At 54.1% G+C, this 70297-nt stretch overlaps 1 protein-coding gene across 1 annotated transcript; it reads left to right on the top strand.

Annotated features, from left to right (window-relative positions):
• Positions 1–27818: 27818 nt before the first annotated feature.
• ALX4 (ALX homeobox 4) lies at positions 27819–66944 on the top strand. The gene is made up of 4 exons (XM_032840691.1): positions 27819–28272; positions 57705–58015; positions 64116–64244; positions 66595–66944. The coding sequence occupies exons 1-4, from the start codon at positions 27819–27821 to the stop codon at positions 66922–66924; spliced, it is 1224 nt and encodes a 407-aa protein (XP_032696582.1). The 3' UTR covers positions 66925–66944.
• The last annotated feature ends 3353 nt before the right edge of the window (positions 66945–70297 follow it).

Raw genomic sequence — 70297 nt, 5'->3', positions numbered from 1 at the left:
TGTCCATGGATTACTGCACTGTCCCAATTTTGCACACACACACACCCCCATCTCTCACCAGAAGAAGGAAGGAAAGAGGGTTGAAAATCGGTGCTCTGATGCCCCTGAACTCCCCTACAGGGAAGTGGTCCAGACCTTCCAGGTGGGAACAGAGGCTTCTAAGCGGGGGACAGTTCCCAAAACACGCCCAGGAGGCCGCATGAGAGAATCCAACACCCGGGCATGGAGCCCGCTAAGCAGTTCAAGACTGTCAGCCTCTCCTGGAACCTCCCCAGCCAGGGCCTCGGGCAAAAGGTGTTTATTTTTAACAGGCTTCACTAATATTACGAGCCTCCGCCCAGCCCAGGAAGGCCTCTCAATAGAGACTTTCCCTGGGGGCAAGTCTACGTCCTATGCCCCTAGGAGGGGCAACCAAGTCAAAATCCAGGCCTAGGTGTCTGCTTGGAGGGGGAAAAAAAATAGTGCCACAAAGTAAGGCAGCCCCATGGCCCTGTGTACCCCACCTCTCTCATTCCTAGAGATCAAGCTCTCTGTGTGTTCCTGATCTGTGCCGGGACTTGCTGGCAATTAGACATCAACACATGAGCTGACCTCAAGTCAGATCTGTCTCCGCAGTCTAGCAGGGAGAGAAGGGGTCAGGGCCGGGGTCCAGTCTCAGGCACCAGGTTCCATCTCATGGAACTATTGTGACAGCTCAGGAAAGGGTTTTTACCTGAAACACGGTCCCCGTCCTCAGGAAAGACTTTGATCACTGGAAACTCCCAGCGAAAACCCTCCTCATATACCCAGGAGTCTCCATGTCCCCATCAAGCCATAGGAGACAGGCCCTCCAAGGAAGGTTTCGGAACTCAGAGTGCTCCCATAGAGCCCTGACTGTGACTGAGTCCCAGGGAAGCCGGGTCTGCAATTGCTGAAGGCAGCCGGCCGGCGGTAACACCATCCGCAGTCCCCAGTCCCCACCCCCACCCAGGCGAGCTCAGCCTGCAAATACTTTGAATTCTTCCAAATTAGAAGGGCCAGTCCCCATTTTGACCAAAATGCAATTTAAGACTAAAATCCCCCCAGTCTCAGGGAGGCACCCACCCCCCCCCCACCCCGGGCCCCTTGGAAGCTCTGCCACAGCTCAGTATGGCCGCTCTCTTAGCGGCTTCAGCGTGCTGGGGGTGATTAGAGTGGCCCATGAGGGATAATAATAATAATCTGGAAAAACTAATGCTACCTGGACGTAGCTTACCAACCTGTAATTTAGGGTTGTGGATTTCTGGGCGAGGCAAACACAAAGAATGTCGCTTTGGCCTTGCCATTAATCTTCACAGCAGATGTGAGTTTTGTTGCTGAACATGAATGAGAAAACAAAAAGGGGGGGGGGGACTTCCCTATAGAGCGGGGTCTGCTCTAAAATGCATACACAATTCATAATGATGCATTTGATTAATGGTAAATGAGCATGGAATTCTGAGGGCCAACCCATGTGACGGTCACATTAGCACCAGATGAAGCTGTCGTGTGGGTGATGTGACAACAATCCAAGAGTGGGCCACTCTGCGACCGAGAGACCGGGGCCGCGTGGCGGACGGAGACCAAATTTTCTGGGATTTCTTTCTTTCTTTCTTTTTTTCTTTGTAAGGGGGGAAGGCAGAAGAATAACCCACAGATGAACGAAGGAAGAAAGAAACACGATTCCAATTTGCATTCCGAAGTTGCCGGTTAGAATGGAAAGGGGAGATTCCAGTGTACAAGTGTGGATTTCTTTATGTCTCCTAGCTACAGGGGTGAGCTCAGAAAGCCAAAGGGGACCAGAGTGGGAAGGGGGTGTCTTGTGATTCTCTGATAAGCTCGGTTCTTACTGATGGTCTGGAAGGCCATTAAAAAAAAAAAAAAAAAAAGGACGGAGCTCTTAAAAGCAGTCAGGCATTTCCAGCGGTGCTGAGAACCAGGGTCTGGGGGCCGCAGAGCAGCAGGCAAGCCCAGCATAGCGCCCGCGGTCGGTCGGTCGGTCGGTCTGTCTGTGGGTCGGTCGGCATTTCAAACGCCCGTGCTTTGCTGGGTGTGGAATGTCTCCAGCTCCAGCCCCGGCAAGTCTTATTGAAAACATTATCTTTTCCATCAATAATACCTCGAAGTTCTTTATTAGCAAACTCCCTGGCAAAAGCTGACATATTTACAGCATGCAGTAAACTTTACGTATCTACAACAATATTAGAGGAGAGAGAGAGAAAGTCCCCACTCAGTGACCACAACAAATCATTCAGACTTAAAATGATCAAGTGGGAGGCTAATTGTCCCAAAGAGAAGGACTCCCGACGACTTCCATCCCATCCAGCGGCGAGGGGAGCATTCACAAAGATGAAAAAAGCATGTTTGAGGATTGGAAACATAAGAATATATATTTTAAAAAAAAAAGGAAAGAAAAGAAAAGAAAAGAAAATCCAACTGATATCACCATCTAGGCTGAGAGAGAAACCTGATCTTGAATGGAATGGTTAACATTTGGGGCTGTTTGGAAAGAATTGCTCCAAGCTGTTTTTGCTCAAAATGTATAGATTTAAGGTAAGACGCTCTGTGTAGGTCCTAACCACTCTGGAAACAAGTCCCCCATTACTTTGCATCTGACAAAGGTAGGGACGAATTTTGCTTTCCCTTTCTTTAAACTGGGTAGCTCCGCTGGTTTTAACTTGGAAGCGCGCTAGAAAAATATTTACTTGTCTTCCTCTTTTTATCACTCTGCCAACGTGTTCTCCTGTACGGATGGTATTTTTCTCTCAGCTCTCTTCACTCCTTTTCCTCTTGCATTCAGGCCGGTGAAGTGTTGGCCCAGGGCCCTGATTCTCTCCCAGCCCATCCTCCCCTAGAGAAAGTACGCCGACTTTACGGGAATTCATGGAAAGGAAAATTATAGACATATATACATATACACATATATATGTATACGTATGGGTGTGTGTGTGTGTATATATCATGAAATCTCAAGGTTCCCAATGGAGGGCACTAGAGGGATAGAGACCCCCAGTCTCCAAAACTGTGCCTAGCCACAGAGAAAATGATTTGTTTTGATGAAAATAGGAATAGATGCATATTTATTTGGGAGGAATTCCCATCAATGGTCTTCTGGGAAGTGTTTGATTTTTAGCTATTATTTGGCAAATCCAGAAAGGGAATTGGGTTTTCATCTGAAGCTTCTGTTTCCAGCCCTTTTGTTAAATGAGCCTCTCTTCCCCCTTGAATGTTGCATTAAACCATTTTCCTCAAGGAAGAAAGAAAAGGAAGGAAAAAAAAAAAAGAAGAAGAAGAAGAGAAAATTTCCGACTTGAAAAAAGCATAAATATTTCTTCAGAAGAAAATAACAAAGGTATCTCAGGGAAGAAGTGAAAATAATTGTGTTAGAGAAGGGCAATTTTTTAAAAAGGTCTTGGGACTCTGCATTTGAACAGAAAGACTTTGGAAACTTACATTAATGACTGGCTTCCCTGGGGCCGTTGCTTTGCGGGAATCTGTTTCTCCTGCCAGTATTTGCAGACTTCTCTTCAAAACAAATGCATAATTTTCTAACTTCACAAACGGGTCCTCACACACCTTCACCATTTACAAAAACTCAACTAAAAGAAAATAGAAGAGCGGGGCATACTGAAACCAGCAAACGTATCTTCAGGTGAAAACATTTGATAAAGAAATGTATATTAAGAGTCCTATTTTTAAAGGCAGTGGTCGGTGCAGATGAAAATGCAAATGGGTGACAATAAAATGTCACCAGATTCTTATACTTTCGCTGTACAGAACGTCATCAAAGTCACCCCACATGTTAACATGGTTTTTATATATCTTTTGTATGTGGCATCCATTTAATTTTTATCAACAATGACAGTCCCAATCTCCAAATATTTGTGTCAGGGGCAGGAAAGGGAGACGCACCCAAAAATATCCTCAAAATTATATACTGATGTCAACACCACTCTTTTAGAGCTGTTATGTTTTTGTGGTTTTTCTTTTGTAAAAACATCTCTTCCCCCGGGCTTTTGGTCCATACCGTATCTATAGATGAGATTTTTTTCTTCTTCTTCTTCCTTGCAGTCATGGGGACCATAGCCTCTGGCTGCTCTGACAGTAATATCTTTTAATTTGTTCTTTCAACCCCGAGGAAGCCATACTATTCCTTTTCGCTTGGTCTGTGCTGGAAATGAATTCCGCAATTTGCAGAGTCCTCGGCATCCCTTATCCCATAACAATACAAGATGTGGAAAATGTGCTTAAGATTGAAAATCGCATTTTCAAAATCCGAGCGTTTCTTTTTCTAGACTTTTGCTAAAGCAGCTTATTGTACAAATCCAGGTACTGCTTAAATATCTCTAGGGGTTAAAAAAAAAAAAGAGCGTGATGTACTATTTATTATATTTCATTAGATAAACCTCAAAAAAGTAAACATTTTCTCCCCTCGATTCACCCACTGCCTGTTTCAGATTTTAATGCAATGATATGTTTTTTCAGGATCTTGAATATTTATATTTCAGAACTTAAATATCTTTATTTAAACCATACAGTCTCAATCTCCAAAACCCCGGATTTTTAATATTTTGGCGACTGAAATTTGGCATGTTTGAAGGTTTGCTTCTCTGCAGAAGTCTCTTGTTATCCAAAGTAGAAAAACAAACTAGGGGCAGATTATAAACTGCCCAACTGCTGGCTGCTTACACGGCTAAAAGCATACAGCCAACCCCGTTTACGTTCTGCCCTGGGGACAACGACTTTCTTAATAATAAATAGGGAAAATGTAAAATGTTTTCTTTAAATTAAAAATCGAAACGAATTGTTTTAATGAATATCTCTGGTTATGAGGGAAAAGCATGCCTTCGTGTGTACACTTTCTGAAGAAAAATTTCCTGTGTGGTTTTCCCTGTGAGATCAAAAGGAACTAATTAACTTTTCTATAAGGTAAACAAAACTTTAACTTGAAATATCCCCATGAAGTATGTGGGAAGTGAGCTTTTGTGTGAGCGAAAGCAAGAGGGAGGGAGGGAGGGAAGGAGGGAAGAGGGAGTTGGATTTAATTTTATATTTGAAATTGTCTCATGCTCAGAAGGTATTGGAAACCCAGCGTTGTCCAAGAGTCAGCCTTCCTTTTATTCCCCCATTACCAAAATGATATTTAAATCAAAGGCTGAAATGTTGCCAAGTTCAAATCCCCCGAAAGATTAATAGGGCATTGTTCTGTTCATAGAAAATTGGTTCTTCTTAGAGTCCCTTTAAGAAGAACTGGGTGTGTAAAGGAGCATGAGGAAAGAGTGTGGGAAAAGAAGGATCTGGAAAACGGGCCGTGGCCTGAGTGGGAGGGTGGCATGGGGAGAGTATCTTCAAGAGCACAGACAACCCCCCGCTCCATCCCCAACCAGAAGTCATCGGGGTCAAGGGGAGCAGCCCCCAGCTGGAGCCCCCTTTCCCCAAGACTGGGCTCACTTTCTCAGGTTTCGGGGACAAACAAGAGCAGGAAGCAGCTCCGAGGGGACTGGGAGGATCTTCAGGGCTATGCCCCCTCTGGGTGCTGACCCCTGCGCTGAGAGACGAGAGGGGCCCCTCTGGCCCCTCCCAGGAGGAGCAGCTGCAACCAGGGACTGAGCCCCTCCCAGGACAAAGAGTCCTTGGCCAGCTTCGGGCGAGCCGCCCAGGGCCCGGGCCCCCTGGCCTGGCCTCCTCTTTGCCCTTGCCAGCGTCGGGACAGGCGGCCCGCCCAAAGGACAGAGAATGCAAGAGGCAGCCAGCCTGTGCGGGAAGAAAGGGCTCCTCACTGGAGGGCTCAGCAAGATCCCTGGGCACCTCCATTGTCTGCCTTCAGCCTCAGAATCCCCAAAGCACAGCACAGGGGACTCACATCCCCCCCCCACACACACACCCCTCTGCTCACCAGCCCCTCCATCGCCCTTTATGGTTGCTTTGTGGATGGTGAGACCAATTTTAACAGCTAACATTCATTCAGAGCTTACCCGGTGCCAGGCGCCGAGCGGAGTGCTTTACCGGAAAGTTCACAGCAAATATAGGAGGTGGGCAAGACTACCCCCGTGGAGCAGATGAGGACACAGAGGAACAGAGAGCTAAAGCGACTTGCCTCAGGGCACCCAGCAACTCACACACAAGGTCACTGAGCCACAAAGCATAGCGGGATTTGGTTGTGACCAAGCCCCTTGCCCCCCACCCCCAGCCCATAACCCCAGCTTAGTAGCCAGGATCTAGGCAAACAGCCGGCTCTGTTGTGATAGAAAGGGTCCTTAACCAGGCTCTTTGCTTGGACTCTTGGTCATGAAGCTGGGATTGGAAGAAGCAGGTGTGAACTCCAGGGACCACCCCCCAGGGACATTCGTGCCCCAGCCCCGTGGCAGAAGCTCCATCCATCTGGCTCAGTCCATAAGCGTGTACCTCGATTGTGTCATTGGTGATGAGGTACCCATCTGAAGTCCTTTATTCATTTAGCCAGCACCTAAATCTGCAAACCATTTCCTTTCGTGCCAACTGGCGGGGACTAGAGACCACCCCTACAAACCATCCAGGGAACTCTCTTGAGACAACAAGGAAAGGGGGGCTCCTTGGGGAGAGGGCACATCACCAGAAGCCTGTGTGGCCTCTGATGTAGCACTTGGAAGAGGCCAGAACCAACATCCTTCCTAATGGCATGCCAAAGGGGGGAAAAAAACCCCAAGTTTGAATACCCAAGAGCCCCTTTTTTCCTCTGGAAAATAACTAAATTCTCATGGAAGAAAAAAAAAAGGGTCTCCTCTGCCTGGATTCGGTAGCAAGACCAGCAGCGATTTTCCCTAAGACCAGTACAGAAGTCGAGTCAGCCCACCACTGCCACATTCTAGCTGTGTGACCTCGAGCAAGTTGCTTTCCGTCTCTGAACTTCTGTCTCCTCATCTGTTAAAGAGAACTCACTCCAGCTACCTAGAAAGAGATAAAGTATGTTCGGTCCCTAGGGGTCAGTCTTTGCGGGGGCGTCTTAAAGAAAGAATTTCCTATCCTATCCCCCACCTCACCTGGAAATAATCTCTATCCCCACACTGGCCTCCTGGACCTAAAATGGGTGAGCTGCTGCATCCCTAAAGCAGGGGTCTGCTCTGAGGAGGGTGTGTACACACAAGCCTCAATCCACTGTCCGTCTGCCCGCCCCCCCCCGGACAAGCTCCTTCACTTCTCTAACCCCCCTGTGTTCCCAGCATTTCCTTCAGGGCCTCGGAGGGGCAGGACCCCATCCTGGCACCCATGGGACCCAACAGCCCCCTTTGGAGTCTAGCAGAGAAGGCCGGGGATGGATGAATCTTTCCGCTATGAGAGGGAGGACTAGAGCACAGCCCTCCGTGCTACCCCCCAGTTTCCCCCTACTCCCGCCACCCCGTGAGCTCTGACTCTGACATGTCAACATGTCGACATGGCATGTCGTCTGTGTCGTAGTGTCGAGGAGGAGGTGGGGGTTTGTGGAGCACGTGGGAGGCCTCGGAAATGGAGGCTGGTGATGGGGAGCACTCAGTGCCCCACTACCCAGGAGCTGACACTCAGGGTGGGAGGCAGGGGCAGGTGGCTGTACACCCCAGAGGCTTCTCAAAAGGTGTTTCCTTCCGTGTCCCCATTGAAACAGAGACAGCCAGGGTATGAGGGACCCAAAGATCAAGCCTGACTCTGCTGTCCTCAGAGGGAACCAAAGACCTTCCTCCCTCACCCTCCCTCTGCCCAGTGCTACCTTCTCTCCAGCTGGGGTGACCGTGTCCCCGTCCAAATGTGGCACGTTCCCCAGGCAGGGAATTTGGAGTGTACTGTTCTTTCGCGAAAGCGCTCCCACTCCCGGTTCGGTTGGCTTCTGGTATAATCAACTATGTGCACATATGACTATGGACAAATGCATATTCCTCTCTCTCTGCACACACACACACACACACACACATACACACACTGTGCATAGAGTGAACACTGAATAAGTATTTGCTGCATAGGCTTGCTGAAGACATATATGTGTATGCATCTGTTTTAATATATGCATCCAATACGCATAAAGAGATAGACACATACGGTTTTATACACAAGGTTAGAGATCAGTTTATAGGAGTGTATGTATATCCATAACTCTATTTCCAGTTGGCATCAGGCAGTTGGCTGGCATCGGGTATAAACGACCTGTTCGTTCATTTGGGACAAGCATGTAATCTGTGTGTGCACGGAGTGAAAAATGCGACTGGTTGGAGGGTTTTTTTTTTTTCCCCTTTTTTCTTCCAAATGTTGAATATACAACCTGTGATACTTTCAATAGAGCTTACAGAAATATCACATTTTAGCCTAATTGTTAACTTGGAATTTCCAAAATTAACCATAAAAAATAACACGGGCCTGTCAGTCCCTCCTGAAGCCACCGGAGAGCCCAGCTCTAAAGAATCTCTCTATTTAACTACACTGGAATCAGGTTCCACGGCTGTTTACCGAGCCATTCCGGGCTTGTATACAGTGTCCCTTTAATCTTCACGACACCCTCTGAACGAGGGTTTATCCGCGCTGGAAGGGTGCTTACCGAGGCCTGGAGAGGCTGGTGACCTACACACAGTGACCCCACTCGTGAGTGATAGGGCTTGGTGACCCCTTCCCCGGGGCTGCCATACACCTTCCCCCAGCCTGACCTCACCTTTGCTAGTTACATCGGCAAGGCCCCCTTTCCAAACCGGGCTGCGTTCGCAAATTCTGAGCGGACGTGAATTTGAAGGAGACACCGTTTAACCCGTTTGGCTTGAATTCGAACCAGGTCTTTCCAGAACTAGGCCCAAGTCTTCCACCTGCCAGGTAGAGGGGAGCAGGGGCACCCTCTGGCCAACCCTCCCGTTTCCCTCCGAGTCAGGGTTAGACACAAGCAAGAGGATGACAAGGAGATAGCCTTTCTTGAAAGTGTGGCCCAGTCGCAACGGGGGACATTTACATGGGTCCAAGCTCTTGGGCGGGGGGGGATCAGTGAGGGGGTGGGCGTGAGGGGAGGGCAGAGGACTTCTTGCCTCTACCACAGGCTCCAGTAGACTGACAGCCACTGGCCATTGGAGGGACCCATTCAACTGTCACTCTAACTATCCTTGGTGGCCTCACATGGGTTAATAATAGCCATACTAGTGACGGGGAGTGAGTGTTCTGGAGGCTGACCGCTGGAGGTCTGACTCCCGGGCCTGCCCCTCATTAGCTAGGTGACTTTCAACGTGTTAGCTGACCTCTCTTTGCCTCAGTTCCCTTTCCTGTAGAATGGGCATAACAGTAGTATCTACCCCGTACTATGGAGGAAACTGAACCGCTGTCTGCATGTGGAACGCCCTGCTGTGGGAGTAGATGCCATAAACCCCTCATGGCCACCGCCAGCATCGCGATGGCCATCACTGTCACGTAATGGTCATGAGCACTGGAGACTGACTGCAGCGTGACCCGTGAACAGGACAGATATTCCGGTTCATGGAGTCACCATGGTCTCCAGAGGTGGAACTACTTTTTGCAGGATGGGATTTCGTATGGCTTGGCACCAATGTAATGCACTCAGTCCCGACACCGGGGGTCCCTGCCCTGCCTCCATGAGCTATGGGACTGGGACGAGTCTGCTGACCTCTGGGGACCTCAGTTTCCCCATCTGTTGAGTGGCTTCCTCCCTTCCCAGACCGCAGTGTGGAAGGAAGGTGAGTGTCTGTTCCTGTCGGCCCCGGATCCTCTTCCCCTCACGTCCCTTGCCTGCGTGTCCGATTCCTCCTATGGGAAACGGGGTGATAATTCGTCCCCCACACGGTCTCCAGAAACAATCAAGAGACGGTGAGCGTCAGAGGGCCCCGCTCATAGTGAAGATGACAAGTGACGCGGGTGCGGTTACTCGGGACCACGTCACCTTCTGACATAAACGTGTGGAAACTACAGGTCACAGCCTCCAGGGCCGGGAATGTCAGAGTTAAGGAGTCACTGACACACAGGCTGCCTTTGCCTCGGCCCCTAGTGCCCTCTGGTCTGCCATGCCTGTCCCAGGGGAATCGGGGCAGAGCACCACATGGGGAGTTTTGGGCCCCGGACCAGGCACCATGGGTAATCCTGGGGCTTGGTCTCTGGAAGGCCCTGAGGGAAAGTCGGGGGGAAGATGAGGAAGCAGGCCTCTAAGAGGGGGAGTGCTCATAAATTCATTGGCGAGTAATTTATGGCAACCAAGTGTAACACCTAATACCTGCCAGTGTGAGAGGTTAATGGGGAAGGTTAAGGGGCACAGGCCGGCTGATTTATGGGCCTGGCCAGGGGCTTTCATCCTGACCAAGACTCCAGGGGCCCCGCCTGGAGGAGAGGCCGGGGGAGGGAGCAGGCCAGCTCCAGCCAGTGGGATGGGGAGGGCACTGGGACAGAAGGAGGGTCTGAGGAGAAGTGGGATAGAAGAGGGGGAGCGTCTAGAAAAAAGGCAGGGAGATGGAAGGAGAGAGGTGCCAGTCACACACACCCCTGCAAGGCAGTGGTGATGGAAGCTGTTGCTCGGAGACCCCAGAGGCTTGTCTTGCCTGTGACCTTCATGTGGTGGGTTCCAGAAAAGTCTGCATGCACCAGTGTGGCCAGGAAAAAGAGTGGAACCAGCACATTCCATCATGTAAACTGGGGAATGATTTATGTGTGCGGAGAATAAGGCAGTTGACAACTAACTTCATCAACATAGAGCCACAGTCTGGAGCCAAGACGGGCCCAATGGCTCTGCCACTTTACTGAGAACTGGGGCTCTTGGTTCTGCCCCCCGCACCCCCTGCCGTGAGTGGCAGTCATGATGCCTACTGCCAAGGACATTTCTGCTCATTCCACAGCTAACCTGGCACCACAGCTGACCTGGAGAAGGTAAGGGGCAAGAGTCCAGGCTCAGGGGACACACAGAGTGATGGCAGCTGGCTGAGCCGTTGGTCACCCCCAACCCCGCCCCTGGAAGAGCCACAGGGCCACTGGGCAAGCTCCCCGGCTGGACCCTACCTGCATATGAACACACACGTATACAATCGTGTGCACACACAGAACACACCTGCCTAGACCCCTTAACTCTTGAAAGCCAAGCCAGCTCCTAGCCCCTCTAGACACAGAACCTCAATCAAAGAACATCGGCCAGCATCCCAAACTAACTTGAAATTCCATTAAAATCTTTACTACAGACTCACAAGAACGGGGAGACCCTGTTCCTAAGGTGTAGCACCAGAACCGTCTGAAAGTCTCTCGCTCTCCCCTCACCTCCCAGGGCTCCTGGACCTGGCAGCTTCCCGCTCCACCTCCCTTCTCTCCTGACTGCAGAGTCTCAAAACTCCATTCTCCCACTCCTAGCCTGTCTGTGCTCTTCCTACTTCCCATGTCTCTGCAGCTTTCCCCAGGTAAATGTGGCCACTTTTTCTGGCTCCTCTGCCCCTCCTCCTTGCTCCACAATTCCTGGGGTCCACGGTGCGTGGGGGTGGGGCAAGAAGCTGGGAATACTCAGGCCTTAGTATTTTATGCACACGCACACATGCACGCACACAGTCTTTAGAATCTCCTTGATAGAGGGTCCATCACCCTCCGCCAATACCTGGCCTTAAGGGCATCCATACCATGTCTTTAGTTAGAGCCCTCATGCTTTCCTTTTGCCCACCTGGCTTCTAGGTTGCAGTACCGATTTGGGGGGAAAGAACCAGGTGCGGCATCCCAAACCCTGACCCGGGTTCTACTTCGCTCGTTCCTCTCTGTGTGATCCCGGAGGGGGCACTCAGTTTCCCTGGGAGGCCGTGTGCCTCCAAGGCAAGATGTGCACAGCCTTCCTGGATTCAGGATCCAGACTTGAACGCCAGCTCTGCCACTCCCTCGCTGTGTGTCTTTTGCAAGTGGTCAACCTCTCTGAGCTGTGATTTCTTCGCTGTAGAATGGTGTATCATGATGACAACCTGAACGGTTTCTGTGAAAACTAAAGACAACAAGATATTGTAGGATCGTGAATATGAATATTTGGGAAATGTTTCTTCAAACACAAGGGAAACAAATTTCCATTTTGGACAAGGCCTCCTGATTCCAACAGAATTTTCACCTTAAGGGAAGCCAGGTGGGCAAGGTAAGGCGATGTAGGGTACAGATTTCGGTCCGATATTCCAGAGTTGGAATCTCTGCTCTGTCTTTCCTGAGTGTATGCCCTTTGTCAAGGCTCCAGGCCAACACTCTGCCTCATTTGTCTTATCTGTAAAATGAAGAGAGCCATAGGACTTTCTTATAAGATCACACTGCAGAGTATCCACTCAGACAAAAAGTAAAATATTAAAATATTTACCAAGCACCTGTTCAGTGCCGAGCACTTCCCCAGGCCCCGGAGTATGAAAAATATATAAGGTTCCTGGCATCATCATGGGAGAGACAGACCATAGGCAGGCAAACAAATAAATGAGCCAGATAATGACGGTCAGTGGTACGTGCTGGGAAGAATTCAAGCAAGGTAAGTGACGGGGAGTCCCGGGGGGAGGTGAACTTGCATCGCGGGCACAAGCTGCGAATTGGGTCTGACTCCTCATAGGTGCTCGATAAATGGTACTAACCACTGACGATCATTACTGTAGGTCCGTATCACAGCTTGAACAGGAAGGGCTTCTGGGAGCTGACGGAAACTCGCCCCGATTGGCAAGGGAGAGATGTGTGAGCGATGGCCCAGCTGGGGCTATGACCTGACTTGCTCCAGCTGCCACGGTGTTTCCGGAAGTTTCTGCACCATCTCCCCCTCCAGCCCCCATCAGGCTTTCATTTCCTCAGGCAAAGGCTGAGCGCCAGCGCTGTGCTGCCAACCTGGACGGCGCACCAGAGGCCGGGACCATTTGCCGCAGGTTTCACGGGGTGTAAAGTGCTCGGCACCCATTAAAGCTAGAGCAGTTACAGGCTGGGGGCTAAGATCCTGCCTAAAAGGCTCAGAAACGCTTCAGAAAGAGCCAAAGATTTCCAACACTTTGGGAAAAGCCCTGATCTCTGGCTTTGCCCTGGAACTGTTTATCTCAGCTTTTAAAAGTCGTGGGCCAGGCTGAGAGTTTTGTCAAAAGGAAAACTGAAGTGGGGGAGGGGGGCCTGGGTGGCTCAGTTGGTTAAGTGTCCAACTGTTGATGTGAGCTCCAGTTATGATCTCGGGGTCCTAGGATCGAGCATCGCATCCAGACTCTGCACTCAGCCACTCAACGAGCAATCTGCTTCTCTTTCTGTCCTTCCACACGCATGTTCTCTTTCTCTCTAAATAAAGAAAGAAAATCTTAAAAAAAAAAAAAAAAAGAGGAACAATGGAGCCAGGATGAGTGGGGCATCTCCCTGAGAACTCCCCAGTGTGGGCAATGCAGCTCCCGCTAGTCCATCCACCCACAGCAGCTAATGGAGGCGCCCCAAGCAGCAGGTACAAGGTATCCACTAGTCATCTACTTAGGGAAAGGGAGGAAAGAAAAAACACTTATAAAGTGCCCATGACCTGTTATGGACCACACCTTCCCGTCATCTCCTTTCGTTCTCAGAGTGATGCATCAAGGCCAACTTTATCATCCACCTTTATCAGATAAGAAAACAAAGACCCAGGTGTGCCTGGGTAGCTCAGTCCGTTAAGTGTCTGCCTTCAGCTTAGGTCATGATCCCAGAATCTTGGAATCGAGCCCGCATCGGGTTCCCTGGTCAGAGGGACGTCTTCTTCTCCCTCTCCCTCTGCTCCTACCCACTGCTTGTTCTCTCTCTCACTCTCGCACTCTCTCAAATAAATAAATAAATAAATACTTTTTAAAAAAAAAAGGGAAACAGAGGCCCAGAGAGGTTAAGTAACTCACCAGAGGTTGACAAGTGAATATATGGCAGAGGCAGGATTCAAACCCTTGAAGAAAGAATTGTTTTCCTCCACAGAGAAAGTGAAGTAAAGCAGCTTGGAAGACACTATGCCTCCCTTCTGGGGAGGGGGTAGGGTAGAGGTAGGGGAGGAGGAAGTGGACCCCTGCCCAACCAGCCAGCCGTGCCCAGAGACCGAGGAGTGGCAGGTAAACAGCCAGCTCCTCTTCCATCCCAAACAATGAGGATAGAGCCCTTACCTATGCCAAGCACCTCTCAGGAACTTTCTCGAATCACTTCTCTCCTCCTCCCCAGGACCCAATTACGGAAGTTATTGCCAGTTGATCGATGAGAAAACTGAGGGCTTATGTGACACCACCCCAATCACCTGGGCTCCAGTGTCTGACCCGCTCACTCTGCAGGTGACTCAACCCCGGAACCGTGCGCTGTGTTAAGTGCCAGCCGCTGAGCACGAGGCCCTCTGCCGTTCACAAGCAGGTTTTCCTTCATTATCTCCACTGACAATTTGAGCAAGCCTCGGGGATGGGGCATCTGCCCCAAACCCAGGCTTTGCCCAGTGGCCCCGTGGGAAGACAAGCAGCGGGAGCCATGAGGTGCTGAGAATGAGAGGCTTGTGGCAGGAGAGTCCAGGGAAGGCCCCACAGCCAAGGCATGATGCGGCCAAGCCTTCATCAGCCATCAGGTGTCCTGGGGCCCCTGAGCCTTAACCTCCAGGAAGCAGCCACCCCCCTCCCTTTCCACCTGGAGGCCAAGGAAGGGACCAGAAGTCCTAACTGACCTCTTTTCTGACCTGTGTCCCGGGCACAAGACAGTTGGAAGACAGCAATTTGGAACAAAAAGGGGGCCATGAGCTGGTTTCCATATGATGTTGAACTGCCCAGATCCCTTTTTAAAGTAGAAAATAATTAACCACTCCCCAGACAGCTGCTCTCGTGGAGGTGGCTCAGATGTAGTGAAAGAGAATTCTCCAGTCAGCGGCGCTAAGTTCATGTGTTCATTCATTCCTTCAGCATTTTTGCCTGAGCCTGTTCCAGCCAAAGATTATATTACAGGTGATAAGTGGATAGAATGAATACTCTTCAGGGGAAGGGCCCATAACTCCAGTAGAGAGAGGGTGTGGGGAAAATTCCAGAAGACTGAGGCTTCTGTGCCTCCAGAAGCTGCTAGCAGGGAAGAGAGGAGAGCATTTCAGACAGAACACATGGCATGGGCAAAGGAGACATGCCAGAAAACCCTCTGGGAACCCAGATTGGCCAGACCCAGCCAGGGTCTCACCCCAGCTCTCCCTGGAGCTAAGGCCCCTGGTACTTCCTGATAAAGGTGTCATGATTTCCCTCCTTCCTTTCCAAGTGTCAGCTGCCCAATTTGTGGGGATTTTATTAAAAACACACAGTTAATGGCTAGGAAAGAGGAGGCATTTCTGCTTTCTCTCTCCCCACCCTGAGCCCCTACTCTGGCTGGAATGTTGCCATCAAAATAAACATTAAATACGAAATGTTAGAGCTGAGTTATGACTTTTGAGGGTGCTGGGAGAAAAATTTATAGCAACATTACAGTGTTTTGTTAGAAATCTCTTAATGCACCCAAATGGGAAGGTGTGTGTGTTTTTTATTAAAATGTTACACTCTATAAATCCGATCTGCAGGAAGGACACAGGTGGCGACCCAGGGACTCAGCTGAGGGAGCTGTCACTTCTATCTTTGGGGCCCGTCCTGTTCCCTAGCTCTGGGAATAGCTCTCCCCAGCCCTGATTCCCCTCCATGCTGCTCCCCTTCCTTGGGAAGGGGGAAAAAAAGCTTGTTTCTTCAGTCCCCACCCCAGGAAAAGCCACAAAGGAGTGTGAAGATCTTTGTGAGACTTCCCTCAGGGTCTGACTAAAAGTTGCAATTTTCTTAAAAGGCCTCTCTGAGCCACAGAGCCCCTACAGGGTCTTTATGAAGTTGGTCTGACAGGGCAAAATTTCCTGTTGGTCCATTTTCGCAAATTTGGATTCTGGCTGATGCTGCAGTTTTCAAGGGCTTCTTTGTAAAAAGGCAAGCAATTTCTGTCTCAAGCCTTCTGTTCCGAAATGTTCTCCCTCAAAAGGGTAGATGATATATCAAGGGGGAAGAATGGTGGGTCCGTTTTCTCCTTTTAACCATATATGGGTCCTCCCTTCCTTAAGGAAAACTGTGGACCCAGGTGTGGTATCTTTTCCCTTTACCTTTCTAACAGGGACATCCGAGGATTCCTTTGTGACTTGAAATCGGAGACTCCTAGTCTGAACAGGAGTCTGGGAGCCCCTGAAGTTGCATTTGGGTGTAGGTACCTGTATTGGGTGAAATGGAAGCCTCCAGAAGATATCTCCAGGTCCTAACTCCTGGTAGCTATGAGTGTGACCATACTGGAGGTGTTTGAGATAATCCTGGATGCTCCAGGTGGACACTTAATCCAATGAAAAGTGTCCTTATGAGACAGAGAAGAAGGTTATTTGAAGACAGAGGCAGAGATAGGAGTCACAAAGCCACAGGGACCCTGGAGCCACCTGGAGCTGGAAGAGTCAAGGAAGGGTCCTTCCCAGAACATGGCTCTCGTAATCCATTGATTTCAGACGTCTGGCCTCCAGAGCTGTGACAGAATAAATTTCTGTTCTTATAAGGCACTGAGTCTGTGGTCATTTGTTACAACAGCCCTAGAAAACCAGTGCAACCTCTATCCGCATCTCTCTAGAATGAGTATCCTTTGCTTTCATCTGATTACCAAAGTGGCTCCCCCAAAATTTCACTGATTGTGAAATGTTTGTAGAAATTATACATGCGGTGCCCTTGTCCCTGCTGAATGAGGATGGTACTTATAATCTGGAAGAGCAGGACATCAAACAACTGCTACCTGGGCCTGCTTCCCCAGTGCCCTGTCTCATAATCCCTTCCCTACCCATCTCTCTCTCTATATATATATGTCTATCTCTCGAGCGCGCGCAGGCACACACACACACAGTTGTTCCCTGGGTTCTGAGAAAGCGCCCTATCCCCACCTCTCCTGGGCTCTCTAGTCCTCTGAGATCAACCTGGCAAATCATTTGAGAAGCTGAATTCCTTTGAAAGGCATTGAAAAGGAAGTTGTAAAGGTACTGAGTGCAGGCATCTAGTTTGTCCGCCTACTCCCAGCTCCATTCTGGGGACAGAGCTGAAAAAAGAAAATAGGTCCTCTCACAGTGACAAAAACATTCTGGAACTAGACAGAGGCGGTGGTTGTACAAGATTTTGAATGCACACTGTAGTTCACTTTTAAATGGCTAATGTAAAAAAAAAATAATAAAATGGCTAATTTTATGTTATATAAATTTCACCTTTAAGAAAAAAAGAGGAAGGGTGCCTGGGTGGCTCAGTGGGTTAAACCTCTGCCTTCAGCTCTGGTCATAATCTCAGGGTCCTGGGATCGAGCCCCACATTGGGCTCTCTGCTCAGCAGGGAGCCTGTTTCCTCCTCTCTCTCCCTGCCTCTCTACTTGTGATTTCTGTCAAATAAATAAATAAAATCTTTAAAAAAAAAAAAAAGTAAAAAAGAGGAAAGTAAGCATCCACTTCTACTCCAGCAATAATTAGCAAAGCTCATTTTGTTCCCCACCATTAGCCCCCAGAAACAGAAACCATTCAGTTGGCTTGTCAAGGGAAAAGGTGAGTCCTGTGAATAATTTTAAAGGAGACAAATCCTGAAAGGACTTGGCTGGCGATGCTTGGGGACCAGAAGAGCCACTGAAGGGAGAGTCGTGTGGCCCCAGGACCGGGAGAGGATGACGAACTCCGGGAACACGGCAACCAGGTGATCTGAACTTGACTGCACACTAGGTCATGATGAATGAAAGAACTGTGCCTTCCTCCAAGTCGGGCATATCCTGCAACTGTCCCATATATGGATAAAAACCGAAGCGGAGTAGGAAACAGCAATACCCACCGCACTTCACAGCTGGGGACACTGAGGCACGGAGAGAAGTGAGCGGTCCAAGATCGCGCATCCGCAAGCCCATCGGGGATTAGAAACCAGTTTTGCCTGGCTCTAGAGCCCGCTCGTTTGCAACTCAACTCCAACTTGGAAACGAATTCAAGTTAGAGAAAGTAGCCAGGAATTTCGGCGCCCCGAGGATGGCAGAGCAGCTGCGGGAAAGCGGGAGGAGAGAGGAAGCTCTAAGCTCGGCGTCCAAGGCCCCACAGCGCGTCACTGCGCAGACTCAGCGAGGGCCCGGGGACCAAAGGCTGACCCGCCGCCGGCTCTGCGGGGCTTGTGGTTCCCTACGTATCTCGCGCGGGGGGCTCCTCTTCACAGCCCGGCTCTGCCTCCTTCAGGCTCCAGTCTCTGGGCGAGGACCCAGGCACACTGCGTTGCGGGGATCCGCAGAGGCGCGTAGGGCCTGAACCCGCACCCAAGACCCTCAGGGAAGGTGCCACCCCCTCGGGGCCTCGCCCCTGTCCGCTAATGGCTGCACGAACCCAGCGCGAGGCTCTTGATTTGTTGTCTTTTACCCTGTCGGCTGCCTTTTCGGTTTTTCAAGTCCTCAACCTGGAGCCGTAGGTTCCCCCTAAGGCTAGGGCCTTTTAGCTCCCGCGGTCCAGGCCCCTGATTCCCCCTCCCCCCACCACCCCTAGACCCGGGGAGGAGAGGTCGACTGGAGAAGTATCCCCAGTTTGCCCGCAGCTGCCCGCTCTGGGCCGGCTGGGACGTGCCGGGGCGTGGGCGGCGAGGCCAGCTGTGCGCCCACAGGTCCCCAGGAGGGAAGGACCGCAGGCAGGGTCCTGGTCAGAGAGGGCCCAGGTCAGGCGGGTGTCCTCCGATACAAGCCGCGGGATGGAGGGGTTAGGGAAGTTGAGAGGCATCTGGTGAGAGCAGGAGGCATGAGAAATAGAATAACCGCCGCCACTTACTAAGCACCTACTTTGTGCCAGGCAGTGTGCCAAACTGTAGCTGTCTCCCCTTCTTTCTCTGGTTTCAGGGGTTGCTGCTCCTCCAGTACTTCTCTCCGGCATTCTCGAAGGCCCTCGCCTCCCCCTAACCCTTCCTCCCCCTCCTTCCTGCCAATCACAAGCCTCGGGATTAGGTGGATCAGAATGTGCGCTCTGGCTGCCTCTTATGACAGGTGCGAGGGCCGGGATCCCTCCCCCGGAGGCAGGCGGCGAGGGGCTGGCGAGGGGCTGGCGGTCAGGGATGGGGCGCGGGCGAGGGATGCAAACACCAGGACACACACACACACATACATACACACACACACACACACACACACACCCCGCTAAAGTGAAGCGGGGGTCCTGCCGTGGCTGCCGCCGACAAAGCTATGGGGCTGGGAGCCCAAAGCAGAGCTGGAGAGTCAGCCTGACCTCTTGCGGGCAATACGACTTTGGGCAAGGGGCGTAACCTTTCTGGGCTTCTGTTTCCCCCGCTGTAAACAGGGACTCACCCCCTACTTCCCAGAACAGTGGGGGGCTTACAGTGAGAGCCAAGGGATGGAAGGAGCTGCTGCTTGAAATGCAAGGTGGAGTGGAGCTGGGACCTGGAGGGCAGCAGCTACCCTCCTCCCCTAAAACCTCCCCTTCACACACACACACACACATATACACACACACACACCAGCCGCTGGCATCCACTGCAGGAAGGACTCTGGAAGCTTTGAGTTCCTTTGGCCTTTTCCTTCCTGGTGCTTTGAGATAGACCCTGACTGATCATAGAGGACGAATATGACCCATTTCCCCAAAAGTGGAGGGACAGAAACTCCACATGGCCATTCCTGGTTCTGTAAGGCTGGGCTATGATCTTAAAATAGCAGAGTCTCCAGTATGGAAAGGAGGCAGTTACTGCCGCCATTACTAGAAAATACCTTAACTGAGAGTGATCTCATTTACTCCTTACAGCTCTCCTGTGAAGTGGATACTGTCAACATCCCCATCTTACAGAGGAGGAAGCAAAGACTTCCGACGAAGGCAGTCGCTTAGCCGACATTACACAGCCAAAAAGGGGCAGAACTGGGATTCAAACTTGAATCTAAAGCAGGGTTCTCACTGGATCCCTGGGTGGCTCAGTCGTTTAGCACCTGCCTTTAGCTCAGGTCCTGATCCCAGGGTTCTGGTTTTGAGCCCCACATCAGGCTCCCTGCTCAGTGGAGAGCCTGTTTCTCCCTCTCCTACTTCCCCCTGCTTGTGTTCCCTCTCCCACTGTGTCTGTCAAATAAATGAATAAAATCTTTTAAAAAATAAATAAATAAATAAATAAAGCTGTGTTCTGGACCACTAATGGAATTGCTGCCAGGGCACCTTCCTGCCTTCTCCCTTTCCCTCCCACCCCCCTTTTCCAGCCCCAGAGACCTCCCCATTGCCACAGGCAGACTCCACAGCCCAGCTCTGTCCCGGAGAGAATCCAGAAGCCCTCTCCCACCATCCATGAGGATAACACGGGGAGAAATGGGAAGTGTTGGAATTGGAGTCAACGCAGTTGCCAAGGGCTGTCCACAAACTCTTGGGGCTGGGGGAGGGGACAGGCGGACAAATGAAACCCTAGAGGAGAACTCTGGAGGCCAGGACCCTGGAAGTTGGGGGAGGCAAGGAAAAAGAGTTAGGGGCTGTGCCCTCCCCACCCCGTGATGGGAGCAGAGTGAGGCCTGGTCATGAGGGAGTGTGGCTGTGCCAGTGGGTTTTGGGGATGGTGGGGAGCTGAGGGGAAATGGGGGTGGCCCGGAGCTGAACTCAAGGATCCCTAAAGGAGGAGAATCAGTCCTTTCCTGCCCCGATAAAAGCCTGCCCCTTTGCCTCTCCTGGTTCCAGCCTGGTTGTCTGGGTTATGGGAGGGGAAAACCACCCTCCCATGGATGGGAGTCAGAGAGTGGTCCCGGGAAGGGCATGTGGGCCTCTGCATTGCGGAGTGAAAGGTGCTTAGGGAGGAAGGGGTGAAGTGTAGGTCTGAGAAACAGAGAAGACTTTGGGGAAAGCCCTGCTTTGTCCCAAGAGGCCAGCTCTGCCCAGACTAGTGGAGTTTAACCTTTCTGGGGTTAGGGACTCCTCCGAGACTCTGCTGAAAGTTTTGACCCCTCTCCCCAGAGTCAGGAACACGTTGACAGACAGTGTAAGGGTGGCCTCAGATCCTTCTGGCCATCAACACTTCTTTCCCTCCATTGCTGAAACCTCCATCCTCCCATCAGAGAAATGGGTGCAACGTTCCCTGGAACTCAGGCTGAGGAGAGCAGATCCTCTCCTCCTGGCAAGCCCGTCAAGACTCGGAAGCTTCGTTTCTATCCCCTGTGAGGGGAGGGGGTATGTTTGGGCCTCTGTCTTCCCACAGCCAGTCTTTTCCAGCCACATTTTGATACTTTAAGAACTGCCTTCCAGGAAAGAAAGGACAGGGGAAAAAAAAAAAAAAAGGACAGGGGGCTTTAATCCAAACACCTGGCTGGGGGTTGGCTAATGACATTTGAGAAGTATTTGTAGATTTAAATTATCCACGTCCTCTCAGGCTGTAACCCATATTCAGGGGGTGCTCCCGCTGGGACCCCAAAGGAGCCTTCCGGTTCTAACAAGGTCCCCTCCGGATTGAGTGAGGATGAAGGAGGTCGCCCACCTCCCCAAAGAGTGCAGATCCCCCTCTCCGGAACTTTTTCCCTGGCCTGCCAGACCCCAGTTGGTCCAGCTCTGGCCCTGGGAGCTCTCTCCAGGCATGCTTGCGAGGGGAGGGCAGGAAAGCAGGCTACATCGCTGGGACTGCGCCTTCAGATGGGAACCCCAGCCCTGCACAGAGAAGTGGAGGTGGGGGGGCGGGGGCGCCGTGAGCACATCTGGGTGGGCAAATGTGTACATCCCCGCGGGTGCGGGCGGCAGGGTAGGTCCTTTGTAAAAGCCTCCAACCCTCCTGCTTTGTACTACTTTGACACCCAAGACAGAACTGTGTGTGAGCGTCGTGGAAGACTCTAGAACGCCTCGCTTACCGTTTACCCGGCCCCTTAGGAGCTCTCTCCATTCGCAGATTAATGCAGAAAGATATGCCTCTGAATGCAGGCTTCCTTCCACCACCCTTGCTCTCCGACCTTATTAAACATAGTGCAGGAGGCCGGGGAGGTAGCTGCCCTGGAAGGGCTCTCCCAGTGCCCAATTTCTGAGCGTTAACCCCGGGGATCGATGTGGGCGCTGGTGCATGGGAAAAGGCGAAGCACTGAAACTTGGGGTGTAGGGCCAGGCAAGGAGGAAGGGCAGGCTGGGACCTGGTCCCGCGCCCCTAAGACTAGGTCCTCCCTCGAGCTCAAAGCTCCTAGGCGACCCCACTCCTTCCGCAGGGCAGCTGGGTGCACTGGAGCATGAACCTGAAGTGTCCTGCACCCCCCCACCCCTCACCGTGGCCTCGGAGTGCCTGGAGAACCTCGGTAGGGCAAAGCCACCTTCCCCGTCTCCTTCCGACAGGGGACAGGGGGAGAGGCCGGCCAGAGGACAGTGCCAGTGGGGGAGCTGAGCCACGGTGCCTGGGGTGCCTGGGGTGTCGAAGAGTGGGGCGGGGTCTGGGAGGCTGGATGCAGGTGGGTCCCCGCATGTGGGGGCTGGCAATCACTCAAAGTCCCTGGTCCCGCTCACTGTTATCACGCATCCTCAGCACTGGAGAAGAGAAATCCTCTCTGAGCGCCCTGCAGGCCAGGCGGACAGGGAACCATTCGACCCGCAGGTCCCCAGAGATCTCTGAGAACCAGACATGCTTACTGAGATCTCTGACAACACAAAGTGATCAAGGGCAAGGTATGAAGTTAGATCTCCTGAGTCAGAATCCCAAGTCTTCTGCTTTGCTCATGGCGCTAAGCAATTGCTTCAGTTCTCTGGGCGTGGATGTTTTAATCAGTGTAAAAATAAGAATAATAGTACCACCATGGGGCTGTTGTGAGGACTGCAAAGATCTCAGTGTGCAGGAACTTACTTGTAACAATTGTCCAATACGTTGTTGCTAGTATGTTATTTCCAGAGTGTGAGACTCGTGCACAGGGCTCTGCAGGGCAGGGAGGGGGCTGTGCAAAATGTGTAAGATTTCTGCCCTCCCCAGTTTATATCCCGACCCTTCCTGCCCATTTCGCGGGTGTCCAAAATGGCCCTTCATCGGCCCCAAACTTCTGAGAAGTCTTTGTTGCCTCCTGCCCTTTACAGAAGGGCAACTCCGAGCCAAGGAATCCGCACTCCCGCTGAGTAAAAATGGGTAAAATCCCCATTTTACTCACGTTGCAATTCGAGGCTTGGGGCAGTCCAGAGAAGTCCTGTAGAAGATAAACCAATCTGCTCCCCTCCCCACTCCACCCCACCCAGTCACCGCCACCCCTGGGGCTAGAGCGCCCAAGCCCTGAGCTCCACTGTTCCTCCAGTAGGGGCAGGAATGCAATGCGGAGAGTTCAGAGCAAAAGGTATGGCTCCTGATCTGTCCTCTCTTTTGAAAGAAAAGTGCATCTGCTGTGCCTTTCCCCAACCAAGGACCTTCTACCCAGCTCAGTCCTACATGCCCCATCTCCAGAGTTCCAGCTCCGAACTACAGGGACTGGGCAGTGACTCCCCGCCCCTCTCCTCCCCCCCAGTGCTGGAGCACGCCCCCCTGCTTCGTCCGTTCATTTATTCACTCCTTCAGTCATTCATTCAACAGATATCACTGAGCAACACCCTGTGCCAGGCACTGTAGTTCCTACTGGGGGGACAGTAGCCATGAACTCACTTTCTAATAGAAAACAGACAATAAACCAAACCAAGTAGATCAACAAACGTGAAAATAATGACATATCAGCGTAGATACTACGGGGGAAAAAAATTAACAGGCAGATAGGACCAAGCAGTACCTACAGTAGTGAAGGAAGGTCTCCCATAGGAGGTGGCACTGAGCACTTGGCCTTGACAAAGAAAGGCTTTTCATTGGCACTTCCCTTTCCCCAGCTGTGTGGGGAGCCCTTAAAGGGGAAAGATGCTTCCAGCCCTCAGAGGAGGAATTGTGAACCAAAGAAAAAGGGGGATAACAGTACTGTGCCTGTCAGGGGATTCAGGGTTCAGGACCTAAATCAGGGGGACCCTGCTGAACCCCACTGTTCCTGGTACTTAGTGAAGGAACAGGAAATACAGAGATTGGAAAGCAGAGGCTGGGGCCAAAACGTGGCTTCCGTGCCCTTGGAGTTGCCAGAGGGCTGGTAACCTACCTATGCCAGAGAAGTGTGGGAAGTGAGTGGGAGTGGCTTGGCTTTCAGGAATGGACGGAGGGATGGTGGAGGGATGGAGGGATGGAGGGATGCAGGAATGGATGGATGGATGGGCTGCTGGATGAACAAATGATTGGATACACACAAATAGAAATAACCAGCTACACTTATTGGTGTTCTCTCCTGAAAGATGCATTTTGGGGGAAGGCACTTGGGAGAGGGGCTCATTGATGGTTTTCATGAGGCAAACATCACACCCACCATGTTCTCACGGGGTCACAGGCAAACCCACACACAGGCTCGTGCTTCCTCACCCGCAGCAAGCGCTCACTGTTTCTGAGTCCACCCATAAGATACAGCGTAGAAAGGGAGAATTCTGGCTCTCAGGATGGTTCCAAGGATTCAGGACCTCAGTGCATCAGAGGGGTTCCAGCAGAAGGCATCAAAGGCTGTGGCCACTTGGGTTTGAAATTCCCCCAGGTAGCTGGGGAAAGGCTGAATAATGTGGCACTAATAAAACAGGTAATGAAAGTGAGAGCAGGTAGGCAAGTGTGTAGCAGGACTTAGAGAGGTTTCTGGGGAATATTGCGTACTTACAACTACACCTGTCTTGCACCTATGCATTTTGATGCTTCTGGTCTCCCCCTCATGCCCAGACCTTCAACTGGAGGGGTGGGGGAGAAGTAGAGGGTTCGCTGCCACCACGGGGGTGTTTGTGGGCAGCTCCTGTGTGCATGGAACGGAGAGCACTCCTTGGCCAAGTTCGTTCCTAAGCCTCTGGACCACATGCCGTTTTCTTTCATTCATTCAACACATATTTTATGAGGACCTATCATGTGTCAAGTCCTAGAGTGAACAATACAGGCCTGGCCCCCGTTCTGAGAGAACTCTCCATCTTGGCAGTCCCTGAGAGGTCACAGACTCTTAATTTTGTTACTTAATTTCTGAAAAGGGGGAAGGATAAAGGAAACCAAAGACCCTTGGACTAGTACAGTAAGGGACAGTGGATAGAAACCTGGGTCCAACAGCTCCGGCTTTAATATTTTATTTCACAAATATTTCTGGGACACCAAGCATGGCAGACACTGTCCTCTAGGAACTTCTGACTAGCGAGGTCAGGATTCACACTGACCTGAGCAACCAAGACAAAAACGGTGTCCGAGATAGAGACTCAGCCAAAGGGAGCCCCAGATCCCACTGGGAGATATGGGAAGGCTTTCTGGAGGAAGGGTCCCTAGTTGGACCCCAACTCGTTAACAAGATAAAAGTGCAGGAATGAGATTGGAGAATTCCAGGTAGAGGAAACCGCTAGGCTGCTAGGCTACTAGGCTACGGTGCACAGGCAGAACTTGGCAAGCTCTGAGAACTGAAAGAAGTCGGCTGGACCGGAGTATTTGGGATGCTGGGAGGCTCATCCTCTTTTTACTATCTGAGCTTGGGAAATGCGATGGTTTCTTGGAGTTTCAGTCTGGCCATCTGCAAAATGGTAGGACAAGGTGAGTGATGTCACATTGTTGGGAGGTAGTAAGGGGAAGGTCCTGTGGATGGCTTCTGTCACAATAGGTCCTCAAAAAATAGAAGATGACTTATATCTGCATGGCTTGGGTCTGCGGGCCAGAGAGCTTGGATCCCATGGGCCGTGGGGGAGGGGTTCAGACCTGTGCACCCCGGCCTAGGTTTTCGGAATATCTTTATTAACGAGCACTTCAAGGTAAGCCTCGATGGAAACCAGATGTGAGATCCAGCAGTCGGCGGCAGAGCAAGGAACAGAGATACCAAGGGAGTGGGGTAGGGGTGAGGATTAGCCCGGTTGAGGTTGGGGGTAGAAGCACGACCCTCCAGGTATTTTTTCTTTGGGAGACCTTAGGTGCAGAAGATTGATTTCTGACCCACATCCCTGGGTTCATGGCGCTCAGGAGCTCTCTTCTTTTAGTTTGCCCCTTCACCTCTCACCCCATCCCCCCCTCCTTTGAGGTAAGTCCTCAACCCCCGGACTTTCCCTGCAGTTTATCAAAAGCTGCTCGAAGTGGTCTCCTTGGAACTGAATCATTCCCCAGTGGGAGACCCATTTCCTCTGCTCTGCTCTTTGCGTTTTCGCTGTCCCCAGTGCCATCCCAGAACCCAGGGAGGGACTAGCCCCAGTACCAGTTCCAAACCGGGGCCCCGCCAGGTGACCACACCTCTCTGAGCCTCCGTTTGTTCATCTAAAATTGGGGATCCCGGGGCGCCTGGGTGGCTCAGTGGGTTAAGCCGCTGCCTTCGGCTCAGGTCATGATCTCAGGGTCCTGGGATCGAGCCCCGCATCGGGCTCTCTGCTCAGCAGGGAGCCTGCTTCCTCCTTTCTCTCTGCCTGCCTCTCTGCCTGCTTGTGATCTCTGTCAAATAAATAAATAAAATCTTAAAAAAATAATAAAATAAAATTGGGGATCCCAACCTCCACCTGTCATCAGTTGTTGTGAGACAGAGCAATTGATGACCAACCCCAGGGAAAAGGCTAGACGCACCCTAAAATTCTCTCTTGCTCTGGTTGGTCCCAGCTCCCCGAGGCGCGCGCTGCCTAGGGAAACCACAACCCACGGGCTCCAAGCCATGGGTTTTACAGATGGAGACAGTGAATCTAGAGAGAGACGAGGCTGCTTCACCTTTAGCCCAAGCCATGAGCAGGTGACAGAGAAATGACGATGGGACGGGCTCAGCCAGCAGGTCTCCAAAATCCTGGCTCAGAACTCCAGGACCAAAAATCCCCTGGGCTGAGTGCAAAGGGGAGGAGAGCACAGCTCTGTCCCAGGACGGGAGGGAGGAGACCGAGCTCTAAGGCTTCTGTAACCTGGCCCATCATACAGTCCCCTCCACACCCTGCCCCAGCGCCCCTGTAGGGGAGGGAAATAGTTAATTGGACAGGAGAGTTGCCGAGCACTGGACTACCAGCGGCCGGGAGGTGTGTGCTAATTTCGTAGAGGAACGGAGAATGGGAAAGAGGGGTTCGAAGCAGAGAAAAAGGCACCCATGGGAAGGCCCAAAGCTGTGCCGACAAATTTAAAGGTCAGTGTCCCAAGGACTCGGCCTTATGGGGAGGCTAGCGAGCCTTCTGACTCTGAAAGTGAAAACCTGTTAGGTGTTTTTTGTTTCTTTTCTTTTCTCTTTTCTTCTCTCTCCCTCTTTTTTTTTTTTTTTTTTCCTTCTTTTAATCTGTCACTAGAGTTTTGCCTCCCCCCTCCCCAAGGCCAAAGCTGGGACCTGCCAATTCTCAGCCTAGTCTTCGCAGTCCTAGGATCGGGTCACCTCTCCCACCGGGCCTAGAATCGGAAAGGCCCTCGGGCGCCTCCGGGTTTAATCCCAAGCGCGCGGGTTAGTAGCATCTCCGTAAGAGAGAGGAGGGGAGGAGCAGGGGGTGTTAGGAGAGTAGAGAGGAGGGGTGGGAAGAAGGAGAGAAAGAAGGAGAGAGTTCAGGGGGGGGAAAAATTCACTCTCCCTCTCTTCTCACCCCCACTTGAAAATCTTAAGAGAGTTTGGGAGAGCTGGTCAACTTTCCGAAACATCTGAATCTTTTTACAGCCCTCCGTTCTTTCCCTGGGCCAGCTGTGGGGAGGGAGAAGGAAGAGAGAGGAGGAGGAGGGAGGAGAGAGAGACAGAGAGACACACACACACACAGAGAGAGAGAGAGAGAGAGAGAGACGAGAGACGAGAGGCGCGCGCGCGAGAGAAGTGCAGGGAGGAGGGAGAGCGAGCAGGCCGGCGCGGAGCGCAAGGCCACCGCCTCTTCGCCTCTCCAAACTCCCGGCCAAGGCGCGCGGTGGCGTCCTCGCGCTCTCGCTCGCGCCCCCGCCCGTCGCCCGCGCAGGCCAGGCATGAATGCTGAGACTTGTGTCTCTTACTGCGAGTCGCCGGCTGCTGCCATGGACGCCTACTACAGCCCGGTGTCGCAGAGCCGGGAGGGCTCATCGCCTTTTAGGGCATACCCCGGCGGCGATAAGTTCGGCACAACTTTCCTCTCGGCCGCCGCCAAAGGGCAGGGATTCGGAGACGCCAAGAGCCGGGCCCGCTACGGCGCGGGGCAGCAGGACCTGGCGGCACCCCTGGAGAGCGGCGCCGGGGCGCGGGGCTCCTTTAACAAGTTCCAGCCGCAGCCGCAGCCCCAGCCGCCGGCCCCGCAGCAGCCGCCGCAGCCGCAGCCGCAGCCGCCCGCGCAGCAACCGCATCTCTACTTGCAGCGCGGCGCTTGCAAGACTCCCCCGGACGGCAGCCTCAAACTCCAGGAAGGCAGCGGCGGCCACAACGCGGCCTTGCAGGTCCCCTGCTACGGTGAGTGCACGTGCGGGGCGCTCGCGCCGGGGCGCCCGGGGCCGGGGCTTCGGAGCCCTGGAAACCCGCTGGGCTGGCTGGAGGCCGGGCTCGGCGGGCCGGGTAGGCGCGGAGCCGAGCGGCGGGGGGCTCGGGGACGGAAGACGGGAACCGGCTGTTGCGAGGGCATCGTGGGATCCGTCCTGCCACCTCCATCTCCCCACTCCGAGGGCTCGGAGCGGTTTGGGCTGTTAAACCTGAGCCGGAGTTTGTTTGTCCCGGTCCTCGCCGGTTCCCCAGACCGCTCGCTTTGCGCGGCTCGCGGGGCCGCCTCCGAAGCGGATGCTTCGCCCGGCCAGCAGCAGCGTTGGCGCGGCGCTCTGGCGCGGGGGCTCCGGGGCTCCGGGGCTGCCGTGGCCTCGTTCCCCCGCAGGCCTGGAGGCTCCCCGGGCGACACTGCAGGTGGGAAGCGTCGCAGGTGCCGAGCCCGCCGGGAGCCCGAGCGCAGAAAGTCGGTTGAGTGCGCCCGGGATGCCGTGGATCAGGGACGCCCCAAGGGTGCGGGGCCGCAGACGCCTGGAGCCATCGAAGACCCGAGTTCGCGCCCCACCCCACACATCCCCCACAAGCCTGGCTCCCTCGGGGAGAGAGGCAGGCCGGCTGGCGTTCCGGGCGGGTCTCCTCCCGCGGACCTGGGAGGCGGCTGGCCTCGGAACAATGGTTTAGGACCAACCCGAAAGAAAGCAGGGAGCTGCAGAGTTATGGGCAGCGCAATGCTGGGGGAAGAGGGAAGCTTCTGTGTTCTGATTTGGGCCCACAGGGAACCTGAGGCCTAAATGACCTCCAAGCCCCCTTGAGCTCCCAGGCAGGAGGCAGGCCTGGGCCCCCAGAGCTTAGCAACCATGATGGAAGAAAGGGCAGCCTGAGGCCAGAGCGGCTCAGGAGCCTAGGCCTCCTTGCCCGCTGATTCGGGATTGACAAGCCCCAAGCTGGCAGCGAGAGCAACCCAGAGGGGAAGGAAAAATCTTCTCTGGGCTAGGAGCCCTGGATACACACACTCCCTGAGGCCTTGGCCTTCTGGGGGGGCTTGGAGATGAGCTGGTCCTGACACAGCAATGGCTTTGGCTTCGCTGGTCCAAGCTGGAGGGAGAGACACCAGGACTGTGGATAGATAAGGGACATGGTGGAGGCCTCCGTGGTTAGAATTTCCTTAGGAAAAGGGCCCATGGCAGACACTTTCCTATATTCCAGCTTGCTCCCGGAGGCTCAGAGCCTGTTCATTAGGTGGTCGTTGACACAAACATTTGCACAATCATACACTTGACTACACACAACCTCTTCCTCGTGAGCCAACATAGTCACTCACTAAACACACTCACTCATGGGGCCTCACACACAGTCACACACTCCCAAACCCACAGGACAGGACTGAGAGCAGACTGAGAAACATCCAGTGGCCTTTCCCCACTTCCTCCACCTTTCCTCTCCACCTTCCTGCTGGAATGACATCAGGCACTCAACTCAGATCACAGACATTCATGACTCCGCACAGGTGCTCCTTCCCCATGCGGCAGCAAGAGGTTGTCAGCCCCCGTCAGCAGTCAACACGCCCCTGCCTGCCAGGGCTCCCTCCTCCAGGCCTCCTCACCCCGGCCCCTCCTGGTCCCTGTCACCCCGACTACTAGGTGAGAGCAAGTCTCAGGCTGGGGGACCGGTGGAGGTCCACTGTGCAAAGCCAGGGGCCTCATAGGCTTTCTCTCCCACTATACTGGATTTTCACGTTTTAAAGAAATCCACTCGTGAGGCTTCTGAAGACGAAGAGACATTATATAAGAAGAGGTCCCAAACGGCTTCCAGCCTCTCGTTTGGCAGATGTCTTCAGGTGGTGGGGAGAGGAGAGGAAAGGGCTGGCCCCCTCTGGGCACCCTCTCAAAGCCCTGCTGGGCCCCTGCTCAGCAGCCTGACCCTTCCTCTAACCTGCATCAGCCCGTTAAGGAAGGGACTCCTCGGAAGCCCTTTTCCTCAGAGAGATAACTGCGTCAGTGGGTGGTAAGGGCCCCACCACCACCCCAAGCCAAGAAAGCAAAAGTCTAGTCTCCTCCAGGTTTCCACCAAAAGCCTCTGTGCAGTTGGGAACATGCGGGCACTCAATTCTGAGGACAGGACAGGCTGCTGCTGCTGCTCTGGGCAAAGCCATAAGCTGCAGATTGGGACAAAAGGTGGCCCAGAATCAGCCACAGGACCACCACTCCCTGGAGGCCTGAGATGGAGGCTCAGCTGGCAAACAACAGACAGCTGTTTATTCTCCTAGGAGCCCAGCTCCCCTGGCCAGGAGATTTCTGGCCCTTAAAGAAAGATTAGGCACATGAAGTCCAAGCTGAGAAACCAAGGCACCAAGAGGTAAGGCTGTGCCCTTTACAGAGGCAGCTGGGAGGCAGGCCCCTGGACTCGACTCTGTAGGCGGCCAGCAAGCAGGGAAACTGAGGCACACCCGGGTAGCTGTTCTCTCCCACACTTGGGGAGTGTGGAATCAAAAGGTAGTAAATGGGGTTCAAAGAAAAAGCCATGGGATGTTCCCAGGAGCTCGGGGAAAGGCCAAAGCAAACCAGGCCTCAGCCAGAGGCTCCTCCGCGGCTGCTGGCAGGCTGACCGCAGGTAACTTGGGCCTTGCAAATCTCCCTCTGGGCTCTTTTGGTCCCGGGGCCGGAAGCTCGGTTCTCCTTCGCAGTACTGCACCGGACGGGAGGCGAGGCTTCAGAGACCTTCTCTGGGACCTCAGCCCCAGGAGCCACTGCCCGCGCGTCCTAGCGGCCCTGGGTGCGGAAGAGCCGGCCTAGGGGGCTGCGCCAGGGCCACACCGAGAGGGCGCGCGGCGGAGAAGCCGCCTCCAGTCCCCGCGGCCGTCCTTCTCCCGCTCGGAGCTGCGGAAAGCAGAGGTGAGAAGTCTTCTCAGTCTGCAGGCGTCCCTACCCCTTCTTGGGCCTCCGTTTCCCTCTCTGTACTAAAAGGGCCAAGAGCTAGCCGAGTCCGCGGTCCCTCCGGGTGCCGGGGGTAACTGGGAGTTTACGAACGTGCACCCGCGGGTTCGCGCGTGCCGCAATCACCGCCTCGCCGGGCTCCGGGGCGCACTTCGGCTTTCCGAAGTCCTTGCTGGTCCCGGGCCCGAGGGCCCTAGACACGCCAGGTTGGAGAGCCAGCCGACGTTTCTCCGCGGCGCAGAGAGCCTCCTTCTCGCCAGAGTGAGGTCTCCCGCGCCTCGCCCCCGAACCCCGGGCGGCTACCCCGAGCTCCCGCCGCCGCTGCCCCAGGCCTCTGCCATGCGCCCCTGGAAGCTTCGGGGAGCAGCCCTGCTCCATCCTCTTTCGCTTTCGATTCGGTGCACGCAGGTTTTCGTTGCTAGCCGCTGACTACCTTGCGCCCCTCTCCCCAGCCCCAAAAGAAGCGCTCACAGCTCAGAGGTCGGGAGACGCGGGCCAGGCCTGAGACCCCTGAGGCGCCGCCGAGGGGTTGGTCCTGATTTGTCGAATTAGACGCAGTGTTTGAACGCTAAGGGCATTTATTTTCCCCCCGCACCGACACAATTTGCACACCACGAAACGTGTAAACTCCGCCCGGGTCCTATTCGAAGTTAGTCAAAGAACCGGCGTGTGGTTTTTCATAAGAGAAACCCAAAATAAGACGGCGAGAATCGGACAAGCAAGAAGCAGTTAAGAGGCGGTGGGTAATTGTAGGATGATGAGAGAAAACTCCAGCCTGGGAGCTGTGCCGTTGCCGACCCCGATCAATTTTGGGGGAGGAGGCAGAGCAGGAAAATGCTTTTAATGCTGTACTTTGTTAATTTCTAGAGCCGTCAGCGTTCTTGAGCCGTTGGCCTAAACACGGATGACCTTAAATAAAATTTAAAAAAACGAAGGCCTGGATTAAAGGTTGAGTATTTTAAATCAATCGATTTGCACAGTTTTCTTTATTATAATTTATGTACAGCGCAGTGCACAGCTAAGTGGAAAGTTCGAAGAACTGTCCCGCTGGGACAGCTACCAGCGGGATCACGATACAGGCATGTAATGTCCCTGAAAATCTCGGGGGGGGGGGGATTTTGGTGAGTTGTTTCAAGAAAATTTCAGAAGAGACTTCAGAAAGTTGGGGTCCGCACCCCCGTTGGTGACGGTGGTGTTTCTTGAGTAGGGTGACACCCGGTCATTTGCGCCACCCGGACTGGAAAACCAGAAACCTCGCGGCAGCAGCCGGCCGTCCCGGTTGGTTCAGGCTGCGCAAAGCAATCGCAGCCGAGGTAGGAAAACAAGCTAAAACACCGTGCATTACATTTCGTCAGAGTCCCTAAGGACTTTCGTTTTGGAGAACAGCTGGGCACACTTTTCCGGGGATGTTCCTTCCTCTGGGCCTCAGCCCCTTTCCTCCGTCCTGCAGCTCTGCGAGCCGCAGTGTTTAGGTGGAAAATTGAAATGCGAAATGGAAATATGGTGGCCTTTGCAGCAGTGGGAGTGCGGGGAGTTGGGCGTCCCACGCGCTCCGTGTGGGTGCGGGCTTCTCCTCCGGCCGGTGTGCCCGAAGCAGCAGGCGGGGAAAACTGCCCGGAGTGCCCGGAGGCTCCAAGGGCAGGGATCGGGAACTGCAAGCCGGGCTGGGTGGTGCTCGTTTTGCCCCAAGGAAAGGGGAGTAGGGAAGAGGGGTTGCGACACGGTGCTAGGTTAGAGAGAGCTCCCTGCGCCCTGAAGCCCGCACCCTGGACACCTCACCCCAGCCCCAATCCCCACCTAGGCCTGGGCACTGTTTTGGGTGGGGCAGTGAGAGCCTGGTTTTGCCTCTGGTCACAGCCTGCCAGGCGCCATCTGGCCATGTGCTCCCTAAGCTACGGGGTTCCCCGGGCTTTGCTGAAGTGACAAGGCGGGTCATCAGATTAGGAAACCAAAACAGCTCCATGCTGATACTGCTCAGTGAATTCAGAATTTAGGACGCCGCTTGTCCCCTTGCTCAGGGACCCTGGGCACCACACGCCTTTGTTGGGTCCGGATTAGACCAGTGAGAAGAGGCCCTTCTTCCGAACAGTGCTGTTTTGCGGAAAGAAGACACTCCTCTCTCCAGCCAGCAAGCCCTCCCAGCTGCAGGCTGGGGCTTCTCTAAGTTCACAGTTACTTGTGGCCCCCAGGGACCTCCCCCCCCCCCCCCCACTGGAGGCCCCCCCAGCCTTCTCTGGTCTACAGATGTGCAAGTGGGCCACACCCCCACCTCCTTGCAAGAATTCTCCTTACTCACCTGGCACAGGGGGACAAGGTAGCCTGGGTCAGCAAGTGCTCTGTTGCCTGACCGCCGTTCTCCCTAAAAAGGCTGACTCAGTGGTTGGATAGAAACCTGGGGACCCCAGAGCCTCCCACCCACCCACCCCTTCCACCCCAGGCCAGGGGCATTCCAAGGCCTTGCCAAAGACCTCTACTCTACCCCCATCCCACCCAGCAGGCACCACTAGCACCAAGGAGAAGAGGAAGGGGTGGAAAGGGAGCTGAGACTTGGCTGAGGGGTGGTTCAGGGGAGCCAAGCGCTGGGGACTAGGGTGGCGATGCTGAGCAGCAGGAGGTTTCAGATTTTAGCTCCAGAGGCAGTTGGGAGGGTCAGCACGGAGCTCCACTGCACCCGAAATGCCTTTTTGGAGAGGAGAGTTTTACTGGGAAATACCAGCAGAGAGAGAGAGTGTGTGTGTGTGTGTGTGTGTGTGTGTGTGTGTGTGTGTGTCTGAGAGAGAGAGAGAGAGAGAAACAGAGAGAGACAGAGAGAGAGAGAAAGAAAGAGAGAGAGAGAGACTGAGGCGCCACCACCCGCCAAGTACCTGTCTTTCCCAACGAGAGCGAGAGCTGCGTGTGCTTGAGTACGTAGGATCTGCTGGGCTCCCGCACTGCGGCGAGTTCCAGAAAGAGCGAGAGCTGCGCCCGCCCTTCGTTGGATTCTTAAAGCAGATTGCCTTAGCGTGGACTCTCGGTCCAAACGGGGGGCCGCGGAGCGTGGGCGTCTGCCCCAAGGCGCTTGCGGATGGGCTGCAGGCAACCCAGGCTGGGACAGAGCCGCTGGCTCTCCGTGCGCTCCGAGGGCCCTGGCAGAGAAGATTGGGAGGCTGCGTGCGGGAGGTTTGGGTGAGGCGCACGTGTGGGGCAGGGCCCACAAGCCGGTGTGGATCACAGCAGTTCTCCACCACGGGGTTCTCTACTCCCTGCATGGCCTTCTGAACGTGGCCCATCCCCTCTGGGTCTGAACTTGTGAAATGCGGGAGTTTGGACAATTTCCAAAGACTCTCTAGGGGTTTTTAGGATGGTACCAGTCTGGACACACCTTCACCCTGTTTCTCTGGCCTCCCCCCAAACTGGGGCTTACACACCCTTCTCTCCAGGAGAAATTGGATAGAGCAGACAGAAAAGTCTTCCCTAGAAGCAGAAACGGGTCTTGGGGTTTCCTGAGGTGAGCTAAGGAGGTACAGGGATAATGTGGGCAGCAGTTCCAGGATAAGTGGGCCGTGGCCCTAGAGGGCCTGGGTTAATGCAGGTTCTAGACTCCAGGCTTGGACTTAAACATGGAGAGGAGCCAACTCTGGAGAGTCTTGGTGCCCACAGATGACCAGGCTCTGGGCTGAGGCCTGGGGTTCCTGGCCCCTGTAGTCGACTCGTGTCCCCTGTCTCTGCTCAGGGTACCTATGTCCACACTTACTGAACCAGGCTTCCTCCTAGGAGAACAGAGTGCTTGCCGGCTAGTCTACAGCTTATGTCCTTCCGGATGGAGATCCATGGGCATAACAAATATTTACTGCTCAGTAGAAGGCTGAATGGAGAACCAATGTCTCGTTTTTATGGGGGCTTTTATGGGCACGAGTGCAGCGTGAACCCCGCGGGCATGTGTCCTGCCCGTGCTCACTGGGTCTGAGTCCTGCTGTCCTAACGTGTTTCCAGGTGTGGCCGTGGGTTCTAACTGGTGTGCACGCCTGGGTGGAAGACACACTTGCACCTGTTGTACCCCATGTAGCGGAGCTGCGTGCCTGTTAGGGGAGCACCTGTGCCAGTTAGGGACACCCCTGGGGCCTCCTGTGGCAGGCAGAGCCTCTGCCGCCAGAGCACTTGTGGGGAGACCATTACTAAGCATCCGTGCTCCACAGCCTGTGGCCTTCGCTGCCACGGGTCCCAGCTGCCCAGGAAAGCTGCCTGAGTGAGTGGCAGTCCCCACATAGAGCCCTAGAGTCTTCCAGCAGCTCTGGCCCGGTCCACGCAGCCCACCCACACCACAGAGAAGCCTCTTCCAACACTTAGCTCTCCAGTATACCCTCTATCCTGTGGAGCTCATTGCAGAAAAGAAACCATTGTGGGTGCCATCTCTAGACATGTTGCAGAACCCATTTAGCAGATGAGTAAGCTGAGACCCAGGGAGACATGGAGCCCTGCAGCCAGGTTAGTGGGAAGGCAGAACGCACAACTGGTTTTTCCTCCTTCCGCAGCTGGGGGTGGGGGAAGTAGGGGTTGGGAGAACATCTGCTGGTCTCACCCACTCTCTTCCTTTGGTGTAACCCTGCCAGCCAATCACACACACTCTCTGGTTGCGCCAAATAGGGCAGGTGTTTGTAGCCCCACTCTCCTGAGACAAAAGGCGGACGCCACCCAGAGAGCCTGGGGATTCAAGGCAACAGTAGAGTACGGGGTGGCGGGGAGGGTCCCCCATAGGACTGCAGGGACTCATCCCACCCATGATTTGGCTGGGACCCCTAATCTCTGCCAGGCTCCCTAGGACAAGTCTTCCCTGAGCGGTGGAAACCATGCAGATGCATGCTTGAGGGACTTAGTGAGGCCACATGACCGATCTCTTCTCTGGGATGGCCACCCGTCGGGCCAGGGGCATTTGTCATGTCCAGGAGCCTGGCTTCTCCCCCCCTACACACCATGGATCACAGTGTCAGGGTGGGTGTCCCACCCAGTGTTGGGAGAGACACCAGATGTCTGCTGGCTCAAATGTCCGGTTTCACAGACAGAGGGACGGAGATGCTGATTCTACTCATTCATCACTCACCAAACTTTGTCTGTCACTGTGCCAGGCCTTGTGGGGCATTCTGAGAAGCACGGGGCACGTCCCCTGCCTTCAGGTCTGGAGTGCGAGAAAGATCAGTAACTGGGCAAGCCCAGTTCCCTGAGGCTGGTACTGGGATGGAGAAGCCGGGACTCCGGCTGTGGGGCGTGCCTGGCGGGAAGGGCTGTCCTGGGGTTGGCAGCTCATGAGAAGTCCACCGCCCCACTCCCAGGTGAGCCTAACCTCGCCCAGTAAGGGGAGGGCTCAGAGAGGGCGGGGGAAGTGGGAAGTTGCCACCTGCTTGCCCGATCTTCTCTGGTACCCGAACAGCCCAAGGCAGCTTCTTCCCGTCCTCTGTTTCTCCCTCCAGGCCTCCTCTGCAGAACAAGAGATCTGGGTTCAAGTCTTGACTTTGCCCCAGAAATGTGCCCCCTGTCTCTAGGGCTCTACTCAATCTTCTCATGTGTAAATTGAGGCCCTCTGGGCGGGTCCTGCCTATGCTGGAGGAGAGTGGTGGGTTGTAAGGGTGCAGAGAGGTAGTGGGCCTGCAGGGCAAGTTCTCTGCCTGGAAAGGATTAGGAGCTCCACCCCCTCATGTGTCCACCCTTGAGGGCACTAGGTTATGCCACCTATGGCAAGGAGGTGGGGGTTCTGATCAGGTTTCAGAGTGGGGATGGAGACTCCCAGGCTCTCCCAGGTATGGGCCCCTCAGTGTCCATGGATCTCCCTGGCGGGTTCTGCAGCCCCACCATCCAGCAACATGGGCTTCCATCTGGCTCAGGTCCCCATTGGGGGCCTCGGTCTCCCATCTGTAAAACCCCCACATGGCGCTAGGTGATTCCTGAAGCCCTGGGGTTCTGTGCTGTTCCAGGTCTGGGATCCAGGCGCCAGGAGAGAGTGGTTGGTCTCTCCGGGATCCTCAGGAGGCCTCTGGGCCCCACCACTCTGCCTGATTCATTGTATTGAAGGGGAAGGTGAGTCTGACCCGCAGAAGCGGCCAGTCTGGCGTGCCTGGTCTGGCTCCCTGCCTCAGTTTTCCCATCTGCAGGATGGGGACAATAATGAAGTGAGTCTGGTGGAGTGTGAGGCAAAAGGGGGTTTGAGTTGGCAGGGCAAACGCCCTGTGCTGCTGATTCTGTGTGTCAGCTGCATTTACCCACCCCTGTGGGTACACCAGGCAGTGTACCAGATGTCAAAGGCGATTTCATTGAATCTCAGTCTCTGGCCCATGACATAGATCCTCCTGCCATCCTACTTCAAGGAGGTGAACAGACTCAGAGAGCTCAAGTACTCGCCCAAGGTAGGACTGCTGGGAAGGGAGAAGGTAAGTGCTTGATGGCCCAAGGCCCTGAGAGCCTGAAAGGCTTTCTTTTGTAGGAGGAGCCTAAGGAGACTTGAGGCCACCCTAATCCTGAGCCTGGAAGACTGGGTTTTACAAATATGGCCCCCAAGGAGCGCTTCCCTTCTCCACATCCGGGGATGTGGTGGGTGGGGAGGTCAAGAGTGGGCTTGGTGCCCAACAGGTCAGAGTTCTAGACTTGACCCTGTGACCTTGGCCACAGCTTCTTCACCCGCTCAAGTGTCCTGCTGAGCTGTGGTGAGAAAAGGGGGAGCAGGCATGACACAGGGGCCTCAAACTGGTCTGAGGGATTTCGCCTTGAGTTTCCAGAGGCCCCAGGAACATGCCAGAAACTCTGCTCAGGGCAGGGTGGAGCCGACAACCATGGGAGGGACTAATAAAGGGAAATCTTGCCAAATCTCTCTTCTTTCCCCCTTTCTTTGAACGCAGGCCTCTTGCACCCCGTTGGGAAACCGTTTATCCCCACGGGGCTTCCTGTGGAGCATGGGGGGTGGGAGCAGAGAGGTCTTAGGTAGCCCCATTTTGTGTGAGCCTTGAGTCCTCTTGGACTCTGCCCTTGAAGGAACACCCCTTTGCCCCACCGTTTCCCCTTGGCTGTCACGTCAGGGGCCACAAGCCAGGGTCCAGCTGCCACATCCAGGGCCAGCTCCAGTGAGATGGGTAACCTCCCTCCCCACCCCACTCTCCTTCTGCTAGGTCCCTCCTGCCTATGGCTTCATCCCCCACCTACTCCATTCTGGGCCCCTTGTCCTCTCCTGCTGTCCTACTGGCAGGGCCACCTGAGAGCTGCTGCTGTTCATGCCTGAGTACCTCATCTACTCAGCCCTATCCCTGGGGTTCAGAGACACCCCCCTCCCCACACACACACACAGGAGATGTAGCCTCTCTGCTCTGGAAGGGATGCTGTCCGGAGCTCAGAGCCCAAACAGGAAGAGGTATATAGACCTGAGCCTCTCGGTGTAGTCAGCACTTGGAGAGGGGAGGGTGGCGGCCGTGATTACAGTGGGCCAGACACCATGGGGGATGGGAGAGGCAGAGAGCTCCCTCCTCCCTCTTTGTAGAATGAATTGGGTGCTGCTACAGACTTCTTCTGCCCCCAAAACAGCCCCCACAAGCTCGAGCCCCATGTCAGGGAGGTATGCAGCATTTGGCATGAGTGAGTTGATCCCTAACCTCAGGGAGCTGGATGTGCAGAAGCCAGAGTCCCCAGGGGAAGTGCAAATGGACTGGGGCTTTGTGGATACGGACATTTGAAGTGGACTTCAGAGGCTGAAGAGAAGCTCCCACTGAAGGAGCTGGAAAGGGCACTCTTGACTCAGAAAACAGTAGGAATAAGGGCTTAGAGTTGGGAAAGTACCTGCAGTGTTTGGGAAAGAGTCTGTGGTGTGCAGGGGGCCCCGTTGGACACAGGCAAGATGGGGCAAGATGGGACCCGAGGAATGGCAGTTGCAAAGCCCAACTCGAGGCTGGCTTTCTGCTGAAGGATTTGGACCTGAGAGAAACCCCTGGAGGCCTCTGAGCATTGTGAGAGGCCAAGATCCCAAGCCGAGTGTTCTTCATGCTACTCAGAGGGCCTTTTTAAAAATTCAAAATCTCTTGTTTAATTAGGGATAGTTTTTTTTTATTGTGTTAAAAATGTAAAGTTTACCATTTTGATCATTTTAAGTGAACCATTCGGTGAGGACACAGTGTTTCCTGGAAGGGGGCTCACACAGCAGCTGGCCTTTTGCGTCTGGTCCGCTGTTGATCTGCTTTGAAGAAATGTGGATTCAAGTCTGTTGCCCATTTTGGGGGTTGGGTTGCTTGTCTGTTGTTGAACGTAGGAGTTCTTTATATATTCTGGATAATAATCCCTCATCAGACCCATGATTCTCAAGTATTTTCTCTCATTCTGTGGGTTGTCTCTCCCTCTCTGGATCATGCCCTTTTGATGCACAGTAGATTTTAACTTTGATGAAATCCAGTTTATCAATTTTTGTCTTTTTTTCCCTGTGCTTTCGACGTCACGACCACAAAATCATCACTAACCCGCATGTCACGAAGAATTTCCCCTGTGTTTTCCTCTAAGACCTTTACGGTTTTCCCTCTTAAGTTGAGGTCCATTCTGAGTAAGGATCCAACTCTTTATTTCTTTGCATTTAGATACCCAGTTTTCCAAGCAACCCTTGTTGGAAAGACTGCCCTTTCTCTGTTGAATGGTCTTGTCACCTTGCTGATAATCAGTTGGCCATATGTTTGAGAGTCTATTTCTAGGCTCTTTCTTCTGTTCCATTGGTTTGTCTCCCTGCCCCGGGCATGGCTTTCTGAGGTGAAGTCCAGAATCCCAGAATATGGGAAACCTCAAAAGTCATCCTGTCCATCCCCTTGACTCCAGACTAATGATGAAGCAGCCAAAGAGATTCAGCCCAGGGACACGTTTGTTTTCCAGGAACTAGAGCTGGTAAGAAGGGATGGAGGGCAGAGCCATTGGCAAGAGTGCCAGAATTATAACCTTGGCCTCTGGCCACTTCTGAGAGGCTCAAATTTGGGACCTCCTCTTTCAGTAAGGTGGTCCCAGTGCCCCCTCCTGGTGGAGCAGGGAGGAACTCCAGGAGGGAAGCTCCCATCCACTGCAAACCAGCTCAATGCTGTTTCCCCTGCCCCTTGACTATTTTCTTTGATTCTCCTGAGAGGCTCTTGCTGCCACCTGCGTCCACCCCGGCCCTCCCCAATCCTGTCCCATGAACAGAGCCTGGGGCTGAGGCCAGATTAGACATGATTCTGCACCCCTCCCTCCCCACCCATAGGTGACCAGAGAGGAGGGAGCTATATAGCAGTGGCCGTCACTGCTGGGGGAGGTGGTCCTCTTGTACTTCTCACCTTGCGGCCCCCAGCCCCAGGATTAAACAGACACCTGCTTGAGCCTGGTCTCCCAGTTGCCTGCCCAGAGACAAGGAACAGGTGTGCTCTCTAGCATTCTTGGAATCTTACAGAAATTGTGTTTGCCGCCCCCGCCCCCCACCATGAGGTTCACAGGCAGCCTGAAGCTTTAGATGCCCTTGGTTTGGGGGGATGGGGGGCTCCCGGGCCAGGACCTGGAAACAGATGTCAGCCCGTACAGCTGAGGGGCCTCAGGCAACCTGGGTGACCTCTCTGCCTCAACCTCTTCATCTGTAAAATGAGGCTAAGAATACTATCTGCCTTTAGGGTATCATGAGAATTAAATAAGCTAATACAGGTAAAGAGTTTAGAACAGTCCTTGGAACAGAGTAAGTGCTCAGTAAGTATGAGCTGTTATTGGCAGGATTTCACTGGAACCCTGGCTATGTCAGGCTGGTCAGAAACTTTGATGGGCCCTTACGGTTGACTTGGACACACAAAATTGGAACATGGACAAAGGATAACTGAATGTACACTGGGTGGTTGACAAAATCCTTTGAAATATGGATGAGTGATACAAGGGGTGGAGACTGGCCATCGGCCTTAGCATGGGGGCAGTGAAGGTCAAGGAGGGAGAAGGAGGGCATCCCCAGACCCCTCAGAACTTACAGCCCGTGTCTCCCCAGGCTGCCATACCTCACACCCAGGCATCTTGAACTGGGGCATAACTTTCTTTCTTCCCCATCTGAAAGACATGCGACAGCATCCGACCTGGAGGTCCCTGAGGCCGGGCTTGGTGGGTGTTCATCCCTGCATGGACTCAGGGCCAGGCACAGAGAGTGTCCCACTCGGGGCCTATCAGGGAGGTGCTGCACCCACACTGGGCCCCAGCACACCCATCTGTGATGAAGGGAGTGCTGGTAAGCATCCCCCATGGGCCAAGCCTGCCCTGGGATCTTGCACTCAAATCCCTCAAGAGGCATTAGGACTCCTAATTTACAGATAAAGAGCCCAGATCTCCTGAAGTCAAAGGGCCTTGCTCTTCTCCACTCCTCTGCCCTACAGGTCAATGCTCCTGACCTTGGTGACATCATGCTGGTGTGGCCTTCGGACACGATCAATCATGTGGGAGAGCTCAGTAAACTGGGGAGGCAGATTTGGGAGCAGAAAATCTGGGGGCAGATTTTCAATGTACAGCACACTGTCTTCCCCTCACCACTACAGGGATAACCACAGATCTTGACCGCACAGACCCCATCTCCCTCCTACTTCTGGAGTCCTCCTCAGAACCAGGCCAGCCTGACCCGAGCTGAAGTCAGACCCGTAACCGACTGAGCCACCCAGGTGCCCCCATACCATGTATTTTAGGCAGAGACTTATTTGAAAACTTCTTTCAGTCCAGATGAGCAGAAGTCAATGAGAGAACCATTCTCCAACCAACATGTAAATATTGGAATATTGAGAATTATTTATACTTGCCTACTTGTATGTGATGGGCAAAACACTTGGAACTTACCTACTCCAAATTCCAGCCACTTAGATGGAAGCCCTAACCAATAGCTTAGATACAAGCATGTTCTAGAAATTTGGTAATTTTAACCATCTGTAAAGGTGGAATTTCTTAAAGCTGAGATTGAATAATCTTACCACCATCATCCATCTCAGAAAACTCTTAACTGGCAGCCTTACAATGACTTCAGCCATTATTTTTCCCTTCTCGTCCAAGAGGAGAAACGTCTTCTGGCTTTTTCAGCTTATAAATGATTCTTTAGGTTTGAACAAACACATTCAGAGAAAGAGAACGCTTGATTTTGGTAAAAGAAGAAATTCTCTGCAGACCCACATGGTCCTTCCACAGGCTGAGACGTTCAGTAATTTAACAAGATTAGTTCAGTGTGGGTGCCTGGGTGGCCCAGTTGGTTAAGCAACTGCCTTCAGCTCAGGTCATGATTCTGGAGTCCCGGCATCGAGTCCTGCATCGGGCTCCCTGCTCAGTGGGGAATCTGCTTCTCCCTCTGATACTCTCCCCTTTCATACTTCCTCTCTCTCTCAAATAAATAAATAAATAAATAAATAAATAAACTCTTTTGAAAAAAAGAGATGAGTTCAGTGCAACAGTATTTGCTGGGGGAGGGGGCAGTGAGGGTAAGGGAACAGGGCAAGACCCCATCCCTGCCTCCGGTGAGGGTCCCATCCAATGACGGAGGCTGCCCATCTCCTCTTGCAATGCTGTGTGATGAGCGATTTAGCTCGTAGGGGCCATTAGGGAAACTCAAAGGAGGGTGTGGCAGGGAATCCACAAGGAGGAGGTCCCACCAGCCTGGGAAGGTGACAGAAGGAGCCCGGACCTGGCCCTGAATCAGCGAGCTTAGTTTCTCCGTGACAGCAGCAAGTGGTACATTTCTGGAATGGCCCCTCTTGCCACTGCCCACCCGGGATGCCTTTCCGATGATACAGTGGGTCGAAGGCACTAGATGTTCCCACTGAGAAATTCTTGAGCAATTAAACGTTGGGGTGCCAGCAGAGGCCAGATGTCGCCAAGAGTGTCTGTGGAAGCGAGGATTTTTTAAGTCGTTCACGATGGACCTGAACTTGGTCATCAGTGCAGCGATTAAAATTACCATTTTACCTTTCACATTGCAGTATGCCTTACGCTAAAATGTATTTATGGAAGGGTCTTTCTTTAAAACACTAGAAGTTTTAAGTAAATATAAGACAAAATAAATCTAACATGTCGTTTTTCCAGTGGTTTCAAGTGTCTCAGCCCATGGACAGTCTTTGCTATAAATGTGAATTTATCAGAAGGAGATGGTTGCAGCTGGAGCGTCTTTGCTTTGCTCCTGCAAGTGTCCTGGCCTAACTCAGCCCCAAATAACAATTGTATTGGTTTCTGCTGCAGGACTCCCACTGAGAAGGGCAAACTGTCTCGGGCAGGGATCTGCAGGCTTGTACTCTGCTTCATTCAAAACTCACACCCATTTTGGGATGCGGACCATATTGGTCTGACTTTACAGGGGAGGCGGCACCCAGAGGCCAACTCACACCATTCGGTGACGGAACTGTGGGTGGTTTGGGAGCCCTCCCTGTAACCTTTTGACTCCCTCCATTTCCTGGATCGGGAAAACCGACATTTATGTAAAGTGCTAGCAAAGCACAGCGTCAACAGACCTCTCCAATTAGACTGTTGCCTCAAAGCCCCTCCTATATAGAGATCTGGACTGGCCCCTAAATATATCCCCCCCACCCCCACTGAGGCTGGCCTAGATGCTCCTGTCCTGTCCAGCATCCTGCACCATAGCCAGTCCCCCTGATGTCTGTGGGCCTTTGAGGGAAGGGGTCTTTATCCGGCTTTGTATTTCCACCACCAAGAACTTGACATGCGTAAAGCTGGTGCTCCAGAAATGTTGCTGAAGGAATGAATGAATGAGTGAGTGAGTGAATGAATGAATGAGTGAAGAGTGCATGAGTGAAGCAAATAAGTGGCAGAATCAGAAATCAAGTCCGTTGGACTCCGAAGATTTCTCATTCATTTCATTTCACCGAGTGCAGGATTTAAGCTTCTCAGTCTGGTCTGCCTTGGGTTTGAAAGTGCTATTTTGTGTCTCTGTGTGGGGGGTGCTGGGGATGCAGGTTTTCTCCCTGTTACAGAGGAGGAATGGAGCTCAGAGGGGTTCTGTGGGAGATGTTTAGGGACAAGTCCACGGCTGTATAGTTGGCGGAGGTGGAGAGGGGCCATGCGCAGGTGACCACAGGGCTGGTTTGAAATCAGGAGACCGTGATCTTCCACTGGCAGGTTGTGTGAAGGCTTAGGGCCTCCTCATCCTCCCTGTAAGGAGGGGGGTGGCCTAGTGTGGTCTCTGAGCTCTGGGGCTTCTTGCTGTGGGGAAGGGAGAGTTTGGGAGGCCACATCTGCCTCTCTGGCAGTGGGCCTGGCCCTGGGTGGGTCCCCTTTCCCTTGGAAGGTGTCAGGATCTGGGGCACCTGGGTAGCTCATTCAGTTCAATGTCTGCCTTCAGCTCAGGTCATGATCCCATGGTGCTGGGATCGAGTCCCGCATCAGGCTCCCTGCTCAGTGGGGAGCCTGCTTCTCCCTCTCCCTCTGCTGCTTCTGTCAATCAATATATAAAATCTTAAAAAAAAAAAAAATACCAGGATCTCCTCCAGCCATGGAAGGCCAAACTGGAGGTTGATACCTGGGGTAGGCCTGGAAGGAAGGAAACTTCCAGGCTCCTTGAGGAGCTGCTAACGGGGGTGCGGGTTCTGACTAAAGTTAAGACCCCCACCCAATGTGGCAAACATCAGGACGCAGTGTTGCAGTGTTCGGTAGTAAGTGGGCTTTCCATGAACTAGGGGATGGGTTGGTACTGCTCAGAGGGATTATGTAATTGTTTTGATTATTGTCCCCAGCCCTGGGGGGAGGGCTCCTCCGTGGTCATTAAGACCTGCCTAGTCTGGAGAGTTGGAAGTGTCCTGTTTTACCAGGAAATGTAACATGTCTTGCCAAGACTTCTTCGGTTTTCAATACACAGTTCAAGGCCACACTGTCATGAAGCCTCCCCTGACCTTTTCAAGTAGAACTGACCACTGCTCCTTATGGGCCCCACTGCGCCCAGGACACAGTGAGTGCTCCTGCTCTTTGGGCTCCAGGACAACTGGTCACCGTTACCTGTCTGTCCCCTTCATAATGTCACGACCCAGGGGGAAGCACACCTGAATGAACCAAGGGATGAGGGCATGAACAGACACAAACCCAGACACAGTATCAAGAAAGGACAAAAGAAGGAATCTGGGGTGTATGTAGGCTAGGAGGTGGAGAGGACCTAGCCCTGGACAGAGTGAGCGAAAGCCAGGACAAAGGCCCTAAGGGACACGGGCTAGGGGACTTTCTTTGCTTTTTTCAATTTTTTTATTGCGATAAGATATACATATAACATAAAATTGACCATCTTAAAACTATTTTTAATTGTGGTATAATTAACACATTAACTATTTTTCAGTGGTATTCAACATATTAGTAATGTTGTATAGTCATCCCTGCCATCTATCTCCAGAGCACTTCTCATCTTGTAAAAGCAAAGCTCTATACCCCCTAACCACTAACTTCCCATCCCCCTCCCAGCCCCTAGCCACCACCATCTACTTTCTGTCTCTATGCACTTGACCCCTCTAGGTACCTGGGATGCAGGGAAGCTTTTCTGTGACTGGCTTATTTCACTTTTCAGCATGTCCTCATGTTTCCTCCATGTTGTAGCACAGGTCAGAATTTCCTTCCTTTTTAAGGCTGAATAATATTCCATCGCATGGAGAGACCACTGTTTGCTTATCCACTCATCTGCCGTTTATTGGTTTGCTCCCACCTGTTAGCTTCTGTCAGTGCTTTTCTTATCATTCTTTTTTTGTTTTGTTTTGTTTGTTTTGGACGCAAGGAAGCCTCCCTCCTTCACACCACTTTATTTTTTTTAATATTTTCTTTATTTATTTGACAGAGAGAGATCACAAGTAGGCAGAGAGGCAGGCAGAGAGAGATGGAGAAGCAGACTCCCTGCTGAGCAGAGAGCCCGATTCGGGGCTTGATCCCAGGACCCTAAGATCATGACCCAGCCGAAGGCAGAGGCTTAACCCACTGAGCCACCCAGGCGCCCCCTTCATGCCACTTTTAAGAAAACCTAAATTATAACAGCTTCAAAAAATAAAGTACCTCTTTTACTTTTAAGTCCCGATGGTAGCTTGACCTCAGCTAACAAAATATGCCTCCTACAGGTCTTAGAAATGCTGCTAGAAAAATCACCTGCTCCAAACAGGTCACCTGTCACTTCTGAGGAAGTAAGGGTTTTCAGAGGGCTGGGGAGGTAGGGTTCGTTCCCAGAGCTGTCATCTGCCTTGGGATTTTGCTGTGGGCATGCAGGCCCACGTGTGAAGGCCGTGGATGGCAGTGGTCGCTCACGACGCTCCCGCGCACACCCTGTTCACGTCACTACTGACGCCGCCTACAGAGTGGGGATTCCTGCGTAAGGTGATTTCTTCCTATTCATGCCCACATAACTATTTTCCCATGTAACCATAATCTCTTTTTAATTTATGTAAAAACATTTTAAATGGGGGTATAATTAACATACAACATGATATCAGTTCCGGTTATACAACATAATGGTTTGATATTTGGGTATATTCAGAAATGATCACCACAGTAAGCCTTGCTACCGTCTGTCACCTCCCATAGTTACCATAAGTTATTTTTCTTGGGATGAGAACTTCTGAGATCTACTCTCTTAGCAACTGTCAAATATACGATACAGCACTATCTACATACTTCTTTTTTAAAGTTTTTTTTTTTTTAATTTGGACACAGTTTCCGACGTAGAGAAAAGTTACAAGCAGAGGACAAGGAACCCCCAGATCCCCATTGCGTCCAGTCCCCAAATGTTGACATTTTGCTGACATTTTGCAAATGACATTTTGCATTGTTCTTGTCAATCCCTCTTGCAGGCTCTCGGGGTGTACGCACGTGTGCTGATTTATAAACATGCACACATACGTGTTGTGTCCTTGGCACTGATTAAGAGGGAGCGGCACACGCATACCGCCTTCCTCGGAATCCTTCGGCATTTACCTGAGAATGAACACAAAACAAGACTTAGTGCTGGGGAGAGAATTAATGGGGGGGCAAGCTGGGGGATGGAGGAGACCCCAAAATTGAGGTCCCAAGAAAAGGCATGGGTCCCCATTGAAGGGCCCAGTTGTTCGAGAGAGTTCTATCAGGGTCGGTGCTGAAGGTGGGAGACACTGGGACCCCTGTAGAAGCTGCTGAGGGAAGTGGCTTTCTGGGACTCCGGGTCCTGCTCCTTTGTCTTGACCCTGTCTCCTAGCTGCCCCATCCCAGCCACGCAGAGAAAATGCCCCAGGCTGGGGGTTTGAACCTGACCTTTGCCTCCTACCATTTCCTCTTGCTGGTCTCAGTGTCCCGGCGCATTTCACACTGCCGTAGCGTGATGAGCGATGAGCGTCCTAGGCCTGGGTTCAAACCTAAGGCCCTGTCACTGGCTTTTAGTGAAAGTTCCTTCCTCAGTCCTGGGAGGACCCAAATCCTCTGGGCCAGAGGAAGATCACCCCCCAACCCAGCCCCTGTGGGAAGAACAGGGAGGGCTTCTGTGTGGGGGTAGAGCGAAGATAGAGGGGCCACAGCCCCTGTCTCTGCTGAACCCCCCCAACTTAGAGGATCCCACAGAGATCTGCCAGGGCCATAGAAGACACCACCGGGGGTGCTGGGGTGGGGGGGCGGCTGTATGGCTCCTTCGCAAGCAGCTGGAGGACCCAGGATTCCCCAGGGTCTCCACAAAGGACAACTTGGGGGAATAAATTGCCCTCGGTTGCCAGTGACATTCAACGAGTCCTTGCTCTCCGAGCCTCAGTTTACCCATCTGTGGAGTGAGGATTCTCAGGAGAGCCACCACATGGGAATTTTGAGGGGGTCAAAATCAGTCAAGGATGTGAAAAGCCCCAGAACCGGTGGAGGAATGAACTCTGGGGGGAAAGGACGGAGACCCATCTCATTCATCTCTGTGTCCGGACACCTGGGGAGCTAGGACAGTGGCAGACACACAGTAGGGCTGGATAGCTGTTTGTCTGGCAAACCCTCCCAGGTCGGGCCTTGGTCTTCAAGCAGACTTCTAGAAACCTCATCAAGGCCTGGGGCCCTGGGGCCCACCTTCCACCCTGAGGAACTTCACTGGGTCTGCAGTGCCTCCTGGTGGCAAGTCGAGTAACTGCAGCCTTGAAGCTGGCCAGCAAGGAGTGGGGCTCTAGAACCTTCAAGGAAGCAGGGGACCAGGGAGCTCGACTTTTGGTTGAGCATTGTGCGCATCCCAGGGCCTGGTGACTCCTCCTCAGCTGTGGCTTCCCACAGGGACTGTGCCCCTCCATAACCCCTTCCCCCATCCCTGGCAGGGAGCCAGGTAATACTTGCTGTAATGAGAACACAGAGAAGCCAAGAGTTCTGTGCAGGACCATAGAGGCAGCAAGGCTGCTTGTGGTCCTTTACGCCCTGCCCCATGGCTAGGTGGGTTCCTGAACCCACTCTCCCACCTCCCTGCCTCAGCCACCCCACCCATACAACAGTATGCACCAAGGGACCCGGGCCTTCCTGGATCTGGAGCCCAGCCCTGTGGCTGGGTCCCTCCCCTGCAGGTGCCTTGGGTCACCCCCAGCAGGACATCAGAGCTCCCAAAGGCAGAAGGAGGCAGGTCCACCTCGGGCCCCAGCGATGCATCAGGGATGTGCTGCTCTGAACTTCTCACACTCAAGCATGGGACAGGACCCGACACAATCACTTGAAAGCAAAGAACTCAGTATTTAAGAGCTAAGCCCAGCCTTGGGGTCAGGGAAGGAGAAGGGGTCATCCTGGCCCTGAACCTTGGGAATCCACTAAAAGCAATCCACAGAAGAAGGAACTTAACAAATGAAAGATTCAACTTTGCCGGTAATAAAAATATAAATTCAAACAAGATCTCACTTTCATTTATCACACTGGCAGAGATGTTTAATGTGCCAGGACACCCCTCATCCTGAAGTGGGCGGGCACGCGGGAAGCCGAGGGGAGACTCACGGCTCTGGAAGGCAGTTTGGCCCTGTTGATCGGAGACCTTCAAATGTGAACACGATCTGATCCAGTCGTTCTAGTTCTTGGAGCTCCTTCTAATGTAATCACCATGATGTAGGAAGGATTTAACGATGAGGATGTTCATCGCGGGCCTGTTATCCTTGAAACAATCAGAAACCCGGGTGCCCAGCAGTAGGGGACTGGCTAGACAGAGTTTGTCGCTGTGGTGGAATCACATGCAGCCAATTCAAATGGTGTGATGGAAGAATTGAGAACAGCATGGAAAGATGTCCTGGAGAGAGTGTTAGGTTTAAAAAAAAAGTGTGCGAAGAAACGTGTCTGCATGGGTGTGCTTATGTGTGTGTGTGTTATAGTTTCTGTCTCTTGGCATATCTTCACTTCGCTGATTGATTTTTAATGTTTTTCCATGTGGGAACTTGGATAATTGTTATATTCGTGTGACGCTCTGGGGGAATGAAAGGACTCATCCGTGGGACTAGAAGGGACTAGGAGCGAGGCGGAGGGTAGGAGAAAATATGAGTCTACGAAGCAGGCAGGGGTCAGACCTGCCTGGGGAATCATGAATGTCACAGTAAGCCTGATCGGTAGGGTTGGCAGATTTAGGGGAAAACAAGACAAAACAAAACAAAAATCTAACAGCAAACTCAGAATGCTCAGTTAAATTTGAATTTCAAATAAACAATGAATAATTTTTACTGTCAGCATTTCCCATGCAATCTCTAGGACATATTTATACTAAATATTAGTCCTTGTTTCTCTGAAATTCTAACTTAACTGAGCACCCTGTAGTTTACCTGGCGATCCCATTGAGAGCCCTGGGAACCAGTGAAAGCCTTTAGAGTAGGTTGCGGTACAATCAGATGTGTGTATCTGGTTGTATTTGAGGGTAGTGGGCCTGAAGGCAGAGAAACCCTTTAGGAGGTGAACATAAGCCTACAGTCTGGAAGTCTCCAGAGCCCAAGAGAATGCGAAGTCCTAGGGGGCCCAGTTTGTGAGGACAGCGGCCAATCCCCGCCATAAAAGGGCCTTTCTCTGAAGCATCCCTATCCTTCCTCCACCACACCCCTATTGGTGCTCATCTCCTACCCCCCAAAACTTCACAGCAGAGTTCAGTCATCTTTTGGGATTCTAATCCTTGGTTTCAAATAGTATTTTATATAATGATAAAAGCAATTCTTATTCATGGTAAGACAAATAGAAAAGTAATTCAGACCAGAAAAAAAAAAAGGAACAAAAATCAACCCATATCCTATATTGCCACCTCTAGAAACGTCTAGAACTTTCTAAGGACAGATATTCCATCCCTTCTGCATTTTTTTAAAGATGAGATTTATTTACGACACCCCAAACATCCTTCCAGATGCTAAAACACTGTTCTTTTATATTAGTTTCATTCATTTGTTCATCAAGTGTTTATTGAATACCTACTGCATGCCAATCACGATAGTTGGCGTTAGACAGGGGTACACAAAGCAAATATATTCAGATATACTCTCCGTTTTATGGAAGGCAGAGAGAGGTAATAAACAAAAGGAAAAAAAATCCCCAATAAATACGTAATAATGTGTGGGCAAAGCCAAGAAAGAAACAGTTTGCAGAGTATGGAATATCAGGAAGGATCTTCTATTTATAGAAATAGAATCCTTTATTTAACCAGTCTCCTATTACTGGATATTTTGGTTATTTTTGGTTTTTCTGTATAATGATGCCATGATGAACTTTCTCTTTAGCAAATTCTTCATGCCAAGCCATAAAGATTCCTTTAGGCTACATTCCTGGAAGTGGAATTTCTGGGTGAAGATATACAAACTTTTTATTAGTTAGTTTTTCTGTAACATATGAAAACACAGTTTTGTATTTTCTCTATAGTTTACGTGTCTTTCATTTTAAAAATAATGTGCTGCAAAATTAAAATCGGGGGGTGGTGTATAGTTTTATGAATCTTAACACATCCCCATGCCATCTCTGGTCCAGCCCTCCCCATCCCCAGCCCCTGGCAACCAGTGATCTGCTCTCCATCCTCCTGCTGCTGTCTTTCCCAGGATGTCCTGGGATTAAGCAGAGTCATACATATGTAAATTTTGAGTCTGGCCTCTTTTACAGACCATAATGCTGCTTTTGAGAGTTATTCCTGCCAGTGACTGTGTAATAGCTCATTCCTTTTATCTCTGAGTCTCTAGCCCCTAGCGTGGTGGTTCCAGTTCGCTTATCCATTCACCTGTTCGAGGACCTTTGGGTTGTTTCCAGTGTGGGGTGATTCTGACCAAAGCCGCTATAAGCATTTGCAGGCAGGTTCGGTGAACATCAGTCTTCACATCTTCCGGGCCAACGCCTCGCAGCGGCATCGCTGGGTCACGTGGGGAGTGTGGGTTTAATTATAGAACTGCTTCTCTGTTTTCCCAACCAACGACGTGGGAGACTTTCCGTGGCTCCGTGTCCTCGTCATCACCTGGTGCCGCCCGGGGTTTCACTTCCGTGGCAGTCGGTGCGTGGGGCTGTCTCACGGGGCTCGTACTTTGCATTTCCGGACTGGATAATCTGTCCAGTGTGTTTTCATGCTTTTTTGTCGCCTGTAGGTCCTTTCGGGTGAGGTGTCTATTTTCATATTTTGCCCACTTCTTTTTTTTCTCCTTTCATACTACTGTTAACTAAGCCCCATCCTTTATTCAGAGGTCACTAGTTGTGTCCCTGCTGTCGTTTCACTGCTCCAGGAGCCGATCCAACACACCGCATGTGGCCCACGGGTCTCCTTAGTCTCCCGGGCTCTGTGACAGCGCCTCCGACTTTCTGTTTCAAGAGGCGTGTTCAGAGCTGGTGTGGGTGAGCAGGGGTGCCCATGTCACCTGTGGGGGCCACCCCGAGCACCTGAGCTTCCACCTCCGGCTCTCCCCTGCAGATTGGCAGGTCCCCGAGGGTGGGGACCCGGTCTGCCGCCACCGGGTGAGACCGCTGAAATATACCCCCAGTTCCTGCTACCCCTTTGGCGTTAGCAAGTGGGCCTGGACCTAAACCAGGGACATCCAGGCTGAGCTCTGCATGGAGCTGGGAGCCAGGGCAGAGGAGGTGGGTCCAGGACGTGATCAATGGCTCACCTTTCACCTTCGCCCCTGCCCCCACACGACTGTTTGGACAGCAGCGGGGGTTTTTTAGTCGGTGCCCTTTAAATAGCATGAAAGGGCCTCACGCTGGCCTGTTTTGTTTAAGGAGATTACATTGGCCCTGTGTGCTCTGCCACAGGGGTGTGTGAGGCCGACTCACCCGGGAACAGAGGGAGCGGTGTGTCCCCCACAAAGCAGATGTTTGGAGGGAAAATAGATGTAATCAAAACCATGGAGGATACAATTACTCAGACCCCTTAGACATATACACCGCATGCACTGGCCTGTGCACAACTACATACACGCACACACACACACACACACCCCGCATCCGTACTCACCTATGTGTATCTGTAAAGTCACCCTCGCTTGCACAAATCTCCAGACATAGCCGCACACACCCTGCTCGTGGGCCTGCACTCAGACTGTCCGCAGGCAACCACACACATGTTCCGCACACCCATTCACAGCTGCAGGCTTGTGCCCTGTGCCCGCGGGCACGCGTCTGTGCACAGGGGAAGAATGAGCACACAGAGCCTTCCCTCACCCTCCTCGCTTCAGAAGTGCATCCTCTTGAAATCACAGCCATGAAAAAAAAAAAAAAAATCACAGTCACCCTCGGAAATCTCTCCAGGACATTCGTATCAAAAAAAAAAAAAAAAGAAGAAGAAGTTTAGACTAGGTTAGAGTGACGTTATTGGGTTGAAGCAGGACAGCAAAAAGGGAGAATGGAAAGAAGAAAGGTTTTCCATCTCTTGTATTTCTCAGAGTTCAGGCAGAGGTTGGAGGCCCTTCTGTGGCTCCTGATGCGCAATATATCTTCAAGCCAAATGCTGCTACTTCATCAGAAGTGGTTGGTGGAGACATTGACCTAGGGTTGTCTGAAGGGCGAGCCGACCATCATGGCCGCCATCGCAGGCAGACCTTTGGAGGGGCAGCCACTGGTCACCCTGGGTGTTTTACGTACACACATTGCTTGATTCCTCTGGGTCATCTGTGGTTTATAGCCCCCTCAAGACATTCCACTGGGAAGCAGCAGATCGGGATGACCTTGCCCTGGGCCCCTGAGACAGGGACAGAGCCCCCTCCACACTGTGGGCGGGGCATCCACATGGCGCCAGTCCAGAGTCCAGTTTGGCGGGGAGCAGGCAGAGCTGCAGGCGGGTGGTCTGGCCCAGGGGACTCTGCTGTTGCTCAGCCTCGTGCAGCACAGTGCTCTCGTCCCTGAAGAGGGCTGGCCCAGAAGCGGGGCGACAGAGGGTCTCCAGGTGGCCTTCTCCCCACCACGGCATCATGGTGGGTATGGAGCGGCCCCGCAGATCTCGGACTGGGTTCCCTGGATGTTTATGTTCTAGAGCCCCTTCCTTAAATCCCATCCCTTTGCTTCTGCGTCTGCTGCCCTGATGCTCCGTGTTTCCCGCCGGTCGCACATGGGCACATGCTCCGCCAGCCGTGTTGGTCCGCCGTCTTGTCTCCTCTTGTGGCTCCTGCTGCCAACTGCTCACGGAGCCACTCGCAAATGCAAGCCCCTTTTTCCCGTGTCCTACCTACCTGTCTCTTCCTTGTGTAGCAGGGTGAACTGGTCCACTCGTGGGTTCAACAAGCACCTTCTGCCGGTGGCTTTCCACGGCCGGCACACGGTAGGCACACAAAGGTAGCTGCACAGACTCAGCGGTGTTTGCTTGTTAGAAATTGTCCACTTACTCTCCAGCAACTTCTCACAGCACATCTGCCCTCTGCCCCATCCTGGGCGAAGCCCAGGGTCCGTGACATGAGGTTCCAACTGTCGGGGAACTGATGTGCTAGAGGAAGGAATGGACACTTGGGGCTTGATTACATACTGGTCAGAAACACAGGCAGTGATGGGAGAGGCTGAGCAGAGCCCAAAGGGGTCTGTAGGGTTGTTGCAGTCTGGGAGGACTTCCTGGAGGAGCTGAGGCTTGATGGGATCTTGCAGGTCAGCTGGAAAGGAGGCCATTCCAGGCAGGTGACCAGAGGTGCAGGTGAGGGAGGCCAAATAAGTCAGTGGGAACCTTAGGTGAAGAGTGTTTCAGCCCGAGTGTTGGGCTCCTCTGGTTCCAACGGCTGTCTTGTTGAGGAGGGCACTGCAGGGCAGCCGGGATCCTGACCCAGCACCCAGGCCCTGGGCCACCCACCTGATTCTCCACCCAGCTCCTCAGGATTGTTCGGTTGAAGAGCATACTGCTGGTTTTGCCCAGGCCCCAGCACCATCATGCAGCCCGTCCCTGGCAGCCCCCCGTGTCAGTCTTGTTAAACTTGAGGCCAGCAGTGGGAAACCCAGCTGTTTAGACAGGAGGACAGAAGGCTCTGGGAGGTGTGGCGCCCATCTCGGGGAAGACCCAGAAGAGCCAGAGCCAAGACCAGTGAGCCAAACCTCTAAGAGACAGACATAGGCCGGAGCTGAGGATGAATGGCCCGGGTGTCCTGATGGCAGTGAGCTCTCTGTCCCCACAGCCTGTGTGGCCCCACTTGCTGGAGAAGCTGCAGGGTGGAAGGAGTTTGACATAGACCCCCCTCCCACCCCAAGTCTGGGATTCTTGGGGGTGAGCCATGGGACCTTGGGGCATTGTTCTTTGTCATCTAAATTAGAGACCCAGCCTCCCGATTTAAAGCAAAATGATCAACAGTGAAGACTGAGATGGGAAGGCTCTCTTCCCTCTTCCTTGAGGACCTGGAAGCATCAGTTTGCCAGAATTCCTTCCATCTCTAAGGCTTTCCTGTTGGCCAACATTTGCCTGGACCCAGACTGGCCCCCATTCTGCTCCCCTCTTCTTGCCACTCCAGATCCTAAGGAAAGGCCCCCAGGGGTGACCAAGGGCAGGAGGGACACTCTGCTGGGCCGAGGCTGTGGCACACCCCTGCCTGCTCCCCCCACTCCAGAAGGGGCATGGCAGCTCCAGCTGCCGATGAGACTCTGGGATGTGAGAAGAGTCATCTGAGGTCACGGGCAGACCATGGTAGAGCTGGGCCCAAGAGCAGACCTCCCAGCTCGGTCTGGAGGTCTTTGCACACCCTGTGCTGTCTCTCCATTTCTCCCCGACTTGCTTGGTCTCAGTCGGTGGCTAGAGGTTTGAGAACCTGGATTCTTACTTCTCACCCTAGAAGACTGGACGTTCTGCTGCCCCCTAACTGGCTAAGCCTAGAATGGGGTCAACACTGAGGGGTTTCCCTCGTCGTCCTCAGAGGCTGGTCCTCGCACGCCCCGGAGGAGCAAAGCAGGACTCCTTGATTATGTGAGGCCCCTGCCTTCCTCTGCCCCTACCCCTCTCTCCCTGGGAAGAGGCCCCAAGCCCACAGGGTAGGAGGAGAGGACAGGGGCTAGAGGCCGTGCTTTGTCGCTAACTAGCACACATTGCCTGCTCTCTCTGGTGTGAGTTTACCCCCAGTTAAAACTCAGAGCTTGGGCTGGTCCCTACAACCCTCAGTCTCTCTAGCACGGAGCTCCCCATGCAACCCATTCCCTGTTGCTGTGCAGGGTGGTCCCAACCCCAGGCCGGATGCCAGAGGACACTCGAAAGGTCCGTGGGGTCATGGGATGGGGCCTGGAGATCGGTGCGGGGGCGGGAGGGGCAGGGGTTGCCCTCCAGTCTGGCCTCCAGGAAATTGCATAACAGAGATGTTTATTTTTGGTGAGGCTGGGTGGGATTTCTCTTAAAAAAAAACCCAAAACATAAAACTTGTTTGTCTGCCAGCAAGATAAATATCTTCGCTGAAAGCTCTTGGCCGGGCTGCCAGCTGCAGTTTGCATAATGTTGTCACTGCAGCCGTGGCGGTCTGCGTGTGCCCGGGCTCACGTGGGTGTCCTGCGTGATGCCTGGGGGCTGCCGCCCTCCCTGTGGCATCAGCGCCACCAAGGGCCCCCTCGAATAGCCTCCCGATGCCGCGGGTGGATCGGCTCCGAGCTACAGCCTCAGCCCCCAGGATGCGGACGGAGTCGGGAGACCTGAGCCAGCAGCATCGTCCTGACACTCCATGCCCACCACGTGGACCTGCTCCCAGAAGAGGTGCTCACACCAAACACACGTGCGTGCGACCGTCAGAGCTTGTGCGTGTGCAGGCCTTCTCCAGTGCTCCCTGGAGGCCTTATTGTAATCAGAGCTATCGTGGGATCCTCACCACACGGGCCGGGATGGGCGGCGCAGCAGAGAAGGGCTCCCACTGGCCTCTGGACACCAGGCCAGCACCCACTGTTTGTGTACCCAGATGCTCTGGGCAGGGGCCCCTGCTGGGAAGACTTCTCCAGGGCCAGAGTCCTCTGCAGCTCAGAAGCCCATACTGGAACTGGGGATACACCAATAGGGACAGAAACCCACGTAGCCTGCGCTGTGCTAAGGGCTTTGCCTGTTGGCCTCCTTAACCCCATAGTGCCCCAGGAGGAAGAGCCTACAAGTATCTTCATCCCTATTTTACAGAGGGGGAAACTGAGGCACAAAGAGGTTAAGTGAACTGTCCCAAGTTCACAGCTGGAGCGAGGTGCATGTGGGAGTCATACCCTCCATAGGCTCAGGAGTCCACACTCTAACCTTCACTCTGAGGCACGCGTGTCTGCCCAGGGTGCTAACTGGGCCATTTGGACGTGGACTAGTTAGTTTCTCTCTTCCCCACTCCCCACCAGCTGGCCTCCACCACCTCATCCCTGACCTCCATAGAGCTACTGGTCCTGCCCAGCTCTGGACATCTACAAATCACCCAGTAGAGCCCCATCCTGGCAGATGGGGTGACTGGGGGCTCAGCTCTGAGCTTAGTGTGACTCTAGTGGGGCACACACATCAACATCCTGGGAATGCAGGTGCCTGCCCAGCTTCCCTAGTAAATGCGCCACTAGCCTCAAGCAGGCATGGCCCTGCGTGGACAGTAGGTGAAACCAATGAAGGATGAGGGCGTGACCCCTCATGCTGGATTCTTCGGGCTGGGGATTCTTCTCCGCAACTTCTACTGAGCCCAGACAGGACCAGGCCTAGATAGGAAGGGCATTCCTGTCTGTCTCGACACTGGCCTCCTCCCTGCCCCTTCCTTGCCCTGTTGGGCCAGACATGGCTGCTGAATTAGCTCTCCCTGCCCCTGGAGGTCTGAGGCACTGGGTCAGCATTCCCCAGCCCAAAGCAGAAGTTCTGGCAAAGGGGGTCCTTCTAGACAGAGGAGCCCAGAGTCGGTGGGAGCAGGGATTAAAGGTCCAAGAGATCAGATTGGCTGTTCCAGAGTCATATAATGTTGATGCTAAAAAAGGTCCATTCTGAGATGATGGCAAAGTGGCTCAGAGAGGGAAACAGACTTGCCCAAGGTCACACAGCATGTTAATGGCAAGTCAGGATTAGAACCAGGAACTCCTACCCTCGCATCCAGTGTGACACTGATAGGGAAGTGGCAGGGGAGGGCTCTCCCTGTCCCTCCCTCCACTCTTGCTTGGTTCGGTCATTGGTTTCTGACCTTGTTTCTTCCCCCTCAGCCAAAGAGAGCTCCCTGGGTGAGCCAGAGTTGCCGCCTGACTCTGACACCGTGGGGATGGACAGCAGCTACCTCAGTGTGAAGGAGGCTGGAGTGAAGGGGCCCCAGGACCGGGCCAGTACCGACCTCCCCAGCCCGCTGGAGAAGGCCGATTCTGAGAGCAACAAGGGCAAGAAGCGGAGGAACCGAACGACCTTCACTAGCTACCAGCTGGAGGAGCTGGAGAAGGTCTTCCAGAAGACCCACTACCCTGACGTATATGCCCGGGAGCAGCTGGCCATGAGGACAGACCTCACCGAGGCCCGTGTGCAGGTCAGTGAGGGCTCCTGGGGAGAGATTGGGAAAGCAGGGCTTGCACCCCGGCTGGTGGCCAAAGCTGGGACCACCCGACTGTCCCTCAACCACACCAGGGCTTTCTTTACCCCAGTCCAAGGACAGCCTGCCCCTTACACCGGGGCTCCACACAGGGAAGTCTGCTGTTTTCCACCTGAATATCAGGCTTCTTGCTCTGGCAGGAGCAGGTACAGAAGACTGTTAGCTGTATTTCTGGGCTCTGTGTGGTGTGAGTGTCCAGGCCATTTCACAAAGGAGAAGATGACTGGGCTCTGCCTTTGAAGGCCTATCTCTTAGGAAGGGAAGAGGATAAACCTAAAAACATCTATAGCAGTCCAATGGGCAGAAACAGAGAACAACCAGGCTCTTCTCTATGCCCAGGACGGCTGCCTCCTCCTCCATCTTTTGATTCCCAAATCAATATACCTCCTTTGTGAAGTCTTCCTGACCATAGTAGCTAAAGCAGTAGCCCCCTAACACCATCCAGCCACCAAAACACCCAACCCAACCCAACCCAACCCAACATAACCCAAACCAACACAGCCAATCCAACACAACCCAACAGAAGCCAAACAACACAGTCAACCCGACCCAACATGCTCAACACAACCCAATAGAACCCAACCCAACGCAACACAACCCAGACCAACACAGCCCAACACAACCCAAACAGCACAGCTTAACACAATGCAACAAGACCCAACCCAGCACAACATAACCCAAATCAACACAGCCAACTCAACACAACCCAACACAACGCAAATACCACAGTCAACCCTACCTGACATGGTTCAGCACAACCCAACACAACACAACCCAGACCAACACATTCAAAACAACCCAACTCATCCCAAATCAACATAACACAAGACAAGCAAATCGGGTCACCTTCAACCATATTGTCCTGTTTTTTTTCTTCTTTATAGAATTTATGACTGGCTTAAATTATTTTATGTTTGTCTCCTGTCACTATAATGTGAGTTCCTTGAGAACAGGTACTGTCTGATTGTTCATCACCGTATTCCTACCAATTAGAGAAGGCTGAACTCAGAGCAGTGAGGGCAAAAAATAAGTATTTGTAGACCGGTGGACCTCCTTTGTCCAGAGAGGTGTGTCCTCCCTCCTCACATGAAGTTACAGCAGGAAAAGAAGCAGAGAGGAAGCAAAGACCTCTGAGTACCCAAAGCACAGGAGACAAAATCCATGCACTAAAGCTCAGGCTTCAGCTTCACACAAATAAATGTCACGCTCAGTCTATTTTTCTACCCCAGAGCATGTTAGAAATAGCAAATGCAGTGTTATCACATAGCGGTTTTTTCCCCCTCCAATGGGCTGAGGAAGTCAATGGCTTGACAGCAAAGAGCAGTTCTTGTTTTTTTGTTGTTTGGTTATATTTTTGTTTTGTTTTAAAACAGCAGCTTAGCTGGGCTAGGCTAGGCTCAGCACAGAAGTGGGCTCAGGGCAAGACAGAGCCTTCCGTTATCTGCAGACCCCAAAGGCGCCCCCTGCTGCCTCAATTCACTAAGGAACCTTCAGCAGAGCATCATTAGGGCATCGGTAAAAGGTTCCTCAGTCCCAGCCATGCTGTGCGTAAAAAGGCTGAGCAATCATTGTCCAGAAATGATTTCATTCAGAATAGATCATGTGAGAAAGGACCAGCTGTCACCATAACTATGCAGCCATCCAGAAACTGTGGGTACCCAGACTGAAGAGTCGGGTTGTTTGGCCACAAGTTCCCGGGGTCTGGCTGCCCGTCTTCTTCCTATCCAGCGCCTGGCAAATGGTTGGGGAAGGAAGGCAGGGCATCTGAGGCTGTCCTGTCATTCCAGAAGTGTCACACACCAACTCTCTTGTTTGCATCAGGATAGACTGCCATGAGACCTCACGGGCCTCGGAGTCTGGACAGGAACTCCAGAACCTGGCCTCGGCCCAGGCCGTGGATTGGGAGGAACTAAAGGAGCCGGTGGAGAAGGGGGAGGCCGGTTATGGGACGTTCCCGTGGGTACCGTGTTGGTGTGGGTTTGACTGGTCCATTCTCTGCACGGTGTGTGTGTGTGTGTGTGTGTGTGTGTGTGCGCGCGCGCGCGCACGCGCGCACGTGTTCCTTACAAGTGGATGGGAGCGCCCGAGAGTTGAATTCACTTAGTAACAAAAGAAGGACGGCTCTTCTAGGACAAACCATGGAAATGACACTGGGCCGTAGAGACCATTTTTCAGGTGCCATCACCCGGCCAAAGCCGAGTGTTCCCTCTGCGTGTGCACACACATCCATTTATGCCTACTTTCAAAACAGAGTCGAGGCAGCTACAATTACAGCTTTATTAACGTCACCTAAAAACAAGAACAGTGTCATGAAATAGGCAGGTAATTAGGTCAGACATCAAGGCTAAGAATCACGCCTGCCACTGAGCACAAATTTCAACCCTGAGCTTCCTGGCAGCCAAGGCAGAAAGGGAGATGCTGATGTGTTGCATATCTTCTCATCTAAGGGGAGGAGCATAGGAATATAGAACGTTAGTGCTAGAAAGGATCATCGATCTGGTCCTCTGCTTTGATAATAAGTAGGAAGAGGCCCACAGGTGGGACATGATCACCTGTGGTCAGGTGACTCCTGAATAGTGACTCAGTGGCAGGGCTGAGACTAGAATCCAGGACTCCTGAGCTCCAGCCCATGTTTCTTTTACTTTAGTTGGCTCTGCCAGGACATGGGCCATATTGTTCTGAGACTTTTCTTTGTATAAAGGCAGCAGGGTGGGTGGGACTTCCATGTGCGTCAGACCTCTGGCTCGAGCCTGGCAGTGCCCTGAGGTTTGAGGGGAGTGGCAGTAGAACCCCCGCCTGCCGCTGCTGGGTTTGTTCAGGGCCCTTACTCAGCTGGTGGGAAGCCAGGTGCCTGGCGTAGAGTGGCGCTGGGGACAGGGAGGGGGGTGGGCGGCTCCAAGATGGACCTTTCCTGGGAAGAAGCTCGGGGTTTGGCCCTGCTCCAGGGGCTGCAGGGGCCTCTCTCTGCTGTCTGGGATTCCGATCTCCGCAGCTGGTGTCTGAAGACAATAAGACAGAGGCCTCCCCGCCCTGGGCCACCCCGCCCTGGCCCCAGATGGGCTGCGGTTACTGAGGCCCCCGCCAAGACGGTTGGTTCCTTGGGGAGAAGCCTGTGCTGAGCAGGCCCAGGCCAGGGTGGGCCGGGAGCGGGGTGGTCCTGGGGCGCGACATGCAGACTGGAAGGCTGGACCTCATGGTCCCCTCTCTGCCCTAGGGCTGTCCTGTGGAGACAGGCTGGGGCCGCAGAGCCCTGAGACACAGAGCATCTGTGAAGAGCTCTCAGAGCGCCAGGCTCCAGGAGCCAGAGCTGGAAAGATGGCCACGCCTAATCTCCAGGCCCTCCACCGTGAGCTCAGAGGGGTCCTGAGGATGCCTGGCCACCACCCAAGCTGGGGGCCTTGAGGCTTGAGGCTGCAGAGCCCCGGGGCTTGTTCAGCAGCAGAGTCCCAGCCCTGTACAGGAACAGGGCCCAGGGCTGCAGGCAAGGAGGGAGGGCTTGGGTGTTTCTGCGGCCCCTCAGCCTTGCCTCCCACCTCCCGAAGTCTCTGGGTCTTTAACCCTCCCGTACATCCCTGGGCCCGGCCCTCCTCCACTCCCATCCCAAAGATAGCACCATCTCTGCCGGTGCTCCCCTGCTCCTCAGCTGTCTTCCCAGATAACCCAGCACCCCCACTGCCACTCCCCCACACTCACTCCAGCCCCCACATTCCATCTCTCCCCACTCTGCTCCTCCTCCCACTTCTGGGACCGGCTGCCCCCTCCCCATGCAGTGCCCCCCAGCCTGTCCAGAGCCTGCCAGATACCTCCACTGGCACCCCTCCACCTGCCACTCCCGGGAACACCCCCCGACCCAGTGGCGGCCACGGACACTTTTCCTCACCTTTTCCCCCCCAGCCCCCAAGAAAGAATGGAGCCATATATCTTGATGCCTCCAGTGGGCTTCTCCCCTCCCCCTGGCATCCCCGCCCCCCCAGCAAACCCTGGGAGGCTGAGGAAGGAGCGGAAAGACGGAGCTAAGCCTGCAGGAAATTAAACATGAAATGAAAACAAGCTCCTCTGATTCATTCTCTCATCCTGGCCCCCGCCCCCCATTCCAGGCCACTGATAAAGGGGGATCCCGTTTCAGCGGCACAGAGAGGAGACCTGATCTGCCCTTGGCTCTCAGCGGGAGGCCTGGGCCTGGACCCCAGGAGCCGCCGGAGGCAAAGGGGTCCAGGAGGCTCTGGAGCAGGGGCTGATGCGTCTCCTACACCAGCCTCAAGACAGGGAGGCAGGATGGCCCTCAAAGCAATGCCAGCCCGTGTGTGTGTGTGTGTGTGTGTGTGTGTGTGACACTTGTGCACACACACATGCATCCTTGGGACCAGAGAGGGAAACCGAGGTGCAGCCTCAGACTCACTCCCTGCCCCCACCCTCCCCACATTCCCATGAGTCATGCACACCCCAGCTTCTTTCCCTTTTAGCAAAAGACAGCAAGAAAGGTCAGGAGCTATAAATAAGCAAGAGCCAAGTACTCTTCAGAACTCCCTGACAGCATTTCTCAGCTCTCACCCGCTGTTCTGTGAGGCGCCACTGCTGTGAGGACATTAGTACAGATATTGGCCCCATTTTCCAGATGCAGAAACTGAGGCCAGCGACAATGCCTGTGCGGGAATGGGCGCTTGGTGGCGCAGCTATGCTAGAAGCCAGGACGGGCTGAGCAGCTCTGGGCTGCCGTGAGGGAGCCCTCCCACCTCCAGCCTGGCTCCTTCTCCCTCCTCTGAGGACATCCTTGGTGCCCTCAGCAAGGCTGCCAGCGGGCTGCCTGTGGGGGGCTGTTGGGGTGTGCCCACTTGTGCCTGAGGCTGTTGGCAGGGACACATCCTGTCCCGCTGACAGAAACCTCCCTCTGGGCATCTCCGAGGCCTGCCTTTGACTCAACCTGAAGCCATCTGGGGTCTGGAAGCTGATCCCTCCCCTCCTCACACCCTCTCCCACCTCTCCCGCCCCAGATCCCAAGTCTCGGGGCAGGGCTAGCAGGCCCCAAGCCGAGCTCTTGCCCATGAAGCCTGGGAAAGCTCTCAGCCCGTCGGAAGTGCTCCTGTGAAGGGCCCAACAGCCCCACCCCCAGCCATCAGAGACCACCCTCCCCACCAAGGCCCCACCCCAGCCAATACCCCACCAGCCCCCGCTCAGGGACAGGTGGGTTTTCACTCCTCCTCGGAGTCAGGCCACCCTCTGCGTGAGACCTCGCAGTGGCCACCTTTAGGGACCACACCAAGATCCAGCCGCTTGGCTGGGCATCAAGGCCCTCCACAGTCTGACTTCTGCGTCCACGGGCCTCTCTCCCGCCGCCTGCCAGCTGGGCAGCATGGCCTCCTGGGGCCTGCCCTGCTGTGTCTACACTAGGACACAGCCCCAGGCCTCTCCTCCACGAAGCTATCCCTGACGGCCTCTGCTGCCCGGCTGAACCCTTGTTCTCCACAGGACCTTCAGCACAGGGGGCCTGAGTGGGGACACTTTCCAACATGAAGGCAGCAGAGAGGCTTAAGCTAGGTAGGAATGCGGGTTCTGGGCCACCGGACAGGCCCCAAGGACCCACAGAGCTGGTGGAAAATTATGGCCAGACTGTGTGTGTGTCTGTGTACGTGTGTATGAGCGTCTAGAGAAAGATTTTCTAGAGGAGCTGTCACACCTTTGTTCAGGTTCCCCTCAGGAGTCCGTGTCCTGAGGCAGGTCAGACCATGCTGGGCTGGGGTTGGTTAGATGACCCCGAGGAGGACCAGTGACATGATGCATGGGTGTGACACTTGCCCGCTCTGGATCTGCAGCTCGGAATGATAGAGTCTGGCTCAAGATCACACTGTGGGTAGTCGGGGGTAAGCTTGCCTTCCCGACTCTCAGCACGGATTATTCTAGATTGTGAGCTTGGAGGCAGAAGGCTGAGGCAGATCCTTCCCTGCAGCTGCACGGCCCAGACCTGGCTCTGAAACAGGTGTGGGGCTCCAGGGAATGACAGATACGGCCTGAGCCCCAGCACAACCGCTCTGTCCTGTAGGTCTGGTTCCAGAACCGGAGGGCCAAGTGGAGGAAGAGGGAGCGTTTCGGACAGATGCAGCAAGTTCGAACCCACTTCTCCGCTGCCTACGAGCTGCCCCTCCTCACCCGGGCAGAGAACTATGCCCAGGTAAGTGCCAGCCCCGGGCTCAGGGAATGGGCATCTCAGAGGAGGGCCTCCAATGGGACTCATCAAGCGGGGCGCAGGCGTGGGCCTGTTCACCCCAGAATGTGGGAGGCCCGGGCCGTTCCTGCCTACCTCACGTGCTGGCTCGGGCTTGGCTGGGCGTTAGGGATGGGCAAGCCGGGACGGAGACGGTGGCTTTCTCCTCTGCCGCATTTGCCCCTTTTGCTGCGGGCATCGGAAGCGAGTCAAGGTGCCAACCAAGGCCTCCAGGCCAGTGGGAGACACTTGGAGCGTCTCCCAGGACAGCCAAGTCCAGAGAGCTGGGGGTCTGGAGGCAGGGCTGTGGTGAACGTGGAGGTCTGAGTCCTGAGCGGGGCTGTCGTCCGGCCCCAGACCTTTCTCACTTCAGACAAACCACGAGCTCTAAGCCTCAGTTTCTTCTGAAAATTGCACATGATGAAAGTACCCACCCAGCTCTTTTGTGAGGTTGTGGAAAGGCCGAAATGAGACAACACAGAAGTGCTTCAGGGATTAAACAGCCAGATAAAGGGCGCTATGCACCCTCAGCTCTCCCAGCGGCTGTGTCGCATCCCGTCCTCCCCTCTGTCCCCTGCTATCAGCCTGTCTCCACTCTAGTGGCAGCGGAGTCTCCAGTGCAATGCAGGGGTGAGAAGGAGTGTGAGCAGTGGCCGACACTGGGGCATCTGCGGAGATGTCTTTCTGGCCGGGTGCACTCGTCACAGCCCACAGCCTGCCCGGCAGAGGGGACCTTGGTGACTCTTGGTGACTGTGGCAGCAGGGCCTCTGCCTTGAGCTCCAAGCCCGGCCCCACCCAGCAGTGAGCTGGTGGTGGTGGCGCAGGCCTTCCTGTTTCCTTTAAGACCCACTGTCCTGGAGCCCTGCTATCCCCCACCCAGCCTCTGGACGCCCCTCCCCGCCCCCCACCAGCTCTACCCCTCCCCCTGCCAGGATTCATGTGGCAGGGGTCAGGGGTCAGGCCTGGGGTGAGGCTGAGGAATGTGGGGTGCTCCCCCCACACACGGGCCTCGCCCTCAGCTCCTGCTGCACACTTTCATCTCTCCTGCTCTCTGTCCTGGGAGAACGGGCCCCTGGCTTGACTCCTGGGTCTGGATTTCCGCTGCCTGAGCTCCCTGCTGGAGCGGAGGCAGGGGTGGGGGGCAGGGGGAAGAGGACCAAGACAGGGCGGGCTCATCCCTCCCACCTGCAGCACCACATATCACACACCTCTTGACGGAGGGGAAGGGAAAGGCCCCTGATTGCCCATTGCTCCTGCCAGGAGCAATGTGGTCAGGCCAATGGGCCAGTGGTTCTTGTTGCCATGACAATGCCCCATGAGACTTGGGGGCCGAGCTCCCCCCTTCATTCAGCTTTCCAGTGCCTTCCCTGAGTAGACTACAAACATGGGCAGGAAGGAGAGCAGGCCAGCAGAAGCCGCCTGAGGGTCCCCTGTAACCCACTCACAGGGCTGAGAGGGCTTGTCTCCTCTGGTCCCACTCAGCCTGTCCCCACCCCCGGCAGCCCAGGTCTGCTTCCAGTCCACCCCCGCGTGCTGCCTGAGCACCTCTCACACATGCACACACACACACACACACACACACACACACCCTGGCCTGTGGGCACCCGGCCCGGCCCTATCTGTTCATGCACGGACACTCACTACGTCCTGAGGCAGCCCCTTCCTTCCTAAGTAAGTTCTGGAACCTCGAGGACACAGCACTTGGAAGCTCAGTCACTGGTCTGGACACCGGGGAGAGGAGGCCCCACCGCCCAGCTCTGCCCCCACCATGCCACAGCCTGCCAGCCTGGAGCCCACCTTCCCAACACCAGAGCCCTCTGAGTTCAGGTCGGCTCCCGTTTCTAAGGTACCTGGGATGTCCCAGGCCTGGCGAGGAGTCACAGGGGAGGGGGACAGTCGCTGACTTCCAGGGGCCACGGAGGGAAAGACGAAGCCGGCCACTGCATCTCAAATTCAGAAGTCAGCTGGCTGAGGTGGGAGCTGCCCTCAGCGGCTTGGCCGTGCCCTAAAGGCAGCCCTGTGACTGGACCCTTGACCGAGTGTGAAGTTCAGTCCCGAAAACCACTTCTGTCTGCGGGGAGCAGAGGAGCCAAAGCGCAGAACCCGAGCCCTTCCAGGTCCAGATGGCCATCAAGGTTTTGAGAGGCTCCCGGGTGAACACCCAAGCACGATTTCGTCATAACTATGGGCTTGTGAGCAGGGCGAGGTCGTCGGGGGGGTACGCGGCAGCGTCCCTTCCCCGCCATGTGCCTGCCACCCCCACGCCTGCCCCTAACCCCAGCTGGCCTGTGACAGCTCTCCCTTCCCTCTCCCCAGATTCAGAACCCGTCCTGGATCGGCAACAATGGGGCTGCCTCACCAGTGCCAGCCTGTGTGGTCCCCTGTGACCCGGTACCTGCCTGCATGTCCCCTCACACCCACCCCCCTGGCTCCGGGGCCAGCGGTGTCACCGACTTCCTGAGCGTCTCCGGGGCTGGCAGTCATGTGGGCCAGACACACATGGGAGGCCTGTTCGGAGCGGCGGGCCTCAGCCCGGGCCTCAACGGCTACGAGCTCAACGGGGAGCCGGACCGCAAGACCTCGAGCATTGCGGCCCTGCGCATGAAGGCCAAGGAGCACAGTGCGGCCATCTCCTGGGCCACATGACAGGGCACCTCTCGGCCTATCCCCACGCCCTCCCCCGCCTTGGGGCACTGGCCACGCCCACGCTTCCCAGGCCCCCAGCCTCCCATTCGACTGTCCTCTTAGGAACCTGGCCTGGGCCAGGGGCCTGGCCCTCAGCACTTTCAACCACCCCGAGTGTGAGGCCCCATGGACCGCTGGGAGGGAGGGGGCAGCAGGTCCCACCTGCCTGGGCCCCGAGGTCGAGCCCCTGCTCCTGGCCGGAGGCAGTGGAGGAAGCCAGGTGCCCAAGTTTTACAGCTTTGCGTCCATTATAAGCTGAAGACCCTTTCTCCCCACCCCTGCTCCCGTGCCCTGCCCGATTTGAGGGTTGAGTCAAGGCTAGGTTCCCATCCAGACCGAGCAATAGCCACGTGCAGTCACGTCCGTCCTTCCCTCCGCCGTGTGGTCCCCTGGTCACCGGGCCAGTGAGTTTGTCTGAAGTCCGGAGTCCTGTTCTTCAGGGTCCTGCAGAGTTGCCCTCCTGCCATGCCCACCCCCCTTTCTCCTCTTAAAGCCCTGACCCCCTGGGCCCAAGGCACCCGACTCACCTCCACCCACCCTGGCCGTCCCCTGTGCTGGACCCACCTGGAGGGCTGGACAGAACAGGAGAGGAGCTGAAGAAACCTGCTGGCATCCAGCAGTGTTGGCGTCTGGGAGCGTGGACAGCCCCCGAGGGGGCAGACTCTGGATCTCGGTGAACACTGCGAGGGGAGGACCCAGACCACCCACAGTACCCATGGTGCTGGAAGGAGAAAAGCTTCTAGAGAGAGGAAGAGCTGCAAGGAGGTGTCCGGGAAGGGACAGGGGCTCAGGCACTCACATCTGCTCTCCTGACCGCCCGACGCCCCACAGCCCGCAGGACGACTGTTCCAGAGGGCAGGTCTAGGCAGCTTTGTTTTCTAGCCTGCCAGGCCCCTCCTGGAGGACCTGGAGACGCCTGTCCCTTCCCCCACCCATTCTGGTCGCTTGCCAGGGCTGCTGAGCAGTGTCCTGGCGTGGAAGGACTTATACCTCGGAACACAGAGTAGGGCCTGGAGTCATGTCGGCAGAAGGGGTCGAGAGCAGCGTGTGGAATTAGCTAAAGGATGTGTGCTCACGCTCAGCCTTTCGGTCCCCACACTGCCTCAGGCTGCCTGTCCCCTGTCAGCCATCCCTGGAGCGGCACCCTACCTGCCCAGAGTCCCCCACAGTGGGTGGGGACCCCATGTTCTACCAGGCGAGGCCAGAGAGGGCCTGCTCTTGTACTTCGTCCCTAGGGAATCCGAAATCTCAGCCCCTCCCTCTCACCAGCCTCTAGAAGGGCTGGTGGGCGCCTCTCCTCTGGGTCACTTGCTCTGTCCCGGATGTGGGGGGCAGGATGCCGTCCAGAAGCCGTGTCCCTACCTGCGGGAAGGTGCTTCCTTCTGGGGAGGAACTCCACACCTGCCTGACTGGAGACGAGCAGCTCGAGTTTTGGTACCAGATTCAGCTGTCATCTAAGCTTGTGATACCCAGTCCCTGTCCTCTGGGGCCACCCTTTAGAGCCCGAGGCCCCTCCAGTGAGCAGCCCCTGGGGACAAGTGCTCACCTTTCCTACCTTCTGCCTTGATCCTATCCGGGAGGAGGGTTAAGTCCAGTGGGCTTGGGGGCCTGTACACAGGACAGCCTCTTGGCTTGGGTGGAGGGTGAGATCCTCTCCCTTTGAGCTGCTCGAGGTTTAAAAGGCATCATGGTCCCCACCTCTGCCTTGTGCTCTCATCTGCCGTGGAAACAAGCCTGGGGAAGGATCTGGTTTTGGCCTCCCTTGGTAAGAGTCAGACCTCTTTGTGAACCATAGCCCTAACACTGATCTTCTAGAAGCGATCTTGAACATTAAGTTAAATGCTGGTTTTAAATGATCCTTATAGCTGAGGATACTGGAATGACTCTTAGGGAGCCTTTTCCAGTTCTGAGGTTCACTGAAATAACTCAGGCTCCCCAAATCTAGGAAGGGAAAGGGAGAAACACTTAAGGCTGGGAATCATTCCCTGTCTTTCCCTTAAGGGCTCCGGTGACTGGCAAGGACAAGGGAGGAACCCTCGTCATACCATGTTCTCACCCAGAAGGGGATCCACACAGAGGGATGGAGAACTGAGAGATCCCCAGAGGAGGAGTGGAGGGGGCTCTAGGCAGATTCTTCTGGAAGGGACCCCTGGTGCTCAATCCTTCTATCTGACTGCTTTCTGGCTGGGCTAGACCAAAGTCAGACAAATTTCAACCAAAAAGCTCAAGAAGAAAAAGCCTCTAATAGAGGGGAAGCCCTGTGGTTCTGGCTGTCCTTCCCACCCACACAGCCAAGTATTTATGATTAAAATGTCCATGTGAAATGTGCCTGTTCACCTCCCCACAGGTAGCTCCCTGCCCCAGGCCCCCAGGGCCGGCCCAACGCTCCAAGAATCATAGGACCTGGAGCTGGGAGGGACATAAAGACCCTCTACTTAGTGTGCTCCCTTCCCAACAGAGAGGAGAAGGTCCTGGCTGTGGTGGGGGAGGGCCAAGTGGGGGGTGACTATCCCGGGGAGCAGGGCATACACGTAGCCTTAGCCCGCAGGGGGTGGCGCGACCTCCTGCAGCCTCTCCACTCCCTGCTGGCTGTCCTCCCTCTCCTCAGCCTTCCCTCTGCTGCCTTCCCAGTGGGAGGTGAGGCCCAGACCTCCCAGGGTAGGAGGCGGCCCCACGGCGGCCCCTGCCAGTACTCTTCGAGCTTGGGGGGACCCTCGGGGGCTGGCTGGCTGGCTTCCTCGGGCGCGAGGGCTCAGGCAGGTGGGCACAGAGGAGCGCCAGCTGGCTCTGGGGGCCACCTCGAAGCACATAAGCTGCAGGGGTGAGGCTTCCCTTTGGCTCCGGGCCTCAGGTCTCACAGAGCCAGAGATGCGAACCCTAGGCAGCCTCCTCAATGCTGAGGGGGCGTCTGGGCCCCCCTGGGAACAGGCCCAGGCAGCCGGGGCTTGACATGAAGGTGCTGCTACCGCCCTCAGCGGCCCTCTCAGCTCCCGGAGGGTGCGAGAGAAGCGGGCTCTGGGGGCACACGGCGAGGATTGTCCCCCCCGTCCTCGATGGCACTGGCGGGACACGGACTTCGTAACCTTTCTTGAATCCTTTCAGCTATACTTGATTCTCGGCTCTCGCTACCGCACCTCCAGCTCGGGCAAGCAAGGTGGCAGGGTGGGTTCAACGACACTGCAGGGGGAGGGGGCAGCCGTCCCGAGCTGGGTCCCCAGAGGCAATGGCCACATGGGGCCCAGCTCCAGGGCCCCCTGCCCGCCATGTTTTCGTCGGGGTAGCCAAGAGGAGCTTGTCCATGAAAGCTACCGTGTGTCTCGCTCAGGCAGCCGTT

The sequence above is a fragment of the Lontra canadensis genome, unplaced genomic scaffold (genome assembly GCF_010015895.1).
Source record: "Lontra canadensis isolate GAN:19392208 unplaced genomic scaffold, GSC_riverotter_1.0 scaffold115, whole genome shotgun sequence".
NCBI lineage: Eukaryota > Metazoa > Chordata > Mammalia > Carnivora > Mustelidae > Lontra > Lontra canadensis.
The sequence above is the reverse complement of the archived record's forward strand: the minus strand, read 5'-3'. Positions and strand labels throughout refer to the sequence as shown.

Coding starts and splice junctions, on each gene's coding strand:
- ALX4 (XM_032840691.1), top strand. CDS start 27,819: ATGAATGCTGAGACTTGTGTCTCTTACTGCGAGTCGCCGGCTGCTGCC. Junction 58,016..64,115: donor TCACCGAGGCCCGTGTGCAG/GTCAGTGAGGGC, acceptor TCTGTCCTGTAG/GTCTGGTTCCAGAACCGGAG. Junction 64,245..66,594: donor GGGCAGAGAACTATGCCCAG/GTAAGTGCCAGC, acceptor CCCTCTCCCCAG/ATTCAGAACCCGTCCTGGAT.